The sequence below is a fragment of the Lupinus angustifolius genome, chromosome LG11 (genome assembly GCF_001865875.1).
Source record: "Lupinus angustifolius cultivar Tanjil chromosome LG11, LupAngTanjil_v1.0, whole genome shotgun sequence".
Taxonomy (NCBI): domain Eukaryota; kingdom Viridiplantae; phylum Streptophyta; class Magnoliopsida; order Fabales; family Fabaceae; genus Lupinus; species Lupinus angustifolius.
In genome coordinates, this window is record NC_032019.1 from 9,790,107 (window position 1) to 9,862,195 (window position 72,089).

Sequence of the window (72,089 nt, forward strand, 5' to 3'; positions counted from 1 at the left end):
TGTGCTTTTCTCCAATGTTTAAGGTGTTGGTGTGATAATAAAGGGTGATGTATTGAAGGGAAACGAAACCAGAAACCAAAGAACATGGCTGGAAGAGAGAAGTTTTCTCTCCATCCTTCTATCCCTATGCCTGGATGTATGTAACTACCCCCTTTTCCACCCCTCACCTTTCATTCTAATTCTTCTCTCTTTTTTTAGCTAGGGTGGAAGATAGTCTTTTAATAAGTTGATGAATAGAATGTAAAAAGATTGAAGGGGTGGGGGTTTCAGAATTAGAGAGAAAACGTTTTTGGCTTGGAAGATCAAGTAATGAACAAATTCAATTGTCTATTTAATGTTGGAAATATATATTTCTATATTTATGTCCAAGATCTAATTCGTTGTTTAAATACAATTAAAGTGATTACATTTGCTTTTATCATATTTGTTATTTATTTAAAATAGATTATATGATAAAGTCCTTGATTAAAAATTAGAGAGTTGTTATTATAATAGAGATTATAATAAATGAGAAATCTGTCTTTTATAAATTTTTGGTCTAAATTGTTCTTGATCATAGAGTCATTGAGAATAGGACATCAATGATTTGAACGGATTAATATATGTGTAATAGTATTTATTTGATAAATGTTAATAGATCTCATTTATTAAATTGCACATATAGATGATGCATATGAAAATATAATCATTGAACTGACTCAATCGAGAATTCCTAAATGGTTAAGATTACCTTAAATTGTCAATAGGAAATTCTCAAGAAGAAATGAAATAGTTTCATTTGACTTGAGAATAACATAGTAATTAACATGTTATTTATCATACTTTGATTTCGGACACATAATGTCTCAGGACGTTATTTGAATGAATATTGAGTATGATTAAATGCTTATAGAATTAATGATTATTCAAGAAGGAATCCATCAACTCTTGGTAATGAGTTTGAGCTCTATAATAAAATGACATTGGCCAAGGTATTACAATGAATAAAGAAATGAGTTTCTTTGAGTCATTAAGACAACTTACTAAAGTTTGACAATTGTACCATACTATAAAGTTAGCACAGAACTGCAAAGATGGAAGGAAATATTGAACCTACGGGGTCACACACTAACGAGTGTTCTAATCTTTGCTATATAATTATATATTTGATAATTAAATTTCAGAATTTAATTTGATCAAATAAATAATTTATGGAATATTATTTTAATTATATGCTACCACTAAGAGTTAAATAATAAAGAAAATAAATTCTAAAAACAAAATTAATGATTTGTAGCTGAAAAATAAAGGATGAGTTATTATGTTGTTTTATGAAACAATAGGTGGTAAATGGTTTGCAACTTTTCAAACCAATAGGTACCATTTAAAGAGTTGTAATCTTTTTACAAAAATATTTCAAAAGATGAAGAGGTACCTTTTAGATGTGCAAAACTAAGAGGGAATTTTTTTTCCTTCACGGCACTGTGCATATATATATATATATATGTATGTATCCGTGGATACATCATCAAAAAGTGATAAATGAAAAGGCAAGACATACTGCATAGTGGACTTGAGAGAGAGAAAAGAAAAAACGTTCTATTATTTCTTCATTGTGTGTACAATCATTTTCTCCTTTCATTTGCTACACTTACATATAAAAGGAGTTTTGTGAGTAAGAAATTCTTAGTTTTAAAGTGTCATTTTTCTGCTCAATGGTTCAAAGAGTTGATAGCAAATGTTGGTCTCGGTGTGGATACACGCGTAGAGTCTTCATAATTTTGAAGAACAACTTTAAAGATTCAGGAACTACAACCGGTACGGACTTTATATGCAGTTTTTAGTTATATATAATTTTAGACACAAATAGATTCATGTTTATTCTGTTGCGTGTGTTATGAACACTATTAAAATTTCTTTCAATTGGTATAAGAGCCAGATCTTTTGTGTTTAATTTATATATATGTTTTCTTGGTGACATGACTGTTAGTATATTTAATATACATATATATGAAAGAGAGAGTTATCTCTGTGTCTGCATAGAAGAGATTGCTCTCTGTTATTTTACTTTTTCATGATATTGTCTAGTATTGCTTTTACTAACATGGTTGTTATATTATATTTAATATAAATGATAGAGAGAGTAGTCTCTCTGTTATATGCAGTGAGGATGAAAGTAGAGTGTCACTAATTGAATATATATAATAATATATAATATGACAATATGATATGCTAGTATGTTATGAAAGAGAATGTATATGTAATATGTTATGAAAGTTTCATATAACATCTGTGTAAATGTCATTACAATCTCTTTGTATGAATGCAATGTGTATTTGGATATAATTATATTAGTTTGGTCTCACTCTGCTATATTGGCACTGCACGCGTAACTGTTAGTCTGAACAACAATAAAGAAAAGAAATTACAATAAGCATTGTGTTGTACTTTCTTTCTTTAGTACTAGTATGTAACGTGTTTGTGTTTTATTTTTATTTTTTTATTTTTTTGGACTGCTATATGTTCAGATATTTTTATTTGATACATGGGTGCATATATGTATATGAAAGAGAATAGTCTGTGTGCATATATACTTTTTGCTTTCAAAAGAGATTTACATTGTGCACATGTAATTGATAGGAAAAGGAGAAAGAGACATTACTTATTGATATTTTCAAAAGTACTGAAATTTTATTTTCTTGTGCACACGCTAAGCATTATTAATATGTTATAATGTGTTAAAAGTGATGTTAATTTAGAATTTAATAACAAGGAACGAACTGAATACCAGGAGACTTGTAAATTAAATCAATTGTAGCATGTGATGTTTGTTTAGAATTTAATAATAATGAATGACCTGACAACCAGGGGACTTGTAAAATTAAATTGTTTAAAACATATGTACTAATAGGAACGACCTGATTAATAGGGGACTATGCGTATGAATGTTTTTATTTTATCAAATTGTATGTGATACATTTGAATACTTTAAAATATGTATGAGAAATGAGTTGACAACCAAGGGGCTCATTCATTTTTTTAGAAATAAATTATTTATGTAAATTAGAAAGAATGTTGATTTCTTTGATTCTTATAATTTTGTCTCTCATATTTACAGTAAATATATTTATTGGTTTTAGATTTTCAGAAATGTCTACTATATCATTGCGCTCCATTCTTGAAATCATCGAACTGGTTGGAGCCAATTATGATGATTGGTACCGTAACCTGAGAATAGTTCTAATGCATGAAAAGCTCCTTAACACCATTGATGGACCCATTATTGCTGCTCCATCGGACCCGTACAATGCTGAAACAACCAAAGTGTATGAGAAATACAAGGAAGATTGTTTGAATGCTAAATGCATTATCTTAGCATCTATGAGTTCTGAACTTCAGAGGCAACACCAGGATATGGATCCAACTGCTAACATTGAGCATCTTAAGAAGATGTATGATGGTCAAAGCAGGACTGCGAAGTACCAGTTATCCAAAAGATTGTTTAGGTCCTCAATGCCTGCAAAGGATCAAGTTGGACCTCATGTATTGAAGATGATTGATCTTATTGAACAACTTGAGAAGTTAGAATGCAAAATTGGGAAAGAACTTTCTCAAGATTTGATTCTTCAATCACTTCCTGATTCATTTTCACAATTTATTGTTAATTTCAATATGAATAAAATGAATTGTGATCTGCATGAGATGCTTAATATGTTGATTGATTATCAAAATCAAATTGCCTCTGAACATAAAACTGGAACTGTCATGGTGGTTGGTAACTCCTCTAAAAGGAAGGGCAAGAAAAATTTCAAACAAAAAAAGAAGCTTGCTCCTAGGGGTGGTGTGACCAAACCTTACAAGAGAGGTAGAACTGACCAAAACAATATTGAGTGTTTCTTCTGCAAGGAGAAACGTCACTGGAAAAGAAACTGCAAGAAGTATCTTGATTCTCTGAAACATGAGAAGCAAGGTGAGACTTTAATGAAAAATGTTTTCATGTTTTCTTTATCTGTAACTGATTCTTCAATATGGGTATTAGACACTGGCAGTAGTTTTAACATCTGCAATACGTTGCAGGGACTACAAATCATTAGATGGTTGAAGAAAGGAGAAGTTAGTCTCCAAGTTGGGAATGGAGAAACTGTTGCTGCTTTAGCTGTAGGATCAGTTTCTTTAAAAATGCAAACTGGAAAAGTTCTAGTATTAGATTGTTGTTATTATGTTCCGAAATTTGTTTCAAATATAATTTCAATTTAATTGTCGGACAAACGAGGATTTCGTATTATTTTAAATGATAACATTTGCTCTATTTATCATAATGATGATTATATGCGAATGGGTATCTCCAACATGACATTTATGTCTTATCAAATGTGAACTTCAATCCAATTATGCATGTTTCTAAGAGGAAAAGAGTTAGTATATTGAATAAAACATATCTTTGGCATTGTAGGCTTGTTCATATTGGAGAGAAAAGAATTAACAAGTTACACAAGGAAGGTTACCTTGATCAGTATGATTATGAATCATATACAACTTGTGAATCTTGTCTTAAAGGAAAAATGACTAAATCTCCATTTTTGGGAAATGGAGAGAGAACTTCTGAATTACTAGGACTAATACATACAGATGTATGTGGGCCTATGAAAATTCAAGCCAAAGGAGGATACTCTTATTTTATTACTTTCACTGATGATATGTCTAGATATGGTTTCATATATCTCATGAGACATAAATCTGAATCATTTGAAATGTTCAAAAGATTTCATGTTGAGGTAGAAAAACAAACTGGTAAGAGTATCAAAGTGATTAGATCAGACAGAGGAGGAGAATACCTAAATGGTGATTTCCTTGATTATCTAAAAAAGAATGGGATTATCTCTCAATGGACACCTCCAGGAACACCCCAACATAATGGTGTGTCAGAAAGAAGAAATAGAACCTTATTGGATATGACAAGGTCCATGATGGGGTTCACAGATCTTCTAATAAATTTATGGGGATATGCGTTAGAAACAATTGCATATTTGCTAAATAGAGTTCCCTCAAAAACAATCTCTACAACACCATATGAGATATGGAAAGGACGAAAACCAAGTCTTAAACATATCAAGGTATGGGGATGCCCTGCTTATGTTAAGAAATTGCAAACAGATAAACTTGAAGCAAGGTCTGATAAATGTAGATTCATTGGATATCCTAAAGAAACGATTGGATATTATTTCTACCAACCATCTGAGCATAAAGTGTTTGTGGCTAGAGGAGGAACCTTTCTTGAAAGGGAATTTCTCGCAGATGGTAGTCATGGTAAAGAAATAGAACTTGATGAAACTCAAGAATGTAATGAAACAATAATTGCTCAAGAACATGACAAAGAAATTGAGCAGCCATTCTTGGATGTTTTAAAGTTAAATCGAAGACTTCCATCTTTGCCAGTTGAAACGTAGCTGAAAGACAGGTTAATGAACTAGTCTTAGATCAAGTTGAACAAGGTGAATCTGAAGTACATGAACCTATTAGAAGATCTAGCAGAGTGCGTCATGCACCTGATAGATTAAACCTAATGGTTCAAGATGTTACATCAAATGAGGTTGATCGTAATGATGATGACCCCCTAAACTATAAAGAGGCCATGCGATGTTCTGACCATAAGAAATGGCAAGAAGCCATGGAATCCGAAATGGAATCAATGAAGATCAACAAAGTATGGACTTTGGTTGAAGCTTCAAAGGATATTAAACCAATAGGATGTAAATGGGTTTATAAGAAAAAGATTGGAGCAGATGGAAAGGTAGAGACTTATAAAGCTCGCCTTGTTGCCAAAGGATATCGTCAAAAGGAAGGAATAGATTATGAAGAAACCTTTTCTCCTGTGGCAATGCTCAAATCAATTCGGATTTTACTTGCTATAGCAGCATACTATGATTATGAAATATGGCAAATGGATGTGAAGACAGCTTTTCTTAATGGAGAGTTAAAAGAGGATGTGTACATGACACAACCTGAAGGATTTACATCCATGTCTGATCCTAAGAAAGTTTGCAAACTACAACGATCCATTTATGGATTAAAACAAGCTTCCAGAAGTTGGAACATTCGCTTTAATCAAACAATTGAAAAGTTCAATTTTGTTAGATGTGAAGAAGAACCTTGTGTCTACAAGAAAGTTAGTGGGAGCACAATTATTTTCCTATTGTTATATGTAGATGACATATTACTTATTGGAAATGATGTACCAGCATTACAAGGCACGAAGATTTGGTTATCTAAGCAATTCTCCATGAAAGATTTAGGAGAAGCAACCTATATTCTAGGAATACAAATTTATAGAGATAGATCTAAAAGGTTGCTTGGACTCTCCCAATCTGTGTATATTAATACCATCTTAAAGAGGTATAACATGGAAAACTCCAAAAGGGGCTGTTTGCGAATAGGAACCGGGGTTTCTCTTAGTAGAGAAGATTGTGCAAAGTCTCTTGAAGAGAGAGAATGCATGAACAGAGTACCATATGCTAGTGCAGTGGGAGCTATCATGTACACCATAACTTGCACACATCCTGATATTGCTTATGCATTAGGTGTAATTAGTCGATATCAAGAAAACCCTGGTGAGGAACATTGAAAAGTTGTGAAGACTATTCTTAAATACTTAAGAAAGACTAAAGATCAATTTCTCATTTATGGAGATTTTGAACTTAAATTAAGGGGTACACTGATGCAAGTTTTGCATCAGATAAAGATGATAGCAAGTCTATTTCTGGTTACGTGTTCACCTTTAATGGTGGTGCAGTGAGTTGGAAAAGTTCCAAGCAAGCTATAGTAGCAGATTCAACAACTGAAGCAGAATATATAACAACAAGTGAAGCTGCAAAAGAGGCAGTTTGGATAAAGAAATTCATATATGAACTTGGTGTAGTTCCCTCAATAGAAGAACCGGTTCCATTATTGTGTGACAACAATGGAGCTATTGCACAAGCAAAGGAGCCAAGATCACATCAAAAGTCTAAACATATTTTGTGGAGGTATCATCTCATTAGAGAAATTATTGAACGTGGTGATGTCAAGATTTTGAAGGTAGATGGAAAGGATAATGTTGCAGATCCATTTACCAAGGCACTTGGGTTAAAGGAGTTTGACAAACACAAGTGGGAAATGAGAATGAGATACATGACTAATTGGCTCTAGTGCAAGTGGGAGATTGTTGGAAATACATTTGTATATTTGTATATTTATGCCCAAGACCCAATTCGCTGTTTAAATACAATTAAAGTAATTGTATTTGCTTTTATCATATTTGTTATTTATTTAAAATAGATTATATGATAAAGTCCTTGATTAAAAATTAGAGACTTGTTATTATAATAGAGATTATAATAAATGAGAAACCCGTCTTTTATAAATTTTTGGTCTAAATTGTTCTTGATCAAAGAGTCATTGAGAATAGGACATCAATGATTCAGACAGATTAATATATGTGTAATAGTATTTATTGGATAAATGTTAATAGATCCCATTTATTAAATTGCACATATAGATGATGCATATGAAGATATGATCATTGAACTGACTCAATCGAGAATTCCTAAATGGTTAAGATTATCTTAAATTGACAATAGGAAATTCTCAAGAAGAAATGAAATAGTTTATTTTGACCTGAGAATAACATAGTAATTAACATGTTATTTATCATACTTTGATTTCGGACACATAATGTCTCAAGACGTTATTTGAATGAATATTGGGTATGATTAAATGCTTGTAGAATTAATGATTATTCAAGAAGGAATCCATCAACCCTTGGTAACGAGTTTGAGCTCTATAATAAAATGACCTTGGGCAAGGTATTACAATGAATAAAGAAATGAGTTTCTTTGAGTCATTATGGCAACTTACTAAGTTTGACAATTGTACCATACTTTAAAGTTAGCACAAAGCTGCAAAGATGGAAGGAAGTATTTTAATTAATCTTCTAGTGGTTCTTGAAAGTAAAATATATTATACTTCATGCTATCTGGTCATTAAGGAGTGTTGTTAGATGCCAACCTTGATTAGTAACTTATTTTACTATCAGCTTAGTATTGAACCTACGGGGTCACACACTAATGAATGTTCTAATCTTTGCTATATAATTATATTATTTGATAATTAAATTTCAGAATTTAATTTGATCCAATAAATAATTTATGGAATATTATTTTAATTCTATGCTAGCACTAAGAATTAAATAATAAAGAAAATAAATTCTAAAAAAAAATTAATGATTTGTAGCTGAAAAATAAAAGATGAGTTATTATGTTGTTTTATGAAACAATAGGTGGTAAATGGTTTGTAACTTTTCAAACCAATAGGTACCATTTAAAGAGTTGTAATCTTTTTACAAAAATATTTCAAAAGATGAAGAGGTACCTTTTGGATGTGCAAAAGTAAGAGGAAATTTTTTTCCCTCACGACACTGTATATATATGTATCCGTGGATACATCATCAAAAAGTGATAAATAAAAAGGCAAGATATACTGCACAGTGGACTTGAGAGAGAGAAAAGAAAAAAAACGTTCTATTATTTCTTCATTGTGTGTACAATCCTTTTCTCCTTTCATTTGCTAGACTTACATACAAAATGAGTTTTGTGAGTAAGAAATTCTTAGTTTTAGAGTGTCATTTTTCTGCTCCATTGGTTCAAAGAGTTGATAGCAAAGGTTAGTCTCGGTGTGGATACACGCGTAGAGTCTTCATAATTTTGAAGAACAACTTTAAAGATTCAGGAACTACAACCGGGTACGGACTTTGTACGCAGTTTTTAGTTATATATAATTTTAGACACAAATAGATTCATGTTTATTCCGCTGCGTGTGTTATGAGCACTATTAAAATTTCTTTCATTTAATACACGCCTAGATATTTTTAGAACATGGTTTCTCCTTCACCATTCACTTTTCTTTAACTTTGCAACATCTAATTCTTCATTAAAAAAACTTCAAGAGCTCAAAATCAAACGTCTATGAAAGAAGATAATATTTGCTCTGAATGCTCTTTTTTTCATAAAAAATTTATTATTTTGAATCTTTGTATTTTTTTTTGTAAATAGGCTGGACAAAATTGGATATTCACATCGGTTAACAACCAATCTAGGAGCAAAAGTAGTGGCACATAAACGAAAAAAAAAAATGGGGGAAGAAAGAAAAGTGGAAATCGCCAAGAGAACTGTAGAGATAATTGGAGTCGGGTTCATATAGGAAGTCACCTGCACCACCTGGTTATCAAACGTAGTGCTGGTGAAAAATCATCTAGAAAATGGCGAGTGTGTGTGGATTACACGGATTTAAATAAAATATGTCCAACAGATCCATACCCGCTCCCAAATATTGATCATTTAGTGGATAATTCGTCTGGTTAATAGTACATGTCCTTCATGGACACCTACTCCGGTTACAACCAGATTCCTATGTATCCACCAGACTAGAAAAAAAATTGCCTTCATTACCAGCAAAGTGGCATACTATTACACCGTTATGTCGTTTGGTCTAAAAAATGATGGGGCCACATACCAAAGAATGACGAAAAAGGTATTTGGCGATTAGATAGGGCGACATATGGAGATATATATGGATGATATGATTGCAAAGAGCCTCCCTAGGAAGATCATGTCTCCATTCTGGAAAATATCTTCCAACAACTCTGCAAGTACTGCATGCGGCTTAACCCCGAGAAATGCACATTCGAGGTTGAAGACGGGAAATTCCTAGGGTTCATACTGACCAACCGGGGAATAGAAGCCAGCCTCGTCAAAGAGGTTCAACAACTAATAGTCAGTGGGCTCCTTATCCAGATTCCTTTCAATGACCGTCAAGCATTCTCTTCCCCCCATGCAACTATTGAAAAAGAGCAAGAAGTTCGAGTCGATGGAGGATTGTGTGGTATCTGGCAGTAACAGATGAGGCCATAGCTGTCGCCCTTATCCGAAAAACCAATGAAGGACAAAACGCGATCTATTTCACAAGCAAGGCATTACAAGGTCTAGAGCTCAGGTATGAACGAATAGAAAAGGTATCTTACGCCCTCTTAATGGTCACTAGGCATTTAAGGCAATACTTCCAATCCCATCCAATGGTGGTACGAACCAACAAGCCCATCAAAAGCATTCTGCACAAACCACAATTAGCCAGCCGGATGATATCCTGGTCCATTGAGCTATCACATATTGATATCCAATATGAACCTCAGATAGCCTTTAAATGTCAAGTTATATTAGACTTTATCGTTGAGTTGACCACAAATCTAGATAACCATGGGGAGGGTTAGACCATCTATGTAGACGAATCGTCCAACTCAAAAGGAAGCGGAGCCGGAGTATTGTTGGCTAACGGTCATGGGGTGACCATTGAGCACTCACTCACCTTCACTTTCTCCACATCAAATAATCAGGCTGAATTCGAAGCATGCATACCCGACTTACATCTAGCAAGGGAGGTCAGCACTGAAAAGGTCGACATCTTCAATGATTCTCATTTAGCAGTTTCACAGATAACGAGTGTGTACCAAAATAAGGACACCCTGCTAAATAAATATGATGAAAGTAAAAGACCTAATGACTAAGTTCCAAGAAGCTTCTATACAACACGTTCCAAGAGAACAAAATACATGGACAAACATTCTTTCCAAATTGGCTAGCAACAAGTTGGTTATCCAAGGAACAATCCTCAAACCAAGCATCATGGTTGTTGAACATGTAGCTATCCTATACGATTGGATCGGTCCTACTATTAGGTACCTCATAAATGGCGATCTCCCATCCAACCAGAAAGAAAGATAGAGGTTCCTCCGACACAGCTCTTGGTTCATGTTTCATGGGTCGTTGTATCGTCGTGGTTTTTCTGCTCCGTTGCTTAAATGCCTAGGCCCTAACAAGGCCCAATATGTACTTAGAAAAGTTCATGAAGGAAGTTTCAATCACCATCTCGGAGCAGCCTCCCTGGCAAAAAAAGGTCTTACGATTTGGATACTACTCGCCCACTATGGAAAAAGACGCATCAAAATTGACCAAGAAGTGTATTTAGTGTCAATTGTTTGCCGATTACCACACACGGATCCACCCGAAGAATTAACCACCACCATGACCCCTTGGTCATTTTGTAGATGGGGCATGGATATCATGAGAACCTTTCCCCTAGTAGTCGGGCAATTAAAATTCTTGATAGTCGTCGTTGATTACTTCACTAAGTGGATAGAAGCAGAAGCCTTGTCCAATATGACATCGGCAAATATCAGAAAGTTTACTTGGAGGAGCATCATTACCTGGTTTGGGATCTCATCCACCATTGTAACAGACAATGACACCCAGTTCTCAGATCGAAAGTTCCAAGAATTTTTTATCAGCTTACACATCAAGAAACATTTCACTTCGATGGAACACCCTCAAACAAATGGAAAAACAGAAGCAACCAACAAAGTCATCTTGAAGGGGTTTAAGAAGAGATTGGACGAAGCAAAAGGCGCCTAGCCCGATCAACTTCACCATGTGCTTTGGGAAAACCAGACGACTCCTCATTCCACCACTAGTGAGTCACCATTCATCATCACATATGGAGTCAGAGTCATGATCCTAGTTGAGATAGGCGAGCCCACCTGGAGTACCATACAGTTCGATGAACAAACTAATCCAACTCTCCCGAGGCATAATCGGGACTAGATTGAGGAAAGAAGGGACGAAGCCCAGATAAGGGAAACAACCCTAATGAAATGAACGACAGACAAATATAACAACTTCGTAGTTCCTATGAGATTTGAAAAAGTAACTTTAGTCCTTCATAGAGCATATATTGGTTCGGTCAAGGGGAAGTTGGCACTAAACTGGGAGGGGGCCTACCAAGTAATTGATAAAATTGGTAAGGGCACATACAAGTCGGCGGACCTGAACAGAAAAGAAATACCTCGAACATGAATTGTCGTGAACCTCCGAATTTTTTATTCATAGTACAATTATAATGAAATGTAATGTCGACCCTAAATGTGGCAGGACAAACCCATGTAATTAGGAAAAAGTAAACTCATATATGTTAACGAAGTATTATTCATAATCTCCTTTTTATATAACAAAGAAATCCCTCTTCTCCGACATACAAAATAACATCCAGGACGAGGACCAAGTTACTTCTAGCTGGTATTCAACAACACCCTTCAAAAAAAGCATGACGTGTGATTTCCCATCTTTAACAAAATGTGGGATGAAAAAAATGTTTTAAATAGAGAATAAACACAAAAAAATATACCCTTAAATCAATAACGTCTGATTTCCCATCTTTAAACACATGACTTTTGTATTTCACAAAAAGCATGTCATAGCTCATAATTGTTGAATGAACAAATGACTTCGTAGATATTATTTTAGTAATATATATTAATTTGAAAAGAGAATATAGTAATGTAATAACTAAATTCATTGATGTAAGACATGCACACATATTATTAATTTTATGGATGTTTACTCTAGAACTCTCTATCTAATGGTCCAAGTTGCCAATGCTAGCCTATTCAAATATGCATCTCTTTCTTAATTTGAATCAATAATCTGAAATAAATAATTATGCACTCTCACAATCTCACATACTTCGTAGGAATTGAGGCATGTTATCAACCATATAGTTTCCTTCATTTGCAATATGAAAGGTACATTAGAATGGAGTACATTGCTAAGGCTTACCACTTTGTGGAGTTTGTTATGCATAATATACTAATGATCCATATGGTTGAATGTCAACACATTACAAAACTATAAGGTGTGTGACAAGTGCCCAACACATAAGCCATAATTAATGGGGACCCAAAAGTTATTTGATCATCTCATTCCATTTCTTGATTAAATTGCTAATATGTTTTTACTTATGGTCTCTAATGTGTTTATTCCCTTTTACCCTTCTTTTGGTCCTTTTGCTATAAGAATACTTGTACCCTTCAATTATGTTAGTGATAAATGAAATTGAGTAATTTATCGGTTAGATATTTAATAATAATAAAATGAAGTTAATTCGACTTAGATAAATTGACAAAAGTTAGGGTTATGTGTAATATAATATTTGCTAAGGATTTGGGCAAAATCCTTATATCTTATTTCTTGAGTTTATAAACTTGTAGTGTGAGGGGGTAGAATTTAGAGGGATTAAAATATTAAAAAATAATAATGCATTGTTACCATTACCTAACCTTACCTTTGCACCTATTCTTCTCTGCACCGCCGTGAAACCCTTGAACCCTCGCCACCACAAAACCCTAATCTCCGGCGAGCTTCACGGTTCAAAAGCTCTCTTTTTGATTTGTGAGATTTCACATCCCACGCATTCCTTCTTACTTCTCAACTTCCCTTGTTCCTCTTCATCTTCAATAATCTGAGTTTTAGTTCTTCACTCCCAGGTAACTACCCTTATGCGCTTTTTCTGCGAAAACAAACTTTTTTTATTATATTTTATTTACATTGATATGCGTAGTGATTCAATTTTTTTTTGCTTTGAGAATCTGGCATACTCTTTTCTATGTTTGAGTCTTGAGTTTATGTATACTAAGATAAGTGCTTGATATTCCTTCCATGTTTAGTTTATATGTTTTGTTTTTTATTCTTGATTTTGTGACTCTGCAGTCATAAAGCCACTCTGGACTGTAAATAATCCAAGTCAAACTGGGAAGACCCATTAAGGGATCAAAATTCTCTCGATGCCTATATTTTTTTTCATTTACAAGACTCGAACTTTAGCGAAATCGAGCTTGTCACCACTCCTGGACACTATGTTGTATTTTGGTACTATTTACATTCAATGTTTTGATAAAGTAAACAATTTTTGGTTTTCTTATGGCATTGGTTAGATATTTCAATGCTTAACAAACCTCTTGTCACTTGGAGGCCGGTTAAACTGGAAACAATTAGCAGTATACTTTAATTTTTTTGTGGTTGGATTTTTCGAAGGTGGTATCTTGTTTAAGTAACTTTTTTGTTGTTTTATAATTTTCAAGCCTTCTCGAAAGATCTTGTTTTTTGCTCCTTGAATCATCATCCTAGTTGGTGAATGGAGTTTCTGATATGTGATGCACTATTTGGTACTTAGTAAGGAATTTATGGAGACACAATTGGATGGCAATGAAGATGCCATAGCAACCATTAAAGACATACGGCAACAGCTCGAAGCTCGTATAGAGTCCCAGCACAAGGCGCACATGGAGATGCTTGCTTCTATACAAACCGTTATCCCAAATCTTGTTTCCTCCCTTGACCTTTCTCTCAAGGTCGTGTCTTCTTTCAATCATCGTCCTTTTGCCCCTACCCCTCCTCTGCCTCCACCATACCCGAAATTGAATCCCAAAAAAAATGTTGAATTAACTCATCACTCTAATGCTGAAACTTGCTCTGATGGCTCTATTGAGGCTGACCAGACAAATCCCAAGAGTCAAAAGCTCAAAACGTCTCAGGATTCAAATCCAGTTGGCCAGGTGGAGTCTGAGAGTGTGAGTCCAATAGCAGTGGTTCGATCAATGGTTGCTGTTTGTCTGTTAGGGAGAGTACCCTTCTCCCCAATTGATTCTTCCACTGTGTTAAGGAAATTGCAGAATGATCAAACAGTGACACCAGCTGAGAAGGCTTCACTTCAGGAGCTTGGAGGGGATTCAGGGGCAACACTAGCAGTGGAAATAGCTTTGAGGTCAATGGCCAAAGATAATGGTGGTGTTGAACTGGATGAGTTTGTGGTGAGTGGCACAGCGAGAATTATGGTTTTAAATATAGACCGGACTCGTCTTCTGAGAGAATTGCCAGAAAGTGCACAGTATCAGCAAGTTGAATCAAGTTCTGGAGATGGTAATGCCAATCAAAATCAAGGTCAGCAAATCACTACCAGTGACACTAATGCGAATGGTGGTTTGCTTGGGATGGGAAGGCCAATTCTGAGGCAAATGTCCGATATGTGGATGCCCCATGGGGAACCCCATATGTCAGGGATGCAGCCAATGTTTCCAGGAGGACCAAGGGGTGCACCTAGAATGATGGGCATGATGGGGACACCCAGAGGTATAGGTATTTCACCGATGCATAGATTCCCATTGGGGCCAAATGCTGCAGGGAGTAATCCTAATTCAATGCCACAGAAACCGAAAACTTTCGAGGATGAAATGAAGGATGTTGAAGCTTTGTTGAATAAGAAATCATTTAGGGAGATGCAAAAATCTAAAACTGGTGAGGAGCTTTTGGACCTAATTCACCGACCAACTGCAAAGGAAACCGCTGTAGCTGCTAAGGTTCAAATACACTCCTTACTGCCGCCTTTAAAGTTCAAACTAAAATTTCCGTATCACTTGTTAGCTTTTACTGCACTCTAGTATTTGCACAGTTTAATTCCCAGCTTGTTCTCAATGTATTATTTCAGTTCAAAACCAAAGGTGGTTCACAAGTGAGACAATACTGTGACTTACTAACAAAAGAGGATTGCCGACGTCAATCTGGCTCCTTTATAGCATGTGATAAGGTTAGCAATAAGGACAACATTGTTCTGTTGTTTCTGTCCCTTTGATTTTATTTATAATTTGTTCACTATACATACTACATAGGTTTAATCTGCTATGCTGACTGACAAATGGTTTTCAATGTAATGTTACCATGAAAATTGATATTTACATTTTAAATTAGCCTTTCTTGATGTGCATTAGTGATCCTTTTCTTTTCAGGTTCATTTTAGGCGGATCATTGCCCTTCATACAGACATCAATTTAGGAGACTGTTCTTTTCTTGATACTTGCCGGCACATGAAGGCATGCTTTTTGTACCTGATTCTATCCTATTTTAACTTGGTGTTCTTTATTGTGATGCTTATCGTCAGTTTTGGCTCTGTTTTTCTTTTGTCCTTTGATAGACATGCAAGTACGTTCATTATGAGTATGACCCCACACCTGATGTGCCTCCAACAGTGATGGGTGCTCCTCCTCCCAGACCACTCAAGCCACAGCGTGCTGAGTATTGTTCTGAAGTGGAACTTGGTGAGTCGCAATGGATCAACTGTGATATACGTAACTTTAGAATGGACATATTAGGTCAATTTGGAGTAATAATGGCAGATCCACCATGGGACATTCACATGGAACTGCCTTATGGAACAATGGCCGATGATGAAATGCGCACTCTTAATGTCCCTGCTCTGCAAACTGATGGGCTAATTTTTCTATGGGTCACTGGACGTGCGATGGAGCTTGGACGTGAATGGTATTTGCCCTTGTGATTGGCCATATGCTAATTTTTACTTCGATAAGAAATTCTCTTGTCTGATTAAAAAATTAAGGATGCCTTCTGCTATAATTCTGTATTCCACTTACATTTATTTCATAATGTTCTGTGCAGTTTAGAACTTTGGGGATATAAACGTGTTGAGGAGATCATTTGGGTGAAAACCAATCAACTTCAGCGAATAATCAGAACTGGCCGTACAGGCCACTGGCTGAATCACAGTAAAGAACATTGTCTTGTTGGAATTAAGGGGGATCCTGAAGTAAACAGGAACATCGACACTGATGTAATTGTTGCTGAGGTCCGGGAAACAAGCCGAAAGCCAGACGAGGTTTGTATAATATTCACCTAAATTCTAATCGTTAATCATCACACTTTATGCTTTCTTTGCCTGACTTTATCTCGAAAAGGATGGTCAATTGTAGCCATTGATGTTTTTATCTATAGTTTTCTGTTTTTAAGGATATCTTATGCTCTCTCCAGTTGTACTTGCCCTCATTTCTGCAATCAATTTTCATTTTTATCCAAAAATATTATTTTTTACAAGATAATAGGCTTGGCTTTGATGAAGCGAAATTATTAGAAGGCGTAATTGTTAAGCCTGTGGCTTCCATCTTGTGATATATCCAATCCCCACCCCATGCTCTTTCAAAGAGCAGTTAGTTTCATTAAACCTAATAATAATGTTATTTTATTATTCCAGTTATTGAATATGGATTTATTCACATGCCCAACAATTTCAAAGTATTCAATGCTCAATTCTGCAGATGTATCCTTTGTTGGAGAGGATAAGTCCAAGAACAAGAAAGCTGGAATTGTTTGCTCGCATGCACAATACTCATGCAGGGTGGGTTTTTTTGACTAATATCTTTCTTGGAAAATTTAAAACAGATGCTTATGTTAGTGGGGATAATGGTATGCTTTTGGTTTTTTGGACCGGAGAACCTTACCTGGTTACAGTTGTGGGCTTAGGGCCAAAAATTCATCCTTTTAGATAGAAATCTTGTACTTTCTGTGATGTTCTTTGTTATTGATCCTGTTCTCTATTGTTCAATCAGATGGATGTCACTTGGTAATCAACTGAGTGGTGTAAGGTTGGTTGATGATGGTTTGCGGGCAAGGTTTAAGGCGGCTTACCCAGATGTCGAGGTCCAACCCTCGTCACCTCCCAGAGCTTCTGCTATGGAAGTAGATTCGAACGTTGCTGCTCAAACAAGGAGTCCATTTGCCATCACGGAATCGAAGCCCACCGCAACACAGCTTGCTGACCCTACAGCTCCAGAAACTTCTCATGCTTCAGAGGAGAAGCCAATGGCTGTTGATGTGGAAATGAACTAAGCTTCCACTGATTCAATCATATGATTACTAGGGTCATTTCTTTGACAAAGCTGAAGAGAAAAAAAGGGATTTTGACCTTTGAAACAGTGATAATTTGTACTCTTATCATTTTTCCTTTCATTTTTTGGAAAAGGGTAACAGTTGTAACTTGTAAGGTTTTTAGTAGAAATTACGTTAGGTATACAAGCTTGTAGAAGTTGCTAGTTATAAGGAGGGCTGCGATAGCTTCATTCTGGTTGTACTTGACTGGCATATTTGTTTATTTATTTTTAATGTTCAAGCACCACTAATTCGTTATGTTGCTTGCATTTACTGATTTTGCTAGCACTAGATAGATTCATGAAAATTGAAAGGATATATTGAGTTAATCTCTAAGAATGTGGCTAAAAGAGGCTAGGATAATTGGAAAGTAGAAGCAAGCAAAATGTTGAAGCTTGTAGAAAATGAACACCATCAGCAACTATAAAGATTGCTCATTCCTTGGATTTCAATCCAAGTCATAGACTTTAATGGTCAATTGGTAAGATAGTTTTTAGAGGGAGAAAAAAGAAAATGAATGCTTGAGAGTCATTTCTTTATGCCTCTAAAGTATTTTTCTTTCTTTTATTATCTTCAAAAGTCAACTCACACAGTCCCTAAAAATTGTGGAAGCCATATCAAAGCATGTTCAAATGAGAAAATGGTGGTTTGTGATGATGAGGTATGGGTAAGCATGGGTGATATTTTTCCTACTTGTTGCAGATGGAGTTCATCTCTAATGGATTTGTTTACAGTTGTATGCTAATGTAATTTTTTTCTTGTCATTTAATCAATGTTTATCATACTCTCTTAGCTAATTAACTGAACACTGTAATAGTTTGCATAGTTTATCATATGCTAGGATGGCTCTGCACTCCAACTTTGTGATATTCCTGTTGTTTCATTTGTGGAATATATTTACTTTAGACTTGGCATATATGCTTCATCAAAACATGTATACTAAGTTTAGCTGACATTCCCAATCTTCTCCATTGATATATGATAGTTTAGCACTTTAGCACATATGTTAAGAACTTGGTGAACATGGTGACATATCATTGAAGAAGCTCAAAGGTTTCATGACAAACTTTTAAATCATACAAATTAAAACCAAAATTGCAAAACGAAAGTAAAAAACTATAGCAATAAAAAAATGTAATGAAACTTTTTGTAGTATATATAGACATGGTTTGCCTGGTTTTTAATTAATACACTGTCATTGAACTCTAGTGGTATTGTATTGCATATGTTCCATTTGCCAAAACAACAAACGAGTAATATGCACTGCAGAAGACAAACATAAAAGATAAAATTGTCCCAAAGTTATTCCATTAAGATTAATAAGCATGTGCTCATCATAATAAGTTAGACTTTGATCAGTAATCATATGAGCTCCATTAACTACACATCACACCCAACCCAATCCAGTTTTTCAGAAATTTTCTTTAAAGAGATATAATTTTTTGCCCTCAATTTTTTTTTGGAACCCAATTTTTTTAAAGACCCAAAAATATCCTCACTTATGTCCTTCCATTTCCTACTTTCAAAAACCACAAACCCTTCTTACTCAAATTCACACATTTCAATATTCTGTCAAGCTCAATCTAATATACATACTTGATTCTCTCAAACCTCAAATCATTTGGAATTAGTTGGAAAAAATGATGTTTTGAAGTGAAATGAAAAAACACATTAGTCTTACTTTGCTTTGTAGAAGGTAAGTTGAAAGACTTTATAAAGCCTTAAGTTGCGGCCCAACATTCTTTTTAATAAAATATTTATTTATTAATTTAATTTTTTTGGGCCTTTTGGGCTTGGACCGTGTGTTGATCAAGTCAACGCAACAAGGAAAGAGCTGTTAGAGAGCCATTGGAGGAAATCTTGGCCATTATGGTAGAGCCGTTGGTAATATAGTTGTTGGTGAAAGAGCTGTTAGAGAGTCGTTGGAGGTCTCGGGCTATAAATAGAGGTCTCATTCCCTCATTATAATTAGGACCAAATTGAAGGCGTTTAGCTCTCAATTTCTCTTTCTCCCCCCTTATATTCTGCCGATGAATTTTCGGCAACCTTCTCCAACCTTCTCCCTCTTTCTTTCCACGACACTTGAGAATTGGCACACAGAGCTAAAATAGGAATTTTGAGAACTGACGCTTGTAGTCAGTATTGTGGAAAAAGAATAGGCATGGGTAAGAGAAGGCATACTGTCAAATTCAAGAATTGGCATATTGTTAAAATGGTAGTAGGCATGGATAAGAGAAATTCTTGATAAACAAGAAAGAATGAGAAAATATTATTGAATTGAATTGAATTCCAAAGGTATTGAATCATCTATATAAAGGGACGAAAACACTAACTACCCTAACCAAATTAACTAACCGACTAATAAAAAATCAACTATTTTAACATTCCCCCGCAAGCTGGAATGTATCAAACATTCCAAACTTGAAATAATTGTGTTGAATACGATGATATACTCTAATATCTCTCTTGCTGGTGAGCGAATCTTCGTCTCTCAGTCTTGAAAATCTGAACGTGAAACAATACTGACACTTAACCACCATTTGGCAAAAGCAATTTCATCTGATGCTTAACCATCTATTTGACAGAAGCAAACCAATCATAAAGATGATATACACTTAATCACCTTAATCTTGATTCTTATATGTTGCTTCAATGAGAAAAAATTATACACTATAATGTTGTGTGTTTAATGAGAGAGGGGGTAAAGGAACTAGAGTAATAAAGAAATGAGAAATAATTGGGGGAATATATGAAAGAATGTGTAGATTCTTATTGTCAATGAGAAGAAAATATTGGTTCCAAGCTACTGCACTGATCTTGAAACCTGAAACAACTAATTTCAAACACCACAAAGGATTACAAATAGTATCAGAACATATCCAGAAGCAGCAAGGAGAATCTAAAGCCTCATCTGAGTAGCAAATGCACATGCAACCTTTCCTTCTGCACTTGCTGGATTTGAGGCTTGTGAAGTTACTCTCTGATGAAATGATGATGGAAGAATCTACTTTTCTCTCTTGCGGCTTCTTGCGTGTTGAAGTCTTTGACATACCATGTAAAACATGGTGGATTCCATGATGATGATGATGAGGAGAAGAGAAAGTGAGAGAATCAGAATCTTGAATGTAGAAGAATGAATCTTGAATTATCTTTGAAATAGAATGTATTGATCTTTGAAGGGAACTAATGTGCTTGTTGTTCTTGAACTCATCTTATGCGGCAAATTTTCCCTCAAGGTTATTGCAAATATCAGCATGCCATGAGCCTCCAATGTCACAAGTGCCTTATCTTAATGTAAAGATTGGGTTTCTGTCAAACTTAATAACACTTATAACTTTGTTGTTTTGTATCTATCTCTCTTACCCTCACATTTCCTTCTTTGTTTCCAAGACTTCATCTTTCTTGAATCTTGGAAGAATTGAGTCACAAGCGGAAGCGATTAAAAAATAATTATGCTTTGATATCATGTGTTAAAATGGTAGTAGGCATGGATAAGAGAGATTCTTGATGAACAAGAAAGAATGAGAAAATATTATTGAATTGAATTGACTTCCAAAGGTACATTGAATCATTTATTAAAGGGAAGAAAGCACTAACTACCCTAACCAAATTAACTAATCGACTAACAAAAGCTCAACTATTTTAACAGATATTGTGAATGTATTTGAGAGCAATTCTTACAATGCAGTGCAGTAAGAAATCATATAACATAGAGCTAGACTGTTTGTTTTGCCCTGACGACAACGTAATTGATAGTCGCTTGCACAATTTTAGCAATACCATAAAACTTATTAAGGAGAACAACCTGATCATGGTTCAATGCACGACTATTTTGTGTCATTACAAATTGTTGCGAGTTACGATAACAACACATGATCTCTCAAACTCACACGTATCATAATACTCTGCTCTATAGTCCTTACAATCTTAAACCTTTTCGTTTTTATCAATAATGTTTCACTTTCAACAAACCAATGTAGGGAGTGGAAATTTTGGGGGAAAACACATCCAACAACTCTTTGTTGAATATATTTAGGTGAGATACATGTGAATGTATTTTTTTTAAATTATACACATCGATAACAAAATGTGTGAAAATAGAAAATGAAAGTATGTTTGGGATTTTAATGATTGAGTGAGAAAGTGTAAAAGGAAATCATAGATAGAGGAAATTGAAGAAGTAATGGATAGAATATGACAATATTCTTATAATTTGTAGCCTAATATCTTACATAATTTGTAGCTTTAAATTATGCTGATTCTCTTATATATTATACACTGTTTTGAATGGAAAATATGAGGGAAGGGATTCTTTTAGAAACAATGAAGGCAATGAAGATTAGGAAGCATCAAAATTGGTTAAGAATCTCAACTACCATAACTAATTAGTGCAAAAGAAACATTTTAAGTGCACCATGTGGCAATCAAGAAGTCCATTCCTTACATGTGTTAGGATCATGATTCTAGTTAGGCTACCTCATCATCTCAACCAAGTCATATAGTTCTTATTAGTTCAGGTAGATAACCTATATTTACACCATCGTACATTCCTACTTCTTTGCTTGATTTTATTGACCCTTCTTCTTTATATTGTTTTAGTCATCCCTAGTACCAACCTAATACTTCTCCCATACATAAAATCAACATCAAAATGGACAGTAATATATATATTTCTGAAAAACTATACATTCCCATAAGTTAATATCACAGTGTATTTTTTTTTTAAATTCATACATCTGAACATTGGTATAATTTTATTCTAACATTTCTTTTAATTTCCCCTTGAACTCCGGACATCAATTAGTAGGGAGTAGTGATTTTAATTATAGTTGTGGTTATTGTGATTATAGTGTGAATCTTTATGCAGTGCGTAATCACGATTTTATACGTTTGCAATAATTATCACAATCATAATATTATTGTGGATGTGATTTTCAATTTAATACAATCGCGGAAAGTGAAACATTACCCAAAAAATGAAAACGTTGAAATTATGTGGACTATAGAGGAGAGGGTATTGTGGTATGTGTGTATGAGAGAGTATGATTTGAGGTTTGAGAGAGTGCGATATATATGAGTTTGAGAGAGAGTGCGAAGGGGAGAAAAGATGAAGAGTATTTTGGAATATTTAAAAAAAAATGGGATCAAAATGAAAGCATGGAGGGCCAAAAAGAACAAAAAATCATAAACTATTTGTTTTTAACAAGTAATTTTTTTCCTAATTATCTCTTGAATTTTAGTTATTGGTGAAATTGATCCCTTCATAAAAATAAAGTTATATTCATATATTTTGTTTTAATCTCCAATGTAAAATCATTACTATATAATTTTATTTTTTATTATCAATATTACTTTATCGTAATCTTATAACTCTGAAATTTAGGGTCATATTTTTCTCAAACAACTTATTTTTTATGGGCTATTTCCTCTATATATCAGGTGAATGTGTAACGTTCCATTGCAATTGTCACGACCTTGATGATATCAGTTTTGTTGTTGGTAATTTAACATTATATTCATGCAGTAACCAATTTTAGAAACAAATAAAGTTTAAGGAATAATTATAAATAAAAAATAGGATGATGACTACTTATAAAAGTCATAAAGTTTCTGAATTTTTATACATTTTTCCCTCTTATTTAAATAATAAAAACGTATTTGAAGAAATTTCTAGCCACTTTGCCCAATAATGATTCATGAAAGTTACTGATCCATATATAATATAATGATCCTAAATGTGTTGTGGCTGTGGATGCTAAGGAGTTATAGTGGTTCCACTAGCGACCAAGATCTATAGATTAATCAAATCTAACTATATGTGTCATTTTTCAACCATCCAATCCAAAAGGGCTTGTGCTTTGGGCGAGACAAAAATATGTCATCTCCACAATACTCTAACAGAATGGGCTCGTGATGGTTTTGATGTGGAAAGGTGTATTTCTCTTTGAAACATGTCCACGAATTGACACTATTTGATGTTAGGATAAGAATGTGCATAATCATGACCCGTGACTTGAATAGAAAAAAAATCAATCCAAGGCATATTGTAAATACGTTTCAAAATGATTTGAATTAAATTTAGAAACTAAATTTGTTATTTAGTTTGATAAATTTGATTCATGAACTAAACATGTTGAATTTAAACTAAAAATCGATTCGTTAAATAAGTGAGCTAAACTTGAGCAATATATCATGCAACTCATAGGTTCATAATTACTCAATTATATATATATATATATATATATAAAAGTGAGAATAACGTAGGTGGAAACAATTTCCATATAAAAATTAAGATAAAGTACATCAGAGTCATAAAGCAAGCATAAATATATATTAAAAATTAGTTAATGAACACTTCAAAAAGTCATATGGGTTTATTTTTTAACCTTAACAATCCAGATAAGGTTCACTAATATATTAAGGAAAAAATTACTCCAGGAGTAAGTTAAAATATATACTCTATATCTTAAATATTCATTCTACGAAAATCTGATAATTTGAATTAGTTAGTAAATCTAAACCATTAGATTTTCCGAAAATGACCATACATTAATCGTTCTTCATTCTCACATTAACAATTGTTATAGCTTGAATCATTTTTTATACATACATATAACATGTAAATAATCTTTATTACATGAATTTTAATCAATAGCTATATTTATTACTAATATTCACAAATTTTATCTATATGCATATTAATACTCAATCAATACTTGCACACTTTAAATTTATTCTTATGAGCAGCTAAATTTGAGTTTGCTAACCCGTCGAAAATTAATAAACTTTAGTTGAATATAACTTAAACTTAAAAATAGTTCGATATTTAAACTCGATTTGAAAATCAACTCGAGCCAATTGTTAACGAGTCGAATTAAAGTAAACCAAACTCAACTTCACTCATTTCCATTACTAATTTAGAAGGAAGAGTTATTATTAATTAATTAGGTTTAATTATACCCTTCTAATAATATAAATTGGTTGTATACCATCCAAAAAAAACTATATAAATTGGTTGTGTGGTAACTAGAGGTGTCAAAATGACCCAGCCTGATTGGGTCGGCCTGCCAAAGCTCGAAAATTTATAGGGTTTGTGTATCATTTTAGACACTTTTTATTACATACGAGCTTTTTAGTCCAACCAGACTATTTAAAAATTGGGTTCAGGTTGGGCTTACCTGGGCGGGTTTGGGTAATCACTTTTCCTTATTTTTTATTTTTTTGAGACCTTTGGTTTGGTAATAAACCTTAGGTCAAAATTATTTTACAAAATAACTTATAATAAAAAATATATAATAAATATTATGTTATGAACTTTGAATAAAAAATAGAGTAATGTCTATAACATAAATATTTATAAATTATAATAATGTTATAAATTTAAATGTTATATTATTTTTCCTATTTTGTATAATATTTTTTTAAGCCCTATAAAAAAATAATGTAACAAATCAAATTAGAAGACATTAAATCATATAGATTTCATTTTTCATTTCTTAATTGTGTATCTAACTAGATTTAACTTCTATAACAAAAACATAATAAAGAAAATAATTTTTGCAACAAAGCTAAAAGATAACATAATTTTTCCCCATACAGAACTCCACACAATCAAATTTAATATAATAGTTCATAATAAAAATGTTGATAAAGAACAAAGAAAGGATAATATTTTTGATAAAGTCTAAAAGTTTATATATTATAGTGAAGTCCAAATTATATCGTGTTAGAGAGTAAGAGCCAAATAAAAATGAGATATTAAATAAATGAGTTATGTTAAAAATTATATATGTGAATTTCACGTCTTAACTCAAAAACAAAACATTAGATATATAAGTTTAGTTGTATTGGGCAAAGAAAGTGTGTTAAAAAAGTTATACATTAATATCAAATTATATATATATTAAGTAGATTAAATAAATTAAAATTTAAATAATTTTTTTAATATTATACGGCCTGCCCTACCACGACCCGCAACTTGTTTAGTACGAATTTGGGCTACAATTTAATATGCATAAATTGTATTCGGGTTTTTAGTCTGACCCAATTTAGCCCAAATCTAATGTGGGCTAACCCGAGCTTGTCTGAGTAACTCGCTTTAACACATTTAGTTGTAACCATATAAACTATGAACACATAGTTAGTAGTCATATATTAGTATAAATAACTTTATATCATTCATATGAATTAAACTTTTCTAGTAAAAAGTTCATTGTCATTCTTCCTTATGTTATTGATGTAGGAATAGAGGGCAAAATTGGGATTGTTTACATCGTAGATAGTTTAAAAGAATTTATCCGTTTCTATTAACTGGTTTAACAAATGAGCATTGTTATATGGTACGATTAAAATTTTGAACATTCGTAATTTATGTGGAATCTGCTGATTAGAAAGTGGACATCGCGGTTCTTTTCTACAATTTTCCTTGAGCTTTTTTTTTTGGGGAATTATGAGGGAAAATAAAGGATAGAGATCAAAGGTAGAAGAAGGGAAGAAAAAATGAAAGAAATTCTCTCCATTGGTTAGGAGTATGAAATTGACATGAGAAATAGTAAACTAATAATAATGTAAAAATATTTTTATATTTTTCCTTTAAAAATATAATTAACAATGATAAAAGATAAAAGAAAAGAAATAATATAATTATATAATATTATTAAAAATATTTAGTTATTTTTACATTTTATCTTCAAAACATCTCCTTCATTCAACTCCGAAATAAAAGAATATTTTCCAAAGTCATCTCTTCGTTTCCCCTCCAAAATCTCACTCCCAACAAAACTTTAAACATTTTTCATAACAAATATTATATTATTCCATTTTATTGTCATATCAATAATATTGCTTCTCTCGTGATTTGGATACTTGAGTTCATTTATGAGATTAAGGTTGTACACATATACCGGGATTATTAAATGAGTGCATCGTGTATGAAACAGTCTTTCTAACTTACCAAAAAAAACTATATTAATCAAGCTCACCTGAAACTTTAATTACCGGGAATTGAAGTGATATTTTCTAAGCAAAAAAATGTATATACTATCAATGTAAGAATTTTATATATTATTAGTTTATTATATACCATTTATTTATAATCATAATTAACTCTTTGAAAAAAGAAAAATAAATGAATGGTATATGATATAATGATTATGATATAATGACATATATTACACACATTGTTTAAATGTTGCAAAGTTTGTTTTGTGAAATATACTGGTGTAAACAAGTATTTATATTTCACTAATTGCTGTAGTGCTTGGATGCCGTATAGTTCATTGTGGTAAGTTGGATCCATTCTGCTTCTTAGTTTTCAAAAAAGTATGTGTGGTACATGTTTTAAGTTTAAAGAGTTTTTGCATTTTTTTGTTTGGTACATTTTTTGTGGATACATTTGTATGAGATAACATGTTAGAAATTATAAACTTATTCACAAGCATTCAACAATACCTAAGTATTTCATTATAAGTGTCCCTTGTTCCACTAAATACTAAAAGAAGTGATCTCCATGAAAAAATTCTTGACTAGTTAGTTATATACCGTCATGTAAGTTTTTTATTTGTCAAATATTTTTCTAATATATGGCCAACCAATATTACACAGTAAAGTTGCTTAATAAAGTAAATATTTATGGGGAAAAACTAAACACATCATATCTTAACTATTACATAAATTATTTATTCATTCATATTATGAAAAACACACTCTACAAGCTAGTTCAACCGAAAAACTAATGAACAATTTTCAATCCAGTATGATATAATAATTGTGACCAGCCATACGACCGGTTTTCATCTAAAGACAAATAAGATGAATGATGCATCTTATTTTCTAAAGTATTCTCCATAAGGGCATACCTAAAAAACACAATATTTTACCCTAAAGTATATTATATGAGGGCCGGTAAAGTGAGATTGAGAGCACTAGAAAATGCCCGTGAAGTGGGTCGGCAATAGTGGGGGTGGCATGATCTTAAATGGGAAGAGAGGCTCATCATGAGAATCAATAGTGAAAAGTGATTGCTCCAATAAAGGTTTAGTGTAGGTCCCATTATATACCATGTTCCAACACTACTCTAAAGTGACCACACTAACCCACCCTTAACAATTTCCTCCCAAACCTACAATGCTTACAACAACATAATTCCATTATTCATTTGTTCATGGTATGTAGTCTCTTTTGGAATTACACATAAACAGAATCTAATTTTAGAGATTAAAAAAAGAAATAAAATATATGTCCTAATAGTATATATGTTTTATATATTATCATTGTATCATCCACAATTTATGTTTAATAATGATCGAATCTTGAAAAAAATAATACAAATGAATAATCGATGATGTAGTATAAATTTTTACATTGACAGTTCATGGATATTACATTTTAAAAAAAATGTTACATAGCATGTTGAATACACATTTGATATTGAGATATGAACTATTGGAGTAACATGTATGCACAACAAGATTAAGAAAATGATGATCATTTGGTGGTAACATTTCATATTAATGTGACTTCAACGTTGTTTAAATGAGGCTTGAATTTGAACATAACAACGAATGACCATCGAAAATCAAAATATCTACTATTTCATGTGCCCTCATATTAATAGTTTTTAGGACCAGAAATTTGCGGGTGGATTGTTTTCTATACAATTAGACATTAATTGTGGGTCAAAGGTTCCAAGTTAGAAATTGGGTAAAATAGATTTTGTTACTACTAACCCCAATAACTGCCCACTAATAATCATAAACTGCCCATACCAAGAAAATCAACCACTTCTCCTCAACCCATCCATAAACTAACCATGATATGTGATTTCTCAATGTATATTTTGGCTTATATGGTTCTCATACTAAATATGAGTGTCGAAGTCCCTGACTAATCGAATAACACTCTTGTCAAGTACCACGGACAACAATTTTACATTTCTATAGGGGGAAAAAACAAGAAAATGATGAAAGGGGTTCATCATATTCATTAATTGAACAAGAGACTCTACCAAATAGTGATAGATAGTTGAGCTTATCAAAAATGTTATTGGGGGTTCAATTAGTGACTATGGTTACAAAAAATGTTTTGTTGGAGAGGTTGTATATACTTTCATGTTCTTTCTTCCTAGATAGACATTAATTTCTAGTAAGTCTTGATTGTAGGACAGGACTTGATGCACACTAATAATATCAATTTTTAAAAATACTCAACTCCCAAACTTTCAATCATCAATATTTTAGATAAAAAAAATTGTACTACCAAGATATCTCTTCACCTGTAGATAAAAAACTAATTCATTCCGAGCATGATTGTCTATTTCTAATAAATGTCGTTCCCAAGAATTGAATCTTACCTTTTGGTAATGATCTTACAAGGACTTACACTATTAGACTAACGTCGTGTTGATATTTGAGAGAATTTATGTCCATTTGAAAAGGGGATACACCATGATTATCATATTTCTTCACATGATCTGCTTAAGTAAAACCTTCAAAGCAAAAGAATAAGAAAACAAGCATCCACTCATAGATTTGGAGAAAATAAACAACTCCTATTCAAAATTGGAGCTAAGATACTTATCAAAATAAATAAATAATTTGGAGCTAAGATTTAAGACTTGCACGCAATAGATCAACCACCATTCATTCAATAAGTATATCATGGCTCCTCGAGACAACTAAAAACATAGTTCTACTTCAATTTTTCAATACTTTAATCTATAATATAATAATAGATAAAAGGAAAACATAAAATAATTTTTATGGAATAATTCTAATTTCATGTTTCTAAATATTATATATCTCTTAATGTAAATTAATGTTTCCCTTTTAATTACCACATTAATTCTTAAACCTCCCATTTCCAAACTACGTGGTATTTTTAATGAATAAGTGAATTATATTGATGTGGATAAATTATTTAACTATAACAGTTTACTTTCATTTCTAACCGGAGCATATATCCCATAATAATTTTCTTAAATAATATAATATAAAGATGATACATTCTATATAAAATAAATAAAATTTCAGATGACAGACACTATATACATGCTAGTAATAACAAAAGGAGTATATTTAGTATATACTTTTCCCCCTAAATTGGGAACTTAAAGTATAGTAGCATTATAGCTATATATACCAATTTATTTATATACTAAGATTAAATTATAATTTTGACTATAGTGGAATATTTATATATTGTCAATGTAAAAATTTATAATTAATATATCATCTATTATTCATTTATATTATTTACATTTTTTCAAAAGAGACAATAATCATTAAACATAAATTATCAGATGGATACTTTCGATTATTTATTTTGTTAACAAACCCCTAAGAACGTGCCTATGAAATTTGAAGCACTCAAGAACCACTTAGCCATAACTAAAATTTACCTATAAATATTTGACATAGCTCCACTCTCCACAAATACCTCAAACAATATCAAAGTGCCTATTTCTTAGGATGAAGCTCTTGTGGAAATCTCACATGAAGGTACATATGATACTTTTTTTCTTCCTCTATCATTCTATCTATGAAGTACCATTTAATCTTCTATAACCAAATCCCCTTAGCAAGATTATAGAATTACCAATACCTTAATTTTCTAACAACTTTTTTGTTCTAAATTGTGCTTTGTTTTGCAGATTAGTAGGTTGGTTTTAGCTATCATTTTGGTGGCACTTATGCTTAGTCCAGAGAGATGTGAAAGCAGAAAAGCCAAAATTATAAGCACTTCCTTTGAGTACAGTGCTATAAATTGCAGGGCTCACAGTGTTTCATTAACTGATTTTGGTGGTGTTGGTGATGGAAATACATCAAACACAAAGGCTTTTCAATCTGCCATTAATCACTTGAGTCAGTATGGTTCTGAAGGAGGGGCTCAGTTATATGTTCCTGCAGGGAAATGGCTTACTGGAAGCTTTAATCTCACAAGTCATTTCACACTTTATCTGGACAAAGATGCTGTTCTCCTTGCTTCTCAGGTATCTCATTTCTGTTCATTATTTGTGATTTAGGCTTAAAAAAGTGATTTTGGTAAAAGTGATTTTTTGAGAAGCTAAAAGTATTTTCTCAAACATTCAGCTTTTCTTTTGAAGCTTCTGCTTTTTATTAGCTCAACCAAATAAATGAGGAAATGTCAAAAGCAATTTTAGTAAAAGTGATTTTTTTAGAAGTTAGAAATATGGCTTCTCAAAAAAGTTAAAATGTAGCTTTCTTTTGAAGCTTGAATCTTTTTTCTGTGATACCAAACAAATGTATATGTGCCAAACGTAGTTTTTATCAAAATAAACACCTTTCTGTGAAAAGTTTTGCTTCTGTTCATTTACTTTAAAGTCTTTTTTATACCAAAGCCTATCCAAAAAAATCACCATGTATCTTTAGGATCAGGATCTTCCATCTTTAGTTGTTTTACTTTTATAAACATTAAAGTTAAATCTTCCAAATTTACATTATTCCTTACTTGAGTATCCTAACTTTGATTTTAAAAGTAGTGTTACCTTTCAGCATAGCCAAAGTAGATGCAAAAGTTGTTTTGCTGATTATACTGATTGTTGTATTTGAACTAATGTTATTGTTCTACTCAGTAACAATTAGTGTTGATTAAAAAAATGGTAACAATTGGCATAAATATTTCACAATTCTAATGACATAAGAGAAAAGGCAATGAAATAAGTTAGGAAGTGATGCTCTAAGCTTTAATTATATGCATGGTTGAAAACTTTATTGATGGAAAATTAATAAGATATCCCTAGTTTAGTACTCTAGGTAGAATTTCTTCACTGGCAGAATAAAAGTAATATGATATTTATCATTGTCATAGACTCGTGAAAAATTCATGAAAGTGGAAAATAGATGTTTTTAAAGGGATTCACTTTTGAGATACATATTAGGGAAAATGTCCAATAAATGAGATACAAATGTGTCACAAGGTTTCTCACTTCTTACTGTTACTAGAAACCTAGGCTATCAAAGCAATACTCTTAATTAATTCATGAAAGCAATATTCAACCTCCAAAACCCTGTTTGGAAGAAGCACCCTTATTCTTGTTTATGGGAAAATGAACCTCTATTCTTAGAAGAGATTATACAAAGCTTATAATGATAAAGAGCTTATGAAAAAAGTTAAGAAAGAAACTTAAAAATTTAATATAGTATTCCCTTACTGGATGACATTTTGATTAGTCACCAAATATTTGATTATTAAATTTTTAACTTTTATATATATATATATATATATATATATATTTTAATCAATCACAAATACACACTTTGTGGGCCAGAGATGTGCTCTCTTTGCCTCCTAAGACATGAAAAGACTAATATTTTGTGTATGGTAAAATATTTAGAAATGAATGCTTTTAGTAACATATTTTGGAACATAAGGATGAAACTCATGTTGGATGAAACTCATGGTTAAGTGACTCAAATTCCTTTCATTTTCTAGCAATACATATTTATTCCAATAAATTAATCAAACATGCTTACAAAAACAGGTTCTTTAATTGATTTTAATAAATTATTCAATACTTATTTAATTAAGCTATTTACCCAAATACCCTTTTAACTATTCTGTCCCTTCATCCAAGGTACTAACTCCTATGTTGTGGACTTGTGGTAAAAATGAATAGGCTTTTGTCTTTTGGGTAAAGGGACAACATGTGACACATTTTTGGCACTTTCATCACATGTGGTACTTAACTAAAACTTTTTGATTGTATTCATATATTGGTTTAGGATATTAGTGAGTGGCCTGTGATTGAGCCACTCCCATCCTACGGTAGAGGAAGAGATGCAGCTGCAGGAAGGTTCACTAGTCTCATTTTTGGAACAAACCTCACTGATGTTATTGTGACAGGTATGGAAAAAAACTAATAATGTAAGGTCATGCTAAAAGATTAAAATATTAAATATTCAATTACTAAGAGATATACTTGTTGGGAGGGGCAAATATGTGCCCCGAAATAGATTAATGCCTTATCTAAAAGATGAGAGGATACTACCAAAAAAACTTTTACTTAAGGTTGGTCAAATATTTCAGCTAACATGTGCTGAGCACCAAAAAGTTTGAATTATATTAACCAAACTTTACTTACTCCCAATGACTAAACCAGCATTATTAGTTTGTTTGTTTATCTATCATTTTGTTAATATAATTATTATTAAATTTAACTAAGATCTTGTAATATATATGTTTGTTCATTTTCAATTTTTTAAATTCTCTGCTTATTCTTTATGTTCTGTGAAGCTAGTCTAATTTGTGCCTAAAGACGCATGCTAAATATTATTATAGAAAGTTTTCAAGAATATAATATCTATGCACATAATCAATATATCATTTATTATTTATTTGTATTATTATTTTTTTTGAATGATAGACTAACTATACATAAAACTTTTATCCTTCAATGTATACATTTTTTTCTCAAAAATTAAATATATCAATATTAAAGAATGATAAATGCATCAGTATCCAAAAAATAATAATTACTGTAATCCTCAACATATACACTTGTACACATTTGAAAAACTCATGTTGGTATGCCTAATTCATTAGAATCCAATATATCACATGGATTTGCTTTTTATTTATTGAGTCCCATGTAAATTTCACCCAATAATAGTAAGTTTGTAAAAAAAAGGTTACTATTGCTCAATATTATTATTGGTAGAGTGGTTTTGGATGGAATTATTTTTCTCCAACCGGAGAGAGAAGTTTTTACTTTTCCTTTTATATCTAGGGTAAAAATACCATTACATTCCATTTAAGTAACAAAAGTGATAGATTATATTATTTTTTACTTATATTTTTAATGTAATTTGGTACGGGATAGGATCTTCACCCATTTTGAACTATTATTAAATATTAAATATATCAATTATGACCCTTGTTGTAACAGGTGATAATGGCACCATAGATGGTCAAGGTGAATTTTGGTGGCAACAATTTCACAAGAAAAAATTGAAGTATACACGCCCCTACTTGATTGAAATAATGTTCTCTGAAAACATTCAAATCTCAAATCTAACCCTCCTAGATTCTCCATCATGGAATATTCATCCTGTTTATAGCAGGTAATCATACCCTTCTTACAAAGTCATTTAAAGTATAAACAATGTATGATTTAGTGGTATAAGACCCTATTGAGTAAAAAAGAATAAGGTTTGATTGCTGAGAATGACATTTATTGGGAACGACAGTCCCACATTAAAAAACAGACTAATTCTTTACTCATAGAATTAGGATTGGTTGTACCAAAAAAAAGTTATATGGTCATATTCAAGTTTTAAATGCCCTAAATATCACATTTGACATTTTGTCACACTAACATTGATATGATTATAAGATTATAACTAAGTTTTCAATATTATACAGCAACATTATTGTGAAAGGCATCACCATCATTGCTCCTGTCACATCTCCAAACACAGATGGTATCAACCCAGGTTAGCATTTGCATCTTAATTTTAGAATCATGTCACTAAAATTACTTTCTTAGTTTATACTATTTGTTCATATCTGCTACGCTTTTTTTCAGCTTGATCATCATCTTTAAAATATTTAAAGTGTGTATGTGTACAATATCATGAGGTCACGAGTTCAATTTTTTGAAATAGCCTCTCTGTTTACCGGGATAAGGCTGCATATATATACTCTTAGATCCCCACAAAGTGGAAATCTCATACACTAGATCACCCTTTTTAACCTTATATTGCTATTATATCGTATGTTATACTTAAAAGTATAGGGCCAAATTGAAAAGTTATGTCACCTGTTGGACAAAACATGTGTTTTATACCTTGCATGTGATGATAGATTGCCATTTAGTTCTTATGTTTTCATGTTGATCCTTATGCTTTGACTCCAACAAACTATGTTATACCATCAATAAACAACAATGACCAGATTGAAAATAATTCTAAATATGTGGATTGAATTAAAAAACTTTTACATAGAAGAATTGAACATTGCAATAAAAAATTATGCATTGATATTCTTCTTTCTCCTTTTCTTTTCGTTAGATTCCTGCACAAACACAAAAATTGAAGACTGCTACATAGTTTCTGGTGATGATTGTGTAGCAGTGAAAAGTGGATGGGATGAATATGGCATAAAGTTTGGTTGGCCAACCAAACAACTAGTGATAAGAAGGTTAACATGCATTTCTCCATTTAGTGCAACCATAGCCTTAGGAAGTGAAATGTCTGGTGGAATTCAAGATGTTAGAGCAGAAGACATTACAGCAATTCATACAGAATCAGGCATCAGAATAAAAACAGCAGTAGGTAGAGGAGGGTATGTGAAGGACATATATGTTCAGAAAATGACCATGCATACAATGAAATGGGCATTTTGGATGACTGGTAATTATGGTTCACATGCTGATACTCACTATGATCCTAATGCTTTGCCTGAAATCTCAAACATCAACTATAGAGATATGGTTGCAGATAATGTGACCATGGCTGCTAGATTGGAAGGAATTTCTAATGACCCTTTTAAGGGAATATGCATTTCCAATGTCACTATTGGAATGGCAGTTAAGGCCAAGAAACAGCCATGGACTTGCACCGATATTGAAGGGGTCACAAGTGGGGTTACCCCTCAGCCATGTAACTTGTTGCCTGATCCGGGGTCGGAGAAGATCACAACATGTGATTTTCCAACTGAGAATCTACCTGTTGATAACTTGGAGCTTAAGAAATGTACTTATAGCATTAAACATGCATGAGTCATGCGTCAAGATGTATCATATAGTTGTTTATTTAAGGCTAGTCTTCTATAATTATCCAAAAAGCATAGCTCAAGTTGAGAAATGAATTCTCTTAAATTATGGTAATGAAACAACTTTCGTTTTTTTCTCTACTCGTTTCTTGGATGACATGATGATGCTAAGAGCCTCTATGCAGTGGTAAGATTAATTAAAGTGAAAAGCTCAAAACCATCCCATATATAGTGTAGTTCTTAAACATTCTTCCACTAACTTCAACATTCTATACAGTAACTATTTGACACTTAGAACAAAAAAAATTAGAGACTGAATTGCAAGTCATGCTAATTTTGTGGAGTATTGTTAGAACTATCCCTTAATTAAAATTTGCTAGTTAAGTTTTGCTAAGAGGACTCCAATCCAAATTTGTTTGACTAAAGCAAAAAATATAGCTAACAGAATCTTTTACAATATTTAGAACACTAAGAAACCATTACATTCATGTCAATGTCTTTCCAAATTGAAAAGTTTTTTGGGTGCATTTTCAATAGTCTAAAGGACAGAAAAAGTGGATGCAACAAGTAGATGCTTCTCTTCAATATTCTGCTTAAAGCCTAAAACCTTAGAGTAATGTTGCTCATATCTACTAATCCTTTCCTCACAATATCTCAACAACATAATCATTCAACAATCTGAGATGAGACTTAAAATAAAAGATAGCTCATAACAATGTCAATATTTCCAACATGTTTCATAGTATCTTGTGAAGAGCTGCAACTTCCCAAGTAGTGTTGTAACTTGTAAATTAGTCAACAAGTATTTCACTACACACATACAAGATAAATGCAACATCTCAGTAAATTGGTGGATCAGGATTGAACCTCACAGACTCTCTCCAAATGAGTTCCTTTATATCTTCTTCAGTGAATGATGGTTGTTCAAAGTCAAAACTGAAAGGTCTGGAGCAAACAGGTTCTTCATTGATATCATGGAGTGGTGCCATGTATGGGTGGCACAAAGCCTGCTCAACTGAAAAAAAATTATAAAGATTTCGTAAAAGGCCTTTATTAGATATTTTGTCGAGGAACACGAGAAAATATCAGAATCTTAATGAATTCAACTATATGACCTGCAGTCACTTTATTACACATGACCTAATTGGTAAGTGATCAACACAACTGCTATACAAACAGTCATCGAAAACGAAAATGAGCATACATCCCACTTAAAGCAAAAAAAAAACTTATTATTGATATGATTGTTTCAGACTAAGAAATCATCAGAGGTTAGCAGCAAACACTGCACAAACATACAAGCACAGTTTTTAAACAAAATTACAAGAAATTATACCAAAATTTGAGTGATTTATGACAAAACATTATGTTGTTGTTTGATTCATGTAACTGACCCTTCGGAAAAAGGCTTAGCTGTTAATTACCAAAATATGAATGGATAACCTCAGATTTAATTATATTTTTGCCCTTTAACTTCCCGAGGCACTTGTTAGTTGTTACAATTTGATCTTTACATCAACGTCTGTTGCTGACATTATTCCAAGCCATATATAGCTCAAACAAATAAATTTGTACCATACAATATAACTTTTTTCTTTTTTTTTGGGGGGGTGGGGGGGAGCATGGTGATTTACCTGTAATGCGCCTGTTTGGATCAAAGACAAGCATCTTCTCTAGCAAATCAATAGCACCTGGAGACATGTTGGGAAATCTAGTACAAAAGTTTTGCTTTTGATATTGTGGAAGCTGCATTACATACCTACGAGCATTATCACTTCGTAAAAATCCAAGGCTGGAGTCATCAGGTGAACCTATCAGCTGTTGGAAGCAATGAAATTGTCATTCTTCAGTTAATTTTAATCAGCAAGAGGAGGAGTGATAAGGATAAAAGAATATGCAAGCTAAGGGGAAACTGCATAATCAGAATTTAATTTTGCAAATAGGAATTGCCACAAGTTGGAACATAATGACTTATCTATCCATTACTTAATTTACTCAGTTTCATTTCTCAAGTTGATGGTTCCCTTATGTTCCCAAAAAAACTTAGAAGGAAACAACGTAGGGTATAGAGAGAATAATTATTTCATTTTTTTCACAACAATATATGGTATGATCTTCTGGAGAAATCGTTGTATACGGAAGGACTTATGTACATGCCCCATATGTAAAAATCAAGCACTTAAGTTTTAATGAACATCAAAACTTGGACTGATGCTCATAGTTTTTCATAAGAAATAGTGGCATAGACTGTAAAATCCAAAAGACATTAGCTTAAGGATCCAAATTTTTCACAAACTATGGGACACAGGGTGATGCATATGTCTTTTCTTCTTCTCAATATTTACTATGTTTTTAAAACCACTGGACTTGAATCCATTGGCAAACATCACTAAAAGTTCAATACTTATTGACCCTTTACCCTCATCGGCTCATCCTTATACTTGCAAACCAGCCCTGCCCTACATATCATGTGTGAGCCTCCAATTCCACTAATTATCTCAACAAAACCTTAATTGTGATCTATTGGCTCCTGTGCCTTCTACTGTCCTGCATTGCAAGGCATATATGGATCATGTTCACACAAGAAATTCTTAGTCTGTTGTGTTGCTTAATCGATTAGATCTCCTAATATTTAGAGTTGCATTAAGCATCTCCCTTGAGGAAAGAAACATCTTTCTCATTTTTGCAAACTTTGACGCTGTAATTTCAGCATAGTGTTGTAGAAGTTAGAACTCTAAGTTACAAGTAGAACTAACACTCTGATATAAAATGGAAAAGGAAGGCAGACAAACAAGCGCACAATCAGTCTAAGTAGACTTATAATAGCAATTCAGAAGTCATCAGAAGAAACTGCATGTATGATATATATATATATATATATAGCTAATACCTCTGTGATCAGTCTCAGCTGATGAACATAATCTCTGCCAGGAAAGAGGGGTTGTCTTGTCATGATTTCACCAAGTATGCAACCAACAGACCATATATCAATGGCTGCCGTGTATTCTGAACAATTAAGAAGCAATTCTGGAGCACGATACCATCGAGTAACCACATACTCGGTCATAAAATCAGTTTCAGATGTAGTTCTAGCAAGACCAAAGTCTGCAATCTTAAGGTCACAATTGGAATTCAGTAGCAAATTGCTAGGCTTTAGATCACGGTGCAAAACATTTGCTGAATGTACGTATTTGAGCCCTCGTAGCAACTGATACAGGAAATACTGGAAAAAATAGATCTTATAAATGGATGTATGACAGATTATAAAAATTATGCTATAGTGCGTGAAGCCAGTACATTGTAATAGATGGTGGAAGCTACACCACTTATTACACTGTTCGGGTTTCATCTTGTCTCCAAGTTTCTGGGCTCCTAGGCCGTTCCAAAGTATACATAAATTTTAAATATGTATTGCTACAAAAACCCACAATTTCAGTTGCTATTTTAATTCAAAACAACAAGAACATTACTGAGCTAAAATCCAAAGTAATTCATCATATTAAATTAAATATAAATTGTAAAGCCAATTAATATTCGAGTATTTTAACTTGTCTGTTATATAGGAAGTGGACCGAAGTACACACATCCGGCACAAATTCATAATACATTTTGCAAATAACTAGAGAACCAACAATGAACAAAATTTTGGCCTCAAATATCAGGATAAACAAAGATTTTAAAAAAGCCTAAGGACTGATGATAATCAAAGCATAACGGTTCCAGTGATTGAAGGTTACTAATAACAATGGAATGATGCAACAAGAATAAAAGACAAATAAAATAGGTTAACACTTTAGAGTGTGGCTAGAACCTGGAGTTCATACACATTGGAAATAAGAATAATCAGGGAAACCAATATCCAAGGTGAATGTGATCTTTCAAATATTGACGAAAAGAGTATATGCATCATTACTTTTGTAGTGAATGAGTCCATCCCTTATGTCATATAAAAAACATTACTAGTGTCAAGTTTAAAACAACCTGGAGGAATTTTATTTACACCATTGACATTATTAGAAATGTTACTTTGTAGAAAGTAAAAGCAACGTCACTACACTATTCTCGCAGACACAACATTACAAACCTGCAAACATGGAACTGACTTTAACAGGAAAAAGTTAAAGTGGGGCAACCAAACTCACAGATGGAACCATGTGTGCAATATTTCGCAATTGAAATGACAATGTTGTAAACATGGCATTACTTAGTACGTAAGTAGGCAAAAATATATATTATTCACCATTGTTAATTAATCCCTTTAATTTTTTCATGTTTTATATTAGTTTGAGAAACAATAAACTGATGAACATAATCTCTGCCAGGAAAGAGGGGTTGTCTTGTCATGATTTCACCAAGTATGCAACCAACAGACCATATATCAATGGCTGCCGTGTATTCTGAACAATTAAGAAGCAATTCTGGAGCACGATACCATCGAGTAACCACATACTCGGTCATAAAATCAGTTTCAGATGTAGTTCTAGCAAGACCAAAGTCTGCAATCTTAAGGTCACAATTGGAATTCAGTAGCAAATTGCTAGGCTTTAGATCACGGTGCAAAACATTTGCTGAATGTACGTATTTGAGCCCTCGTAGCAACTGATACAGGAAATACTGGAAAAAATAGATCTTATAAATGGATGTATGACAGATTATAAAAATTATGCTATAGTGCGTGAAGCCAGTACATTGTAATAGATGGTGGAAGCTACACCACTTATTACACTGTTCGGGTTTCATCTTGTCTCCAAGTTTCTGGGCTCCTAGGCCGTTCCAAAGTATACATAAATTTTAAATATGTATTGCTACAAAAACCCACAATTTCAGTTGCTATTTTAATTCAAAACAACAAGAACATTACTGAGCTAAAATCCAAAGTAATTCATCATATTAAATTAAATATAAATTGTAAAGCCAATTAATATTCGAGTATTTTAACTTGTCTGTTATATAGGAAGTGGACCGAAGTACACACATCCGGCACAAATTCATAATACATTTTGCAAATAACTAGAGAACCAACAATGAACAAAATTTTGGCCTCAAATATCAGGATAAACAAAGATTTTAAAAAAGCCTAAGGACTGATGATAATCAAAGCATAACGGTTCCAGTGATTGAAGGTTACTAATAACAATGGAATGATGCAACAAGAATAAAAGACAAATAAAATAGGTTAACACTTTAGAGTGTGGCTAGAACCTGGAGTTCATACACATTGGAAATAAGAATAATCAGGGAAACCAATATCCAAGGTGAATGTGATCTTTCAAATATTGACGAAAAGAGTATATGCATCATTACTTTTGTAGTGAATGAGTCCATCCCTTATGTCATATAAAAAACATTACTAGTGTCAAGTTTAAAACAACCTGGAGGAATTTTATTTACACCATTGACATTATTAGAAATGTTACTTTGTAGAAAGTAAAAGCAACGTCACTACACTATTCTCGCAGACACAACATTACAAACCTGCAAACATGGAACTGACTTTAACAGGAAAAAGTTAAAGTGGGGCAACCAAACTCACAGATGGAACCATGTGTGCAATATTTCGCAATTGAAATGACAATGTTGTAAACATGGCATTACTTAGTACGTAAGTAGGCAAAAATATATATTATTCACCATTGTTAATTAATCCCTTTAATTTTTTCATGTTTTATATTAGTTTGAGAAACAATAAAACCAAAGGAGATGATTACAGCAATCAAGCAATTAGTAAAGGGACATTTTACTAGGTAGACATAAAAAATCACATTTTAAAAGAAATAGTGAAGTGCTGACCCGACAATGATCATCAGTCAATGGTTGATTGGAACGTATTATTTGATGCAGATCCGTGTCCATTAACTCAGAAATAATATACACATCATTGAAATTCTCCTTCTGTGGAGGTCGTATAATATCTTTAATGGACATCACCTGCATTGGAGAAATAAGTGTTGAGAAAGCAGTCTACTTTGAAAATTTAGTACTGATGAGTATTTTTATAATCAAAACCTGAAGAGGAAAATCCAATCAAGCGCCTTTTATTAATCAAAGAGGAAGCACTGTAAGAGACTGACAACTAGAAGAGTATTTGTTTTAAAACTAACATCAATTTTTTTTTTACCATAATCTGAGTTTCAAAAAGGGAAAGCAGTCATATGGAAAAAGCAAAAATATGATACTCTCCAAGATCTAATTTACTATCCAAAAGCATGTTTTTTTTGTACTATCAATGGTATCTTGTCACCCTTTTGGGTAAGGAACTAATCCTTTTCGGGGTGTGTGGTTGCCCTCCCAACAAGTGTTGCTCCCAAGAATCAAACCCTTGACCTTTTGGTCATCTTGGGGATCTAGCATGGTCTTACACCAATAAACCAATAGCTTCTTGGTATCCAAAAGCATGTTTAAATATGCTAAATTTAGATTGGAGGATAGTGAAGATCAGACATATTGCTTTGACTGCAGAGCTTTGGTAGTGAAATTTTCAGCCCAACAGAGCACAAATTTAGACACCAAGAGAAAATATTTTCAGAAGTATATAAGTAACAAAACAACCAGAATTTTGCATCATGCAGCACTGCTTGTGTGTTCAGTAAGCAAAAATAAATTTCTATGTCACAGATCTTTTGCAGATGTAACAGAAAATGGGGGAAGAAACAGATAATACAAAGAAAGGAACCAATAATAAGTTAAAGAAGAAAATTGACACTGCCATGGATAAAAATAAACAATAACAGTGAAGAAAACAAGGTCTATATGGAGAGTGCAAGTAAAAGATACTCAAAATTACATTTTCATGATCCATGTGCCGAAGAAGTTTTATTTCTCGTAAGGTCCTTTTGGCATCTATCCTGTTGTCAAATGCATTACCAACCTTCTTAATGGCAACTTCCTCACGTGTCTCCGCATTAACAGCAGCACTGAAGGAAATCAAAAAACAATATTGTCCCTCACATTGTTGATAACAGAGATTCAAAGTCACATGCGTGGGAAAAAAAGAAAGTCTTGTCAAACACTAAACTATAAGAAACCATCCACAACATACACATGGTGCTCTGTTTAGTGGGTCCAAAACATACCAAGATTATGCTATTTACAGTATCAATATCGCCTAAGCACACAGAGAGGCCAGAAGAATAATTCTATCTCATTTTCCACTTTGAATCACACTGAATCGTGCTATCAACTCATTTGATTGGACAGCAAAAAATGAAATCGGAAGAGAAATGAAAGTGTATGACTCTTCACCAGCACCAACTACAAGTAAATTGCGATCTATGACAAGATTGGATACAATCAATACTTCCCACAAGACTAAACCTTGACTCTCTTTCAATTAATATATTCCAATCAAATTGAAAATAATGATTAGAAACAATGGAGTTTAGAGTAATAGATTGCCATAACCAGCTCAGCAAAACAACCAAACAATGATTTAGTTCAGGAATCTATCAACAACAAAAAAAGTTCATGAGTCTCACGATGAAATGGAAAAGTCATAACCTATCTATGAAAAGCATTGAAGAAAGAATACAACAATTTGGGGCTTTGAGCTCATAATCCTTCATCATTACACTAAAATAACCAATTCAATCATCATTGATATTACCAATCACGCCTAACATCTAGTTCAGTAAAAAAATTGACAAAACCTAGCAACAAAATAATCAACCACCATATAGAGCATCAGTTCCACTTATCCACTTACAATTTAATCTAAATTAACAAAAGGGGGTTTGATTAGCAGCAAAAGCTACTTCCTTGCTTTCATATCAGGTGTTCGAAAAACACAGGATGCATCCAGGATTCTAAATTTGGTCCACGACCATAATTGCGGCCACAATATTGCAGTTTTGGCTGTTTCCACAATCGTATCTCATAATTACAACCACATAGCCGCATTTTACCACAATTAACCACACAACATAACCGCAGCCGCAATTTAGAATCTTTGTGCAAGTAAAAAAACATAGCTCAAAGTAAGGACAACCATTTACACACCAAAAAAAACAATAAGAAACCCAATGAATTCAACAAAACACTAAAAAATTTGTTTTCTTACCAAACAATACCATTAGCACCTCTACCAACAGGGCGAATAGGAGGAACATACTTTGTGGAAACCTCAAAAAGGTTACCATAGATATTGTACTGAACATAACGTCCACCATGAGTGGCTACACCTCTGATGTTATGCTCAGTTGACTCAACAACAGACATGACTATGAATTTGATCTCTTCAAATTTCTAAGTTCTAACTCAAAATGGGAGAGACCCAAATTAGAAATTGTGATTCTGAGTTGGAAAAGGAACAAACTTTATGGTTTTTTTTGGCATTTTTTTATACTTTGTTTTCAAGTGGACAAGCTCGGTTGAACACGTGAACAAAAATTGACCATTATTTTGTGTTTACTTTTCTTTTCCATGAACATTGGTGTGCTGTCATTGAATTGTCAAATTGCATGACTTTGAGTGAGAGAAAAAAAAATGAAATTTCTATGAAATGAGACCATGAAATAGAAGTTTCAAAGAATAAAGAAATGTCAAATTAAAATTGAGGGGTTTAAAAAATTAATAAATAGTGTCACTTATTTTAATTATTATTACTAATTTACTATTGAAAATACTTTATTGTTAATATATCATGCTTTTGTAAAAATCAAAGTATGGAGTATGTGGCAAAATACAATTGAATTATTTAAAAATAAATGCAATTAAATTGAAAGAATTGTGTAAAATGTGAAACAATTTGTGTATGTATGTTAGAATTTTAGTTGATCCGTGTATTTTTTTTCTTTCTTCATGATGGTGTATACTTTTCTTAAGAGTATAATTTTTATATACTACTAATGTAAAGATTTAAGAGAAGTTAATTAATACATTATGCAACATTTATTTATATTATTTTTTTAAGAAGTCAATAATTATTTATATATTGTCATTGTATATATTTTCTTCTCTTTTTTAAATAAGGAAAACGCTTTCCTTTCAATGAAGGTAATTCCAAATTGTGAAGCAAGATGACCGACACTCTATGATATAGGCATATAGGTGCTACCAAAAATACGTGTAATTAACCGGTGGAAAACCAGAACATATAAGAAAAATCTTATACATTGTAAGAAAATTACATATATTACATATAAATTAATTATTCATAAAAAATTAATATAAATTACTTTTTATATAATGTATAAGAATTTATAGAAGTAAAAATATCATAGAATTTGTACTATAGACATGGAATTAAAGTTCAAACAATATGACGAGAAGAACCATAGCCGCCTCATGTAACTCCAAGAAATAAATGGTGGTTGGAGATTTGGAGTTTAGATTTAAATCACAAAATATTAGTTTTTGACTTCAGTGCTTTATAGAAAAATAAAACTATTCTCGTTGTTTAAAAGTACCTTTCATTTGTTCAAATCTTAATCTATTTTTTACTTATTTCTCCCTCTCTTATTTACTCCCTCAATTATATACTTTTACCAACAAAATATTAGTCTAGCAGTGTAAAATCTTACTAGATCTCTAAGATAATTAGTTAAGAATTCAATTTCTAATAGTAACATTTATTGGAGGAGGAAGTCACCCATCCAAAAAAGATTAATTACTTATCAAAAAGTAAAAAATACCAAATAATCTCAGTGTGTATTAGTAAAATTATATCAGTATAAAACAAAATATGCGTCCAAGTGACCGACCTTACTCACATACATTTGGCTAAGCTTAAATACACATTCATGATAACACATACATGTCCTTGACAACAAAGTATATTCTTATATAAGAAGATATATAGCCACTAAAATTATGATATGTGTCATATTTAATTATTTTATATAAAAATATTTTTAAAATTAAACAAAACAGTATATAAATCATACTTTTACTATAGAAGAAAATAAGTTATCTCCTGATATAAGGAAATATTGTATTCTCTATCTCCTTTTCAACTTTAAAATATGGGTGAGCGTATGATGGGTTGGGACAGGTTAAGCATATCCTTCATTCGTCCCTAAATATTGATCGGATCAATTTTTGAACTTGAATTCGTACCTAATTAGGATGGGACGCGTGAGAGACGAGCCCAAAATAAGACAGGTCAAGATAAGGACAGGTCCGAGTTGGAAAAGGACAAAATGACAAACGTAGATTTTGTTCTCAAATCTTTAAGCATGCACAGTCAAAATTATCACAATCTATAATAAACTCAACTAAAATCTGCATATTATATACATTAGTATATAAACTATAATTTTGACACAAGGTATTGGCGTACTGCAATAACTATTATAAATTAATGATTAATTTTGTTTAAATAAAATTTACTACATAAAAAAATGATTAACCACCTAGGCACCTAGTAAACCAATATGGTCGGTTTGTCACATTAATTATAAATAAAGGGCACCAATTATTTTGAAACTTATGTTTTAAATTTTGTATTTTGTGAAAGTAAAAGTTTAGAATCTGTACAGTTACCTACAAAGGAAAAGGACTAGGGTCTATTATGGAGTGGATAGTGACTTGAAAATAATAGAAAAAAGATGAAGAAGATGTTTGAAGGCTACTATGCTTTGGCAATCAGAGGCAATAGCATAGACATAAGTAACTTCAAAGAAGATAAACAAACAATGAAGAAGAGAAAAAAACTAACTCTTAAGCATCGCGTGTCTTTCACTCTCGTCGCAGCAATGCTTTATTATCTAGGAGAATTAAACATTGAAAAAAGGGTAAGAAATAAGGATAATATGATAAGTGGTGTAGATATGTTGTGTGAGTTTGTAAATATTTGAGTTATGTGGGTTGAACATAATGAGTATTAATAAATACTTATTTAACTATTCTTGATATATAACTATAAGGACTGGTCAGGTGACCCAGACATAGACCCGAACCCGTCCTTTTTTGATGAGGGATTTGTCTCTTTTAATCGGATGTGTTCTTTTTTATTTATTTAGACAGGTCAGACATATCCCTAAGTCATTGGACTGAGAATAATCTGTCGGGTCAGATCTTGCTTACCCTATTTTAAAAGAAGAGAAAAAGAAATATAGGTGACTATAACAAAAGAGTGCACTATACAATGCCCATGAGTAATACCCAAAATTTTAATTTTTTAGTTGAGTTGGATATTACCCATATTATTGAATGGTGAAATTCACATGGTCTGTATGATTGATAGTTTGCTTGTATAATATATGGCACTACCATGAAAAATCATAAAGCGAACAACCTAGTCCACAAACCAATAATATTTTTATTTACATAATTGATATTTTTAGTTTGGAAACAACAATCATTGTGTACACATGTTCAAGGTCACTTATGTCTTTCCCCCACGAGAAAACACATACATGAGTATGAGATTGTACATGCACACATGAGTTACCCTTGTATGTGAGCAATACACAATGGGGGTAAAGTTTGAATGAGGTAATGTTTGAGGGTAAGTGAGAGAGGAAGAGAATGAGTGAGATGAAGAATATGATTTGAATTAATGAAAGGGTAATTTTGAATAGGGAGGGTGATTTTGGAATTTTGAAGTAAAAAAACTTGGGATGTGAAACTAGTGTTTTGAAGTTTGGATTAAATTTCATCTGTTATTTCCATTGGGTCAACATTTTGCAGCTACTTAGAAGATAATACCAACAACTCAGTGTATACTATTTCTACAAACCAGAGTCGGAAGATATTTTTTTATGTATTTCAAAAGACCTATTCAAAATTGAAATTTTTTGGAACTCATAATTTTGTAAAAAAAATATACATTTCGACAAGCAAATGTGAGAATGAATTTCATCAAGCAATCTCATTATTCATTATATTTTTTTTAGGTACTATCAATGGTATCTTTCACCTTTTTTTTAATAAGAAATTAATCTCTTTCAGGATGCATGACAATCACTTTCAACAAGTGTTACTTCCAAGAATTTCAAACCATTAACCTCATCCTGAGGATCTAACAAAACCTTACCACTAGACCAACATCTTGTTCGGTCAGTTTGAGGTTGATTTCTGATCTTAAAGAATTGTAAGTTTCTATCACATAGACAAATCATACTCATAAATAAGTTCATATAACATAATTTAGGGTCTATTGTTTCGGCCTAGCTTAAAGAAAACGAAAACGGGCTTCCATTTATCACATCAACTTAAAAATTATACATTCTGACACACTAGTGTCGGAATGTATTTATTTTATAAAAATGTATACATTCCAACAATCACATTCTGACACGGGCTAATCAAAATACAAATGCTTCTGGTAGAAAAAAGTGAATCTGGTTGAATGGTTTCGCTAAGCCAGAGAAAAGCTTAGCCAGTCATATTAAAAAATGTATTTCAACAATGGAGTGTCAGAATGGACTGTTAACAAAAAACTAACCGAAATGGTATCGCGAAAAAGAAGATTCTCACGTATTTACATGCATATAAAAATAAGTTTTGGAATGCTTATAAAAAAAATTAAGTTTTGGAATAAAATATCAATGACAAAGAATTATCAACCTTAATAATGAACGACACAAGGTGTAATTCTTTTTGCCACTCTGATAGATCCACTTCAATATAAAATGTCGTTCTAGACCAAATCCTATTTGAGAACATACTAGGCTACAAAGTTAACCATCTTCCATACGCACAATAAAACCTTTTAAATATTTCTTAATGTTTGAGATTACACATAACACGCCACATAATATACATTTCAACGATATAATAATACTATCATATAACCTCATGCTACACTGAACATAACAAATAAAACAAGACCAAATACTATAAATCCTAAAACAGTTGAACCCAATACATGGACTTACCAGTATATATACCATTGTTAACTGCTGCATATTCAGGAGACTACTTTTAGATTTGCATTACCCCCAAAGCCGCAGTTCTTCACAGCTTTAGCTGAACTTGGAGCAGAAAGCAAATCGCTGCGGCTAGTCAATACTACTTTGAAAAACTGATCCACTCCCTTTGCAAGAAGATCTAATCCTTTCGAAAGCTTCTCTTCCGCCTTGCCTAGTTCTTCAACAGTCTTCAAAAGTGATTCCGTCTGGACAGTAGCATCTGCACCACCTTGGATAGAAGGATTCAATTCCTTCACAATTGCATCAACTACTTCCAACTCAATCAAAACAGAAAATTTCCCGTTGGAAAAATTTGTTCTAATTTCGTCATTTATGAGACTCTGCAACCTACTAAAAGCTGGAGCCCATGAATACATGTCAGCCACATCCAAATCAATCAACTTCTTTGGTGAGCCTGAGAAAGCCGCGGTAAACACACTGCAAACAAATGCTGTCTGCACCTTAACTCCATACATAGCTTGCATCAAAATCTTGCCTTTGGCTGAATTTTTAACCTTCGGCAGATCAAGTGACCTCATAAGGTTATCCAAAATGGTGCTACATTTCTCAATTCTAGGGTTCATAGAATGAATATGTTGCTTCCAATCATCAAGCGAAGAACAGGCCCGAACAAACAGCTTTGAAGAGGTGCCATCTAAGTTGTGCAGTGCATACTTCAGCGAAAGATTGCATGTGTTCAGACGAGAGAACTCAGAGCTAAATGCATTGCAGATATCTAACACCTTCCTACTTATGTCCAAGTAAACTTCAATCCATTTGTCATCCCAATCACTCACAGGCAGCTCAAGATCTGAGATAAGGGTTCTTATGTCATTATAAGAATCAAGAAGTGACTCCATAGCTTTAGTCATCCATGACAAGCTGAGGGTTTCTTCCTTGCTCTTGAGCATAAGCTTACTCAACCTATCTGTCAATCTTGCCTCAAAAGCTTGTAATAGTGCACGAAGTTGTGGAGACATGTGAGAGCCTTTAGGTGCTATCACCCGAAAAGGATTACCAAAGGGGAAAAATGATCGGGGATGGTGTGGATCCTGTGGACGGCCCATTTTTATGCTGTACTGCAATAAAGAGAACATACATAAATTAAGATACAATAAATGTTAGGGTTCAGGTAGGGAAGAAGAAAAATACTTGTAGACACAAACAATAGATACAAGGCAGCCCAGTGCCCCATCTAGTGGGTTCCGGGGAGGGTAGATGTATGCAGTCTTAACCCTGCAAATGGAGAGGAACCCATGACCTCTTGGTCAATATGCAGCAACCTTACCGTTACATCGAGGCTCGCCCATTTAAAATGACAAGCTTCACACAAACAATAGATATCTAACAAAAATGCACATGCAAAATTCAAAGTCATTTTTGTTCACAAATATTTCATGATAGACTGCCTTTTAATAGCTCGCTTCAAAGTAAAATCATCAAAGAGAAAGTATACATGAAATTATGATAGACTTACAAAGGCAGAGTCAAATCAATATACTGCACCAGCTACTCTAAGCAAATAAACACCATCTCTTTTTTTTGGACAAGATAAGCACAATTTCTTTCCTTACACCATGTAATCCTTTCAGAATTATGATATAGATGAACATTTAGCTACCTTTCTGTATTCAATATTTCAATATGGGTGGGAAGAAAAACCAAAAACTCAAATTAAACTTTTAACATGACCAGAATCATACTGAAAATAACAAAACAAGTTGAAACAGTTTGTTGACAGTTCAGTCTATTTTCATGGAAGAGGTGAGGTTTTCTTGCCATGGTTTAAGTTTGGTCTACAGTTACTCAATCCACACCTTAACGTCTCATTATCTCAATCATGGCATCTCTGTATTCATCTGCTTCAGAGGTTTGGTTTGGCTCGATTATAGGAGAAGCTCATCATTCAATTTTCAAAGCAAGTGGAAGAATGACAAACACAATTAACAGAACAGGGAAAGCTTCCATGGACTGAAAGCAAGGTGGCAGCAGAGACAAAGCTCAGGCAATGACAAGCTGAGGCTCAAGCTATGATAGAGTTTCTCAACTTCTACATTCCTTCTCCAGGAACCCATGAGGCATCAGATAAGGCATCTATTGGAAATTACTATCTCACAAGTTTCTGGCAACAAGTCAACCAAGAAGCTTGCGAAGAACCAAAGTTCCAGACACAAATATCTCCAACAGATGCCAATTTTTCCCGACAACTGTGTGTCGAGAACCTCGTGAGAATCTTTCATCCAGGTTCACCATCAATGAATGACCTTGGAAAAATCTGTGACAGGACCAATGTGTGAAAGTGGACTCAATAATTATACTCAAGCTGAAAATTACATAAAAGTTAATCAGTTAACCGCACCGAAACAACCGTTTACTGTGGTCTAGCTGTTTTTGGATTGAATTCTATACCAAAACTGAACCGTACTTCCAATTTATTATGAATCCATTAAAGCCGAACCGGATTATCCTCATCCATAATTCAATATGTAACAAAGTATAAAATCAGAAATTAGCAACTAACAAACCAGATTTTGATTTCCCCTTAAGTAAGTAACTATGTAAGAAAAGAATATAGACCAACCAAAACCAAATATCCATCAAAATTCTTCTTCATAATACCTTTCTATTTTCAGATTTAAAACCAAACTATAAAATTTCAAACAATAACAGCACAAGTCAAACAGAAAATATCAACCATACAACACTCAAAACACATAAATAAATTCTACAAAAAAATAAAAAAATCCAAACCATACAAACCTTATCAAAACCTTTAGATCGTCGATCTAGATATCAATCAAACCGAAGAAACCCACCGATTATCAAAATATTTCACAAAAAGACAAAAGAAAAAAAGAAAAAATAGTAAACCGTTACAGATCTGCAATAAAAAACAAAGTAAGAGTGAAGAGGATGATGATACCAGAATGAAAATCAAAGAGTTCAGAGAGATTCGATTGCCGACAGAATTTTCGTTTCTTCGAAGGGATTTCAGGTTTGTTGGCTCAATTCATATGTGAATGCTGTACATAGAAACCGATAATGATAAAGCTACGGCACTTCTATGATTTTTCGTCAACGGTATATACGTGGAGTCATATTATTGGTCTGTCATGCTATGAATGCATTTCTTTTATTTTTCTTGTTTTTTTCTACTTGTTGATAATCATGTTTTCAGTGGAGCGTGTTTTTTTTGTTTTTTCATAATCAAATATGTCTTCTCACCAATTGTGGGTAAAGATGTCTCCCAACAAATATTATTATTGCCATGAATCAAATCTTTTCTAGCACCTACTATTTTTATTTTTATTTTTGTTTCTCACGGATATTCTCGCACTGAAAAAATCATGTCCGATCCGAGAACATCTATAAGTATGTGGGACTAACTCTCTCAGCGGACATTTTTTCCATCCACAAGACTTGAACTCGAGACCTTACTTAAAATACATCAAGCATGTACCACTTGAACCAACACTAGTTGGTTTTGGAGCACCTACTATAATAAAACATATCTTTTATCATATCACTTCATAAATCTCTTTTTATCATTTGTTAGAGTAAAGTTAATATATATCTAATTCATGTTTTAGTTTTGTGACAAATTAAAAACAATAATTAATATGGAGTAATACAAAGCTTATAATATATAAGGATCATGAGGAATTTTATTAGACTAATATTTTGTTGGGTCTTGCCACTAAGTTACACAAAATCTTCTATTACTTTCTCTTCTTTTTAAAAAAATTGCAGGATCTTTTGGTTTTGCCATTATTACTTGATATTTGCTTGCTTTCCAATAATTTTGAATGACGTGAAATAATACATATTGTGCGATTCATAATTAGCTTACTCTTTTTAAGATGTTTCATGGTATAATTAGAATTGTGCAAACAGACTATTAATCACATTGTCTTCAAGATAAAACATTTCTTACTGCACTGTAAGAAATGGTTATGCGTACCAATTCTTTTCCCACAATTCTGACTAATAATGTCAGTTCTCAAAATTCTCACTATTGATTTGGTGAGCTACACGTCCAAGATCAAGCCCAAACGTCCAAAAAAAAAAAGAATGTTCGGCCCCAGCACGAACCGAGCCAGGCAACGACGAAGGAGGTGGTAGTACATGCATGTCTAGAGGAGTTTGTTTGTATGAGTCCTCATACCACCTAGAAAATCCATTGTACCCACTAGAAAACACTCCAAGGTTGGAACTTAAGGCTTATAAAGTCTTTCAAGTTTCCTTCTCCAAACAAGGTGGGACTAATAAGTTTTTTCATTTCACAACATCAAAAGTCATCATTAATAACTACATTAATGTGCATTAAAAAACACTTTGAAACCAACAATTTCCAACATTACTTCATAGAAGTGAAAGATAAGTATTTTTTGTTGGTAGATGAAAATGAAGTTTCAACTATATTTTACATGTATTTATGAGACTTAGTGATTATCGATTACAATAATGTATTTCTCAATTCCAACCTGCGTGTAATGTTTGTTTATAAGTGTATAAGGAATGTTATAGTTAATAAAATTAAGTTGTTCTTAAGTTATAGTATGTCTCCTGTCCATGTAAATTGTTTCAAGTAGACATTTACAATACAACATAAATGTGGATGATGAATTGATCCAAGATACAAGAAGAGGAATTCAATCTTTTATCTCACAATGTGTATCACTCCACATACTATTTTATATATCATTTTATTTTTATTGGTTAAAAAATATAAATTAATGTATATTTAATTATTATTTTATTTTTATTAAGTGCTATAAGCTTTGTGATAGAAGATGTGGAGGTAGAGAATAGTGAATGGGAGTAGAAGTTTAATACAATCAAGATTGATGTAAGATATATGCTTAATTGTCTATCATGGAATATATCCTGTATTGTATGGAATAGTTTTTTATTTGGCTTTGTGGTGGATTTAATTATGGATTGCATTTCTTCTATGCCACTTGAGATGTTATGGAAGGGGATAACACTCATGATTTTCCCCCCTTATGCTTGAGGTATTTGTGAAGAGAACTATTTATCCTAGTTTTCGATTTGCCATGTGAAACATTATACACTACAAAAGGCTACCTGATAATAATCATTGAACCAAATAAGGAATAAGCAATATCTCACTATTTTTCTTCTTGAGTTATTAATGGTTAAGTTTTGTTAATGTAGGAGCCATATCCATGAGTAAGATTTAACCATTGTTTTGCATCATAAGAAATCACGTTACATACTCCATATGTGTGCGATTGATAGGAGTGCACATCTGCTATTTTATAATGAGTGATATTCTATGTCCATGAGATTATGATTGCTCCTCATTGCTGGGGTTTTTCCTAATTCTTCCTAATCTGAACTCACTTTGAGATAGATTCGTTAATTCGTTGTCTAATAGGTAGAGTTGTTTATTGAAATCTCTCATATAGATCCTTCTAAATGTCAATAATGGTTGTGGGATAAATGACACCAATATGATATCTTCCACGGTCCAATTCATGAGCCAAGGTCTAATGGCATTGTTATTTCACCGGATGTGGATCATCTGTCCCTAATGATGTCTTATTCTCTATCTCAAGTCAATCATATATTAACACGTGAATAAAATAAAATATTTAAAAACAAAAGGTAATAAAATAAAGTACTCTGATTGGCTTGAGACATGAAGTGAAACATAATTAGAACACGTGATCTCCATGAATCTAGATTTTCTCTAGAGGATCCAATAACATATGAGATAATGATATGTATATATCAAAAAGATTAATGGCGTAGATTTTAAATTATTATTTTTAAATTATCAAACTGATTATGGACCTTACATTTTAGTATTGAACTCTTCAATATTAGAAAGGATTTAGACCCTGTTTTTTTATGGCTAAGGAAATCAAGATTAAACATTGATTACTTGAAACATTTAGATAAAAATATTGAAATTATGGAAGAAGTAGTAGCAACCATAGACTTAAATTGATATAAGTGAAAATATATTTTTGTAGACCAAAGTAGGACTAATAGACTTTAAATAGTAAAATTTAACTGAATATCACAATGGTTTGATATATATATATATATATAACTAGGTTAGTCCTACAATAACATGTTTAACTAGGTTAGGTAGGCTTTGTTTGGGAGTTAGGAGGGAAATGAAAGGAGAGTGATGAGAGGGTAAAGAGGGGGGAGGAAAGGAAGGAGAAGGGATGGCAAATCCAACTAAACCCCTCCCTTGTTTGGGAGTGTGAAATTTAGATAGAAGGGGATGGAGGGTTAATGTAATACAAAAATTCTATTTTACCCCCCTCTCCCTTTAAAAAATCAATAGTATGTTATGTATTATATGTTATAGAATAATATTAGTAAGCATAGTTAGGTAATTTGACTTATTTTCCTCCCAAAACACCCCAATTTGGGGGAACTAGATATTTTGGCATTTGGAGGGTTTGAGGGGGTTTGAAAAATCCTTCAAAACCCCTCCCCTCTCCTCCACTAAACTCCCAAACAAGGGAATCCCTCTCCTAAACCCTCCTCTTCCTTCCCTCCCCCTCCAAAATAGTACTCCCAAACATATCCTTAATGTCTAACTAACATTATTGTCTAACTAGGTTAGGTATTAACTTAATGTCTCATTTAACCATAATGTAATGGGATAAATGTAGTTTTCCACCTAACTCTTTCTTACCATTCTCTTCCATCACATTAGTTTTACCTCCCCATTTCTCATCCTTAGAGCAAACATATAGGTGGTTCTTAAGGTTATTTTTAACAAAATAAGAATATTTTTACTTTGTTTTTCAATGTGTCATTTTTATTACCTGATTTTTGTTCTTAAATAAGAACAACTCTTGGTTGTTCTAACCAAAGGAAAGTAAGGAGAAAGGTAGATGATGTAAAAAAAGGTAAATGTTGTGAGATCCAAATAAGAATAAGAATGATATTTGCCATTGTGAGAAAAAAGTAGATGTTGTTCTTATTTCATGGAGAGTTGTAATAAATTATAAAATAATGTGAGACCTAGAGATGACAATGAAAACAAAGTCAGTGGGTACCTACCCAAACTGAACCCAAATTTAACGGGGAAAACCAGGTGTGATCGGGTTCAGGTTTTATCTGGGTTTAATTTTCGGGTTTGGTAAAGTAAAGACCATAACCCGAAGTCGCTCCGAAGTAATGTAATTCAATTTAAAATTGAAATTTCTATTTTGTGCCTGTTGTTTTTAATTTCTAATTTTACTCTACATACTATTGGATCTTCAAATATAAAAGAAATGAAATAATACAAGAGAGAATAGAAATGCCACAGAAAAATGAAACAAAAATGATATCATACTTTCCTTAGTACATTTATAATTTTCGGATTTTTTTCAGGTTCGGGTTTGGGGATGATATCTTTATTTCCAACCTCGTTGAGGTTGAGTTCGGGTTCGAATTTTGAATTTTGGGTTCGGATTTAGGAATGTGCAAACCTGACTCCGCTCCACTCCGTTGCCATTTCTAGTGGGATCCAAATAAAAATAAAAATGTTGTTTCCATTTTTAAGTTGTCAACTAAAATTATTGTTTGACTATTTACCGACTCTTGTTAATATTTCTTAATTTCCAAACTAAACCTCTATACCCAAAAACACCGAAACAAATATGATGAGTAATATAATATATCTGGAAATATAAATCGAGTTTAATAGACATCATAAACATGTTCAACAATATTTGACAGATTCATTATCAATAACATGTTTCTGAATGAAAAACACCCTAATAAAGTCTAATTAAAGATTTTGTATTGTGAATTTCTTACACGGAAGTTGAATTATAATATCCTAAATCAAATAAATTGAATCAAAATCCATGTTTTTTTGTACTAGTAATATATTTTTATTTTATGGGTAAAGAATTAATCTATTTTGAAGTTTACAATTGTTCCTCTTAACAAGTGTCGCTTCTATTAACGTTTTAATTATCTTAGAGATCTAATGAACTCTTACACCAATAAATGAAAGTCTTAATAATCAAAAATCAAAATCCAATTTAAAATACATATTTCGTATTTCATCCATTTTGCAAAAATGAAGCATGAGTGAGGATTTATCTCACGCGCAATTCAAGCGCGTATTAATGTTCTCTAGTCTGAGTTTCGGTGAAACCTCTCTCTCTTCAAATCTCTTCTCTCTTTTCTTCTTCCTCTCTCTCTCTCTCTCTCTACATCGATCACAGCGATATACCCCAAAAAAATATGCTCATTTTCATAATCGAATTTCTCTTTCTCGCTCTTATCTTCGATCCATTTAGCTCGTCTTCATGAACCAAATACCCTAATTTCGAATTCCTTTTTAGCTTAGACACAAAACCCCCAATATTCTGGCCTAATTCCTTGTTTTTCTTTCTAGGAGCTGAATTTCGTGGGTGTTTAATTCATACAGTTATTGAAATATATTGATTCCCCCTTTTATCTTGTCAGGGTTAGATTCTGATTTACGGTAACACAGAAGTAGGAATAGAATTTAGGTTATGGGTATTGATTATTTTTCAACAAAAAATGATTTTGAGCTTGTTTAGAATGATTGGTCTTTTTGTTTGAAAATTTTGGTAGTTGATAATGGTTGAATTGGTTGTGATGGTGTATATATAAACCGGGTTTGGTGTTGGAGGATGGAGAGAATTCACTAGAATATAGTTTTGTTAACTTGTGCTCTTTAAGGTTGATACTTGCCATTACTCATAAACTTTAGTCATCGAAATTTTCCGGCCAAGCATAGAAAATGAGTTTGGAAAATGAGGATCAAAACTTGTTGGATCAGCCAACTAGTGATGAATTGCACAAGTAACCTTTTTATCTTAATTTGCTTTAATTTTTTAATACTTTTGACTAAATGCTACGTATTTGACTATTATCTTGTGGTACTGTTTTAGGAATAGGAAGTTAAAATTGGCATACACAAGAGAATTGTTATTATCGTTGAGTGAACTGGATATCTGCAAAGAACTTCCCAGTAATTTCGACCGATCACTTCTAAGGTGAAATATCCTATGTGCCACGTGGCATGGTTTGTATTTTCTTTCTGGAAATAAATAAGGCAGAGAAAGGTTCTAAATTGCGGTCTGAACCCAATTGCGACCACAATATTGTTGTAATGGCAGTCTCTGCAACTACATGAGCCGCATTTTCTGCAGTTTTCCATAATTTGGGTAAACACGACAATCGCAGCCGCAACTTAGAACCTTGCTGCATTTTACCTACTCATCGTCTTCCATTGATTTTCCATTATTGCCACTCTTCCATTATTATGTTGTGCTTTGCTTTTGTTTCTTAAACATGTCCTCTTTCAAAAGCAGTGAGTTCAAAGATGCTCTCGTAGATCGACATAGAAGTATTGGTGGTTTGTCAACACATAGTTTCAGACGAAATGAATACAGTTCATCCCCTCCCACCAGAGGGGACACAAATAGCTTTTTGCGGGGGACCCATGGAAAATGGGATAGTCGTTCTTCTGGAAGGTCTGATAAAGACATTGATTCTCAGTCTGAACAAGAATCAGGTGTTTAGACTTGATTGATGAGATTGCTCTTTTTTCTTTTTCGTATAAGAATCTATAACTTGCATTACGAGTTACAACATTTGGACTGATATGGGATGATTCTCTCAATCTATGTCATGTCGATGACCGTTGGACTAGGAGTTACTTTTACGTCAAGTGTTATATTCATTGATTTTCTTTGTCAATATCAAATTGCAGATTCTGGAAAACATTTGAGCAACCACTCTGGTAGGTCTTGGCAAGGTCCTGAGCATGATGGACTTCTAGGTCGTGGCTCTTTTCCTAGGCCCTCTGGGTATGCACCTGGGCTGTCTGCTCCGAAGTTTAGAGCTAATGGTAACTACCAACTAAATCGGACTAATGAACCCTATCAGCATCCAGGCCCTTATAAGGTTAGATCTAGCTGTTTTATCTCAGACAGCTGTATGTTGGCTAAATTGTAGTATTTATCACCTTCAAAAAGTATCAAGTGTTATTTTTAATTGATATGATGAAGCTATTGAAAGGATTAAAATCAGAAGTAATTTCGACTTAAATGTCTTGTGCATTTTTTGGTTTATGATATTTTACAGGCACCTCATTCGCGTAGGGATACTCACGACAATTATAATGATGAAACATTTGGTTCTTCAGCAGAGCATGCAGATGAGGACACAGCGGAAGAAGAAAGGAAAAGAAGAGGTAACTAGTCTTTTCTAGCAGATATTGTGGTAGGGGTTGCTGTTTTCATGGTTTTACAGTTTTGCTGAGTCCTGTTTACTTCTGTACTTAGATGATTAGATCCATGGTCATGTTTGACCTCGACAAATTCAAACTAAATGATTGACAATTTTCTTGCCAGCTTCTTTTGAGTTGATGAGAAAGGAACAACAGAAAACTTTCCAAGAAAAGCAGAAGCTGAACCCAGAAAAGAATAAAGATGTTTTTGACATTTCTTCATTGGTAGACGACAATGATAAAAGACTAGTTAAGCTAAGCAATGAGTCAGTGGAGCCTCCTGTGGTTTTAGCTGCTTTAAGCAATGATTCTGAGAAATCTTCTCTTGCACACATTGTTTCAACGTCAAGACCACTTGTACCCCCTGGTTTTGCAAGCACACTGGTTGAAAGAAACTTGGGGGTTAAATCATTAACTAACAATCGTGCAATACAGGTACGTGGTTGACGTTTTTTAATTTCTGTCTGCTTTGTAGTTTAGTTACTTTAGTATCTTTTTGGTGATGGCATTTTCATATGTTGATCTCAAATACTAGTTGTTTTATTTCTAAATTGCAATTGCAATTGTGGTTATTATCTTCTATTAATGTTGGATATGTCTTGGTGGAGGGAATTTTACTATACAGACATATGATAATAAGTGTATCTTCTTATTTGATTTGTGATGTTTTGAGTGGGTGTCATAGTGAAAATTTTATAGTTTAGCTGTCCATAACTGCTGTGCAGGCATTAAACTGTTTGAAATACCTGTCTGCAACTAGTATTCTGGTTCTGGAGAGCTTTTGTTCCAAATGATGCTTTTAGAGTAGGCTGTAAAATCATGTGTGCTGAAAGCAATGTAATGGCTGCATGCCAGTCTCTCCAATGCTGGGAATTTTATAGTACAGCAGAGATTGATTTAAGAAAGTTATTTTGTTTGAATGTTGGTTTCTTCACATCTAATATTGAGAAATAAGTTTAGGCGATATCAGGGTTTTATAGACCGATCACCAATCAAGGAAGAAAGCAAAGGATTAACATATATTGTGGTCATGAACTGTAATTTTATTGCCTAACTGATTTCTTTTATAAGAAAAATAAAAGCCTGGTTTTAGTAGGAATATATTTGGGCTTGTTCTGTTCCTCTTCAATGGCTTTTCCGAGACTTTTTTCCGTAATGTCCCTGCTCTTTAACTTCTTTTGGATGTTACTTATGTAGAACCTCCATTTAAAAAAAAACTGCATGATAATGAGGTTGGTTAGAGTCAATTCTGATTTTCCCTGATTCTTTTCATCTTTCTTTTGTTCCTGACTCAGGAACTTTGACTCTTCATTCCTTGGGGGTTTTCTCTTGTAAATCTTTTTTGTCAGTTATTGACTCACTCTCCAAGTAGAGATAAATTTATCCTGGATAAGCCCATCCTAAAAATCCAAAGCTCCCTCATAGCTTGTCTGTACTAACTTATTCTTATTAAGTTTAACATTAATGACCTACTTTAGAAGCACAGACCTCTCACCATTTTTTACCTGATGTGTATAAACTATGAAGTAGTATAATGTGCAGCTCATATTCATATTCGGAATATTGGGCTCATCATTTTTTGCATTGTTCTACGACAATATTCTTTTGGAATAGGTTGTATGGGATCTTTGGAGAGTCACCTGCCTTATGGATTTGTATAAATTTCACTTTACTAAGTCCATAGGTTTTGGCTCTAGAATCTTCAACGATACCTTTTCAACCTTAGAATACATTTGTGATAGGGTTAATCTTTTGGCTTCCCTTTGGTTTTCTGCTCATGGTCTTCTACTGATGTTTATTTGTTAGACTGACATGCCTTGTTGCATGGCATAGTTTCTTGGGTTTTAGTTTTTTATATTTGTTCTGTGTGAAGGTTTGTTACCCACTTTCTTTGAAATCTTCTCTTCTTTTCTAATGATATTTCCTTTTCTATAAAAAAATGATTTGTAGTATTATACTGCAATGAATACCAAAACATGATGTGCAAGTTATGGTAGTATTTCACTGCATTATTTCTTGTATTGCATATTCTTCTCTCCATCAAGATTAAAAAAGATCAGATATTGAGAACATGATTTTAAATGAAAAATCTATTTGTTGGATTTTTAATAACTTAACGTTGGAAACCTTTCACTGTTGCCAATTATTCATCATAGCATGTGGACATCTAATGACCTCTAGTTCTTTTGCTTCTGGCTTACTTTAACACTGATAGTTGAGGTGTGCTCTAATATGTTTTGATCCTGAGATATATGCTGTTCTGCCGGGCTATCCTTTAATACATACTTGAATTTCTGCTGCTTACTTAGGTTGGACAACCTGAGTCCGGGGTTACCAGAGGTAACCATATATTTTCTGAAAATAGTGAAGGGAAATTATCAGCCAAGCAAGTAGATGAAGATGATAATCAACCGCATCATCGAAGTACAAGTTTAAATGCTCCGGTTAAGAACGGGAAAGAGAATATATTGAATATATCATCATCTGTGGGTATTCAAGATAACATTGGAAATGTTGACCAATTGAGGAAGCGATCTGCTCTTGCAGAAACCTTGGAAACATCACACAGCAGTGAATTTATTCAACTTCATGGTCAAGTAAAAAGGACAGAGGTAATAGGAGCCTTCAGCCAGGATGATTCTCACTCTGTATTAAACAAGCTTTTTGTAGATGCTCTACCATTAAAAAGTTGCAACACAACTGCCACTGTTGAGGTAATTGTGAAATAGTTAGAATTTCCTATCAGCATAGAAATTCAGAACATGTGTGTGTAATGTATCAATTAATTAATTGAGTTATTGATTGTTTTTTGGATTTTCTCCAAGCCTTCATAGGTATTCCATTCATGCACGAGTAAGTCTTAGGTTATATTTACTTATTTGGACACTACTCGGTCTGGATTTTTTTCAGCTTCGGTTCTATATTGTTACTATTTATTGGCTATTTATGCTCTTGCTTTGATTGCAGCATGATGATAAGGCAGACGAGACATGGAGTCCACATGCCTTCCAATCTTCTAAGTTTGCTCATTGGTTTGTTGAAGAAGGTACTTAAGATGCTTTAGGGCTTAATGTTAGTATGCTCTTCTAGTTTACCTGACTTAATATATTTCCTTGGTGCAGAGAAGAAGCCATTGGATGACTTCACACATCGGCCAAATGACTTGCTCTCAATGATTGTTGATGGTGAAAAAGGTGGGTTGCTGGTTTCTGACCTGGAGAAATCTCGGCATGTTGCACCTGCTTCTCCTTTCCAAAATTCTGAACCTGCATATGAGCATTTGGCATCAAATGTAGCACATACCCCTATTGGTAACTATGAGAAAATGCGCGAGAGTGATAAACCCGAGCTTGTACCGGCAGTTCTTACATGTGAAGATCTAGAACAGTCGATTCTATCACAAGTTAATGAAAATGGTTTATCCCTCCAGCAACCCATTAAGGACGATGTTTCTTACGCAAAGACTGAACAGTCAAATTCAAATAGTGATAATCACGCATCCCAACACCTCCTTTCTTTGTTACAGCAAGGAACCTGCCATAAAGATATGGAACAATCTTCTATTTTAGATGTTCACTTTTCTGACTTGGTATGCAACACTGAAGGAGCCGCTACTGCAAACATACATGATGATCCAGGAGAGGCAAATGCAGATGTTTCCATTTCATCAAAGCAATTTACTCTAGAAACACTTTTTGGTACATCTTTTATGAAGGAGCTACAATCAGTTGGAGCACCTCTTTCTGTTCAAAGGGTTTCAGTGGAATCTGAAGGAAGGGATGTTTCAGACTCAATTATGTCTCATTTTCCAGCCTCAGACAATGGTCTCCCTCATGCACGTGAACATGCTCTGAACAGACTTGGGAGCAGTATCCTGCCATCAGAAAAAACTCATCAATGGTTAGGTTATGGTGACCCTCAGGGAGATGTTAATTCATTGCAACATCAAAGTAAATTCGTCAAGAATAGTGGTTTCAATGTGCCTAATGATATTCACTTTCCTGAAGAAGATGGTTTGATTGCAGTTGGTGATCCTCTCCAAAACTTTTTGTCTGTTGGTAATTCAGCTAAAACTGGTTCATCCCAAGATATACCATTTGATATTACTGAAAAATTGGCAGCTCTGAACCCTGCATTTAGAGTTGAACAACCTATTATGGGAAATCAAGAAGGTCTAGCATACTCTCGTGGTCCCTATGATATGAGGGAACCCGGTGTTCCATATCAGAATCTTAATGTCCAACGGTCCACTCATTTCCAGCCCCCACATTTGAACCACATGGGTCCAGTGTTCAATCCACTGGATTCTCAATCTCATCCTCCTCATATTAGTCCTTTTATGGAACTCATGGCTCCTGAGGGCATGGTGCATCGTGAATCTCGACCAAATCATCAATTTCCTGGAAATATGCATCTTCCTCCTTTCGATCAACCAAGTGCTGCTCGAACTGGGTTTGATCCTCCTGCTCATCATTCTATATTACAACAGATGCATATGCGGGGGAATCTTCCTCCACCTCATTTATTCAGAGGATTCCCGGGGGGTGTATCTCCTCCAGCTCATCCCACTAATCCGATGACTGGTTTCATACAGGAACCAAACCCAATGCAAGCCTTTCCATTTAGTGGTCACCAACAGTCTCCTTTTGGAGGTCCTGGAATGGCACTCCAAGGTAAAGTTGATGTGTTTTTTTTGTTGTAGCTAACTTAAATGTGCAGCATATTGCTGCCCCCTCGGTTATTTGGATGGTAATGAATTAGGGATAGTTGTCTAATGACCTTTGATGATAAGTGGCACATGGTCCCATAGATATAGGTTACGTGAATAAACTATCTACAGGTAGAGCTTTTTGCACATGGTCCCATAATTATAGGTTTGGATCTATTTTATTTTTTGTGCAAATTATTCTTGGTTGCTATGCTATCAAAACTCACAAACTGGATGGCTGCGATTGATGCTTATAGGGTTGATCTATCTTAATTTGATAGATTGTGGCATTCTATTTCAACAAAAATGTTGTCTTACTCTTCTAGCCAAACACTGCATTGGCTTATGAGTGCTTCATTAATTCCTTATTCGTTAGATATTTGCAAATCATGCTGGCCCTGCTTGTACTGCATAATAATCATATTATTGGTCGAGGAATTTCTGGGTTACACTTTGTTGTCCTTTGTGTCTAAATGGTTTAACAAAGCAAGTAAACTTGCTTTTGCACCAGTGGGTGCATTGGTGCACACACTTACACATACATCCACTTACACAAATACATGTGCACTTCCACATATAAACTGATCCATCAGATTAAGTGCGTTAGACCAGATTAAGTTCGTTAGTCTTGACTGTGATTGTTGTGTTCATTTATACATGATTGTTTCTAGCTTTGAGTGTATATACAAGGTCATGTTATGTTTGTAAATTAGTAAAATTATTTGCAGGATACCATGCCTTATTATTTTACTAGTCTGCTGTTATTTTATTGTTTTGAAAAACAACTGAGCTCTTCTGTTTTGTACGTTTTCGTCATTTTGTTAGCGTCTGATGTTGCTAGTGGAAGAAATCATCCGGAAACACTTCAGAGGCTTTTTGAGATGGAACTCAGATCGAGGGCTAGACCTGGGTTTTAAGTAGACTGTTTCTCGTTGTTGTTGATGTGTATGTAAATTGTATTCATGAACTGTTGTACTGGTCCGCAACTCCTGAGTCAAAGATGGTTTTGACGTGATCCTTTTCTAAGTATGGAAATCTTATTAGTGGGACTAAGACTTGGTTGTTGTTGTTGTTGTTATTTTGCCGCATTTCAATTATCTGCCTTGTTCTAACAATGTCACAGTGCTCCCATGATATGGGTTTCGAACAAAGACTGAGTGGGTTGTTTGCATGGTTCTGTGATATAGAAGATACCAGTTATGAACTGTGAAATACAGAGAGACCTCTATATATTGAATGTTGACACCCTAAAATAGCTGAAGAATTTCAAAGACAATGTTGGTTGTAGATGAATAGATTAAGGGAAAAGATATTGATGTTTTCTTTGGAGTTTTTCTAAGGAGACCAAGTGCTCACATTTTAAAATGATGTTTTACTACTTTTTGCGAGGCTAATTATGATAGAAAACTATATAAAGTGCTGCTACATAGAACCGATTATTGGATGGATAGCCACCATTTTCAGATTCTTTAAACAAATTCAGAGCTTGATTTAATGGGTCATTTTATACACATTCTGAAGAAGTGCACATCAAAACGCACCAGTGATCTTCTCATTAAAATTTATTATTAGAAATGTCAACAAACAGATTACTTGTGATTTATAATTGCAATTGCCGGTTGACTCGGTTAGTTAATTTTTATTAACAAAATTAAAAGTACTCGAGATACTCTAACTTATGTATAAAGATTATTAAATAGATATTCCTGTCTATCGATACACCTTAGATTCATAGAGTTATGGGCTTGTTGATGAGTTGAATTGGCTTATACATTTGTGAGGAATACCTACCACAGGAATTCGCATTAGCTCTGGCCCTATGTTCCCTCGGTCAGGCAAGAAACCGGTTTGACTTTTACTCAGTCCTAAATATTAGTCGGGTTATTTTTTGAATCGTTTCCTAGATCTGATGCTAACCTGATCCTAAATGTCAATCAGACCAGATCCTAAATGTCAATCAGACCAGCCTTTGACATATACATACTACTTTTAATAAAGTTTTCTCAATATTATTATGTATAAGTAATTTGACATGTAAAATGTATATGTATATATATTGTTAATCATGTCAATTAGAAAATTAATGATACTCTCAACCAAAGATATGTAATACTCTACACAAATTGAATAAATGCACATACAAATATGATGAATGAGTGACTATGAGATGAGTCAGGTTGGGTCATATTTGTCCCTTAGCCAAATCTAGATAGTGACTAAGTCTAATTTTTGAACTTGACCTAAACTCGATGAAACCAAACTATATGCAAATTCGATCATGATTAGGTCAAATTGGATGAGCGGGTAAAGACAAGTCCTTACTCGCATAGGTCCGAGTGAGGATTCGATACTTTTAGCACTCATTTGACACGAGATCTCAATACACTCTTCACGCTCAATCTTTATTGTCTATTATGTGAAGTTAGCTCCGATACAATGTCATTAATTGTAAAAGTCCCTCCAAAAACTAGCTCATATCATGAAAATTGTCCAACCCTATGAAATTGTCTATGTTAGATCTTAATAGGCCTTATGCCAAACCTTTGTTATTTGGTGCACAATGTTTATGCAAATTTTATTTCAGGTGATTCATATTTAATGGTTGAGCTAGCTATGGCATCATATTATTTGTTGTTGGACGTAACTCACCTCAAAAGTTAGCTCATAAGGTAAAGAATATCTAAGCCTTATAACCCTGCTTTGTCTATATTTCCATCCGATCCAACATGGGATTATTTTGACAAGTTGAGACAAGGATCAATACATGTTTAATAATTTTATTAATGCACGAACACAGAAACTAAAACTTCACTGTTTTTTTGTTATATACTTACCTTCACTGTTTTATTAGTATATATATACGACACAAACACCTCCAACGTCCTAATACTATTCTTGTATACTAATAGTTTGAGAAAGTAGCTTCGAAGCACACACAAAATCACTAAACACACTGTCCAGTGTATAGCCTCCAGAACCTAAATAGGACTCTCATTGTCCTGCATTTCAAGGACAAAGCCTAAAAACACAAGGACTCTACAACCTAACTCTGACTAAAACAATAACTAAATCCAAAAGGTATATATACAAACTATATACACATGCAAGCATCATTCCTTCACCCTTTTGCACCCAACTTATATAGTATTCAGGATATATATCTGAGATCTCTCTTCAGAGAAACCACTGGTATCACCTTAAGCAGATAGAATAGCACCCTTAGATTTATCAGGAAGGGATTTGCTGGAAAGATTACCAAGCTTCTTCTTTCCAGAGTCGGCATCATATGATGAAAGCAGCCTCTTCTGCATTAATTTCAAAGGTTGGCATAAGGATAATCATTTAGTAGCCTATAGTGCAGCTCATATTATGAAAAACAAAATGAAATAATGCAACACTTCTCGGAACATCATGGGGCAGACAATACATTAAATTTGAGACTCGTGGGAACATTGTGGTGCATACAATACGTTAAATTTGAGAATAGACCGTATTTATTAGAATAATAAAAAATGCAGCTGAAGAACTACGCATGCAATTAAAAATAAAATAAAATAACTCATCACTCATCTTCCACTTAAGCCCCTGCCTGGCTACCTTATCTAAATTTCTGTGTGGGTGCATGCATGTTAAAATAGTTATATCCTATGATCTCTCAACATCAGAGTGTTTATTTTGTATATTGATTGATGGATCAAATATGAAAAGAAAGAGCCTGTTTTATTACTAGAATATATAAATGATAGTGCAGAACTAAATTATCCATGAGTAAATAAGAACAGCAAGAATGTTGAAACTATAATTGAACAACTTATTGCAAAAAAGAATATCCAAATGAAACTCCATATCGTGATGTAAAAAATCAAGGTTCTACTGGGCATCACCCAAAGTTTCAAATAGAAGTCTCATATGTTAGATCCAAATTCTATGGTTCCAGAACTAGGCCTTGAGCATCATACGTGATACGACAACCAAATTGCAAAATCCACAAGTTTGCTTGCTTTAAAATATTCCAGACAGTCAAAAGCAAAGTTAAAATCATCTCATATCTTGTCATTATATAGTAAAAGCAATAGCAAATTAGAATATTATAGAAGGCCAGGCATCTAAATAAACTTCTCTGCACTGCAACTGTGCCCATTAAAAAAATACCAACAGAAAAGGTCTCATCTACTTGGAATGAAACTTACATGATCCTCAAATTCAGGACTCATTAAATTGATGGAGAGGTTTCTCATCAACAACAATACCTGCAAAACAGGACCATGTAAATTACTTAAGCTGACAAGCAACAAACTTAAAACCTTGAACAGTACAATCCACTTTCATACTTTGGACTTCCATACTGCAAATAGAAAAAAAAATGATAAGAAAGCAAAGAAAATGAAGGACTTAAGATTAATTACCGTTTCCACATTTATTGGGTCCATCTGTTTCAGTCTCTGTAGGTGGTTAGCTGAATCTGGATCAAATACACTGCCAATGAATCTGTAGACTTGTGAAAAATCTGGCGTTACTGCATACAGTAGGTGAACTTGTCAAGAGCATGGCAAGAATCATAAACATACTAGTAAAAATATGCCTAACAATCACATCAGACATTCAGCATACCAAAAGAATAATACTATCCATACTAGTCATAAATATTACTATTTGCATAGACATAAGGGGATGCAAAATTTAAAGAGCGATGAATACGAATAAAAACACACCAAAATTGAATGTCAGGAAAACTGGTATAACTTAATTGTACATGCAACTCAATCCGAACAGTAAATCCACAATGTTGGACAAATTTCACTCTTCATTTTATAAGCTCTAGATGGTCTTATTAATTACATCTAGCCCAGACCTTCTTATTTGTAGAAGCCCAACAAATACAACACATCAAAATGCATAAGTTCAATTGAGGGCACTGTCCTAAGTCCTAACTCTTGACTAGTCAACCCTAAACCAGCTCTTAAACATTCCATTTTCTGTGAGCAGTGGTATAGGTTTGCAAAATGTTATAGTTCAACTGTTACACCTCTCAAAAATAGCATCTATAGGGTTATTTCAATTAATTACTCTTTATAAAAAACCAATAATTTTCTTTTCACGTATTTTAAAATTGTTTCTAAGGGTTTTTGGCTCAGCTTCTCACGGATCTTAAAAATGATTACAGGTTAAAGAAAGAACGTTTTTTTAGACGTGAAAATTTTAATTCATTGGAATGAAAGCTTTAAGGAACACCATGACATTCATTATGCATGTTTGCTATACTTTTTAAAAAATGATTCAAAAACAACACGAACTTTTCTACCTTATCTTAGCAAAAGTTAATTGAACTTCATAACATCTTCGGCTTGTTATATTTTGGGGAAATAAGCCTAGAGACTAATTGAGAAAAACCATATGCATGAATTCCTTCTTTAGTTGTTTCCTCAATAAAACCTTATGCATGAATTCCTTCTTTTAGTTGCTTCCTCACTATCTCTATGAATGAAAAACTTCACTGTATACTGGATTACTGGTAAATCCCTATAGAGAACTTCTACAACTACGCAACAAAATAAAGCAGTGCGGGTAATAAGACAATGCCAAAACCAAAATGATATTGGAAATGTTGTCTAGATATAGGACAACCATGATCAGGACTTCATTTGTTTTTTTGTTTTAATTGAATCAAAGCCCACCATGCATCCCACAATTAGAAGCTACTCTCAGAGTTACGTCCAATGAATGATTGTGAGATTATGCCATCATTTCAATTTCAAGCTCAAGCAATTAAAATTAGAGATAAACTGATAAAGAAGCATTCCAACCTTTAAGTGGCCTGCCCTGGTCGCCTTGATCAATCCCTTGGCTACTTGGCTGAGACGCAGGGGTGCTCTCATTACTACTGCTATAGCAACAATTAGGACGGACAGTTTGTCCAGCTCCAGTAAAACCAATGTCATCTAACAAACATAAAAATAACTTTCAGAGTTAGCAGAGCTTTCCTCGTACCTTTTCTCTGTTTGATTGAAGACATTCCCTAATATCTAAGTTTGTCATAGAATAGATTGGAAAAGAATGTAAAAAAAAGCATTATGGAGTTCAGGACAAACAAAACCTTTGGTCACTTGTGGCACACTGACTGGTGGTATAGCATTACGATTCCAAGATGATAGAGGCACATTGATAACTGGAGTTCCAAGTACAGATGATGAATCTGAGCTATAAATGTATGCAGGTTCAATGAACGCATTTGAAGATTGCAATGGCCCTGTGACTTGGGATGCAGTAGGAGCTGTAACATGCAAAATAAAAATCAGTTATTCCAAAATTAACACAACAGACTGAAGCCATGGATACATGAAATGTAGTTGGCTATACTAACTGGTTTTAGGAGCCTTTTGAGGATATGGGTGAGCAGCTTTTCTTTTTGGCCGAGGGGGAGGTACATGTTCACTCGTTCCGTTTTTCTGGACTTTAAGAAAATACTTTTGCGCATGACTACGTATCTGCCAAAAACAAGCATGGTAAACAAAAATTAACTTTACTGTTTGCATAAAAGAATAAAGAAGAGATAGTCAGAGGAGCATATAATGAATGCTTAGTAATTCACCATTTGAAAGTTGTTGAAATAAAGACTCCAATCTTTATATAATCTAAAAGACAAGCTCATAACTTTTAGTCCTTTCTTTTCTACTTAATTATTCATGCAACAAAAGTGACAAACTACAAACTTATGTTCTTAATGCCATCATCAACCCTTAAGTGAAGGAAGAAAAACTCAGGAAGAATAAATTGTGTTTCATTCCAAAGCAAGAAAATCCAGAAAAAACTATATATATATATTGCTTTGGGGACCAAAAAAATAATTTGGTTAATTTGTAAAGGATGATATCAAAAGGAAGTACAGTCAAAATGCCCTGGATAGAACTAACTACAACAATCACGTAAAACTCAGGTTTGGGGTTACAATTGACAGTCTTTTGGAAACCAATCATGTCATCCTTCAGGCCTTCACTCATTTCAAGAAGCCTAAAATAAATTAAGTTTCAATCTCATCTTCAAGTCAGATATCTAGTAATAACACTGACTATGTTTTACCAAATTCCCAATATGGAATTCAAAATCCAAGAATAATGTGAAATAATATATTTATTACTCTTACCTTCACTGTTTTAAAATAAACCAAATTACCTAATGTCCGTAAGTAAATTTTTTCCTTGTATATGATAATTACCTGGATAACTGTTTTAGAGCCGACAAATGCTTCAATCTTTTTCCAGTCACGATCAAATCTAAAATCAGTCAAGAGAAACACAGAAAAATAAGCAAATATAAACAAAAGAATCACATACCACCTTTATTGTAACAGATACAGGTTATCCAGAAAGCATGGTATTGTGTAATACCTAACTTGAAAGTCCAATAAATTTAATCTTTCAGAGGAGGATAAGGTGTTGTATTATAAATTATAATAAGGTTCTTTTAACTATAGCACTAGCCCAAATTATATGAATGAGAATGTTTGAAAACTGTTGAGACAAGTTAACCATATATCATCATATCTAATGACAATAATTAGAAAGAATAATTTTTTATTAGTTTCTAGGCTAAATCTTTTCAGCTTCCTAGCTATTGAAGTCGGACTTTACTACTTCCAACAAAATACGCCAAATAGAAGAAACTTCCATTTTTTCTCTGTGCATTGCTTTATAAATACATTTTCATAGTTTAAACTCTAGTTAAATATCCCAACATTCCAGAACAATAGTATTTGATGTTAAACTTTTTGTATCCCACACTTGGACACAAAATAAAGTGTTTGGGATCAGGTATTGGTTTAGATCTATGTGGCTGAGTAAGTTAATGATACAAACCTTGGGAGAGCTTCCCAACACGAAAGCTAGCTGTTGTGGTTGACAGAGCTCATGGCCTATATATAAACCCCACACTTCCTATGTGAGAAACCAACCCCACATTGCAATTGGATTCTTCTACTTAACTAATGAAGTCTATAGCTTTCTAAAACTCATGAACCTTTAGAGAATTAATCCCAAGATGTTTTAATACTTGTATCCAAAATTTCATTAGCAAAAGTGACCCTTTGGTGTCTTAAATGAGCTCACATAGCCAGTCAAAGAACAGTTTTTCTCATAACAAAATGCTATTATACAAAAAATGAAATGTGTTTATGCCTCTACTGCGAACACAGACATTACAAATCTGAAATTTTTACTTGTATATATTCCTTGTTTCTTATCATTTTAATGCAACTCAAAGCAAGTGTTTTTTATAAGACCTACACAGACCAATCTATGCAGCCAAGATGCCAATACCTTAGGCTGCTGGGAAGCATGTTTTAGCAGAACTTACCATATTTTTCAAACAGAAAATGGGATAACTTGAGAAGTCATAAATTTTGAGATTTGTCACTACAAAGAGTTGTGCCTTAGCTTTAAATATAAGAAAAAGGTGAAGAGTTTTGAGATCCCCAAATCCCCAATTAAGACAACAACAATAACGACTAAACCTTATTCCTATTAGGTTCGGTCGGCTACATGGATCAAACGACACTATACTATTCTATCATAAATTATATCCATTAATAAAGCATTTATCTCTATACCCTTCTCAAGTGTTACGCCTATAGTTTTTCTCGGTCATTCTCTGTCACTAGAAATTGAATTAACCTCCATTTAATCTACTATCTTTACTAGTGGGGCTTCTACATGTGTCCTCCACACATGCCTAATCCGCATAAGGCGAGATTATAGGAGGGAGCTACCCCAACATGGATTACCCAAAATAGATTCAAGCTTAATTATCATTAAAATTCAATAAATTGGAAAATAAAATAAAAAACAATCACAAATCCGCACTATTAAGTATCCAAAATTCACTCAAATTATGCCTAATTCACAATAAAAAGCACCAGCAATACGAATTCAAAGAAAGAAAGAAAC

The 72,089-nt window shown here is 33.3% G+C and overlaps 6 protein-coding genes across 14 annotated transcripts in view; 3 read left to right on the plus strand and 3 right to left on the minus strand.

Moving 5' to 3' along the window:
* Positions 13,141–17,867, plus strand: LOC109360911 (N6-adenosine-methyltransferase MT-A70-like). The gene is made up of 8 exons (XM_019606125.1): positions 13,141–13,384; positions 14,071–15,253; positions 15,382–15,480; positions 15,680–15,763; positions 15,865–16,211; positions 16,347–16,563; positions 17,000–17,079; positions 17,291–17,867. Exons 2-8 carry the CDS (start codon positions 14,081–14,083, stop codon positions 17,568–17,570), a joined length of 2,280 nt encoding a protein of 759 aa, XP_019461670.1. The 5' UTR covers positions 13,141–13,384; positions 14,071–14,080; the 3' UTR covers positions 17,571–17,867.
* Positions 29,977–35,474, plus strand: LOC109360435 (probable polygalacturonase). The gene is made up of 6 exons (XM_019605340.1): positions 29,977–30,106; positions 30,259–30,597; positions 32,351–32,471; positions 33,514–33,688; positions 33,990–34,060; positions 34,637–35,474. Exons 1-6 carry the CDS (start codon positions 30,077–30,079, stop codon positions 35,344–35,346), a joined length of 1,446 nt encoding a protein of 481 aa, XP_019460885.1. The 5' UTR covers positions 29,977–30,076; the 3' UTR covers positions 35,347–35,474.
* Positions 35,740–43,767, minus strand: LOC109360436 (mitogen-activated protein kinase homolog MMK2). The gene is made up of 6 exons (XM_019605341.1): positions 43,396–43,767; positions 42,124–42,253; positions 41,130–41,267; positions 38,230–38,562; positions 36,974–37,157; positions 35,740–36,354 (listed from the first exon to the last, which is right to left on the minus strand). The coding sequence occupies exons 1-6, from the start codon at positions 43,551–43,553 to the stop codon at positions 36,179–36,181; spliced, it is 1,119 nt and encodes a 372-aa protein (XP_019460886.1). The 5' UTR covers positions 43,554–43,767; the 3' UTR covers positions 35,740–36,178.
* LOC109360292 (protein BPS1, chloroplastic-like) lies at positions 47,956–51,284 on the minus strand. Of its 5 annotated transcripts, none has more exons than XM_019605072.1 (3): positions 51,114–51,284; positions 50,076–50,465; positions 47,956–49,321 (listed from the first exon to the last, which is right to left on the minus strand). In XM_019605072.1, exon 3 carries the CDS (start codon positions 49,285–49,287, stop codon positions 48,190–48,192), a length of 1,098 nt encoding a protein of 365 aa, XP_019460617.1. In that variant the 5' UTR covers positions 49,288–49,321; positions 50,076–50,465; positions 51,114–51,284; the 3' UTR covers positions 47,956–48,189. The 5 variants fall into 5 exon arrangements, with proteins under 5 accessions (XP_019460617.1, XP_019460621.1, XP_019460618.1 ...); XM_019605076.1 differs by lacking the exon at positions 50,076–50,465 and adding an exon at positions 50,951–50,983 and having other exon boundaries at positions 47,956–49,264; positions 51,113–51,284; XM_019605073.1 differs by lacking the exon at positions 50,076–50,465 and adding an exon at positions 50,951–50,983 and having other exon boundaries at positions 47,956–49,269; positions 51,113–51,284.
* LOC109360290 lies at positions 56,325–64,221 on the plus strand. 3 transcript variants are annotated; one of them, XM_019605071.1, is made up of 10 exons: positions 56,325–57,010; positions 57,100–57,204; positions 57,520–57,725; positions 57,924–58,117; positions 58,298–58,406; positions 58,567–58,877; positions 60,752–61,156; positions 61,410–61,488; positions 61,568–63,115; positions 63,976–64,196. In XM_019605071.1, the coding sequence occupies exons 1-10, from the start codon at positions 56,949–56,951 to the stop codon at positions 64,065–64,067; spliced, it is 3,111 nt and encodes a 1,036-aa protein (XP_019460616.1). In that variant the 5' UTR covers positions 56,325–56,948; the 3' UTR covers positions 64,068–64,196. The 3 variants fall into 3 exon arrangements, with proteins under 3 accessions (XP_019460616.1, XP_019460614.1, XP_019460615.1); XM_019605069.1 differs by having other exon boundaries at positions 56,326–57,010; positions 61,565–63,115; positions 63,976–64,221; XM_019605070.1 differs by having other exon boundaries at positions 56,326–57,010; positions 57,523–57,725; positions 61,565–63,115.
* The window catches only part of LOC109361301 (protein REVEILLE 6-like), a 6,588-nt gene continuing 410 nt past the window's right edge, over positions 65,912–72,089 (minus strand). The window contains exons 2-8 of one of the 3 annotated variants that reach the window (XM_019606737.1): positions 70,364–70,421; positions 69,512–69,635; positions 69,245–69,421; positions 68,955–69,089; positions 67,557–67,666; positions 67,341–67,400; positions 65,912–66,455 (exon numbers count right to left, since the gene is read on the minus strand). In XM_019606737.1, the coding sequence (XP_019462282.1) occupies positions 66,348–66,455; positions 67,341–67,400; positions 67,557–67,666; positions 68,955–69,089; positions 69,245–69,421; positions 69,512–69,635; positions 70,364–70,421 (772 nt within the window). In that variant the 3' untranslated portion in view covers positions 65,912–66,347. The other 2 variants (XM_019606738.1, XM_019606739.1) reach the window with 2 other exon arrangements.

Bases quoted from the DNA above. Each gene is read 5' to 3' on its own strand.
- LOC109360911 (XM_019606125.1), top strand. From the start codon at position 14,081: ATGGAGACACAATTGGATGGCAATGAAGATGCCATAGCAACCATTAAA. The intron at 15,764-15,864 runs GCATGCTTTTTG...GTCCTTTGATAG, and splicing joins ATACTTGCCGGCACATGAAG to ACATGCAAGTACGTTCATTA. The intron at 17,080-17,290 runs GTGGGTTTTTTT...TTGTTCAATCAG, and splicing joins ATGCACAATACTCATGCAGG to ATGGATGTCACTTGGTAATC.
- LOC109360435 (XM_019605340.1), top strand. From the start codon at position 30,077: ATGAAGCTCTTGTGGAAATCTCACATGAAG. The intron at 30,107-30,258 runs GTACATATGATA...TTTGTTTTGCAG, and splicing joins TGTGGAAATCTCACATGAAG to ATTAGTAGGTTGGTTTTAGC. The intron at 34,061-34,636 runs GTTAGCATTTGC...TCTTTTCGTTAG, and splicing joins CACAGATGGTATCAACCCAG to ATTCCTGCACAAACACAAAA.
- LOC109360436 (XM_019605341.1), bottom strand. From the start codon at position 43,553: ATGTCTGTTGTTGAGTCAACTGAGCATAACATCAGAGGTGTAGCCACT. The intron at 38,563-41,129 runs GTCAGCACTTCA...TATTTTTTCCAG, and splicing joins TGACTGATGATCATTGTCGG to TATTTCCTGTATCAGTTGCT. The intron at 36,355-36,973 runs GTAAATCACCAT...ATTTTTTTTCAG, and splicing joins TCCAAACAGGCGCATTACAG to TTGAGCAGGCTTTGTGCCAC.
- LOC109360292 (XM_019605072.1), bottom strand. From the start codon at position 49,287: ATGTTCTCTTTATTGCAGTACAGCATAAAAATGGGCCGTCCACAGGAT.
- LOC109360290 (XM_019605069.1), top strand. From the start codon at position 56,949: ATGAGTTTGGAAAATGAGGATCAAAACTTGTTGGATCAGCCAACTAGT. The intron at 57,726-57,923 runs GTGTTTAGACTT...ATCAAATTGCAG, and splicing joins TCAGTCTGAACAAGAATCAG to ATTCTGGAAAACATTTGAGC. The intron at 58,118-58,297 runs GTTAGATCTAGC...GATATTTTACAG, and splicing joins AGCATCCAGGCCCTTATAAG to GCACCTCATTCGCGTAGGGA.